General features: G+C 47.3%; 1 protein-coding gene across 1 annotated transcript; it reads left to right on the top strand.

The window, feature by feature from the left end:
* Positions 1 to 7326: 7326 nt before the first annotated feature.
* GLRX3 (glutaredoxin 3) lies at positions 7327 to 39611 on the top strand. The gene is made up of 11 exons (XM_058544304.1): positions 7327 to 7436; positions 13350 to 13458; positions 21865 to 21939; positions 22675 to 22876; positions 28504 to 28676; positions 28913 to 28974; positions 31164 to 31221; positions 33044 to 33096; positions 35814 to 35853; positions 35940 to 36032; positions 39346 to 39611. Exons 1-11 carry the CDS (start codon positions 7348 to 7350, stop codon positions 39394 to 39396), a joined length of 1005 nt encoding a protein of 334 aa, XP_058400287.1. The 5' UTR covers positions 7327 to 7347; the 3' UTR covers positions 39397 to 39611.
* The last annotated feature ends 31344 nt before the right edge of the window (positions 39612 to 70955 follow it).

Genomic DNA, 70955 nt, shown 5'->3' on the forward strand with positions numbered 1-70955 from the left:
GTTATTTTCTTACTTCAACACCTTCCTGAAGGTCCCACAGTTGACGGAGTAGGGGTACTGCAAGCATCGTGCATTCCTGCTGCGTCCTGCCCACTGGACTCCAGTGGGGTCCGTCGTGGTGGCCAACATTCACACAGCCCAGGCTGGACAACTCTGGAAGAAGTTCAAGAATACAGATTTCAGGTGATTAAAAAAAAAAAAAACTTTATGTTCCTTTGTCCTGTACCGGGGGAAAGTGTCACTGTTGGCTTTTAGAGGACAGAGGGAATGGGAAGGAAGCTGTTGTAGGTGTGGCAGACTTTTGAGGCATTTTGGCAAGCATAAGGCTATTGTGCTCATTGATTTGACTGAAGTGAAGTCAGTTAGCTTTCCAGATTGGGATGGAGTCCGCCAAGTGTTAAAGAACCAGTGATTGACTGTGTGCTTTGGCCATAGCTTGGTCCCCAGAACTATTAGCTGTGTATTGCTGAGCTGTGTCTTTAAGGTGTGTGTGTGTGTGTGTGTGTGTGTGTGTGTGTGTGTGTGTGTGTGTGTTTCTCAGTGTTCCCAGATCTCTGTACCCTGAATTCCTTCCACAGGTAGGAAGGGCCACCTCTGCTCGTGGTGGACACTCTGAGCCACTCCAGATGTCCACTCTGTGAGGTGACCTGAAGGTCCCACAGTTGACGGAGTAGGGGTGCTGCAAGCATCGTGCATTCCTGCTGCCTATGAAAGAATGCCAAGGTCAGTTGGACAGAGGGCCCAGATCGTGAGCTCAAACGAGGGGGCATGGGTCTGGAAGGGTCCTCCTTGAGATGTGAAATCTTGGAGCCACACAGCCTGAAGGTGCTTGCCTGGTTAGAACTCTTAGCTCTCTTAAGAATTACCTCTGATTTTACAAGCCATCTTGTTTATGACACCAAGGGAAGCTCATCTGTGCCTTTAGTTTCCCAGATTTGAAACAAGAATTACAGATAGGAGCAGAAAATTATCTCCAAATGGACTTGGAGAATAAATACACAGACACACATACAATACTGTTTATACGTAAAATGTTTGGCTCAGGAGAACAGGCAGCTGCACGTAAACATACACAGTGGTTATGTATGCTCGTGATCAATAAAGTCTCCTGAATCTGCATCTGGGGTGATCGCACCGGGAACTGGACCTTCAGGTAAACAAAGATACACGTGGAAGTGTGTGTGCAAGTGACACGTGCAGAACGCTCCCCCCCCCTCCCCCCACCCCTGCCAGCATGCTTTCGTCTGGACAGTGCAGACTGGGGACATTTTACAGGATCTCAAATACACAGCTGTGGAACAAGAAGGCGGGAGAAAGTGTTAAAAGTTGGCAGGTCAGGTTTTTGGTGGATCAGCAGAGCGTCTCCAGATATAGCATCAGTCTGTGTGAATTCTGAATTGTGGCCTCTCTAGGTTGAATAAAGAAACCGCTCAACAAAGGACGCTCCTTCTCCAGCCTGAAGAGGCGCTGATGCCACCTGCAGCCTGGAGACGGGCTCTACAACCCACACTGCCGCCCTGGCTGGTCCTGGGGGAAGAGACGAAGTTAGAATTTATGCAGGGGATGGAGAATGGACAGTCAACTCTCAAGATGAATTTTTTTTACAGATAAATTGTAAACAATTAAAAAAACGTGTTTAAAAATTATTTTGACTAAAGAGTTTTTGGAGATTGCAGCAATTGGATTAAGATTTGTGAACTACAATTCTTAGAAATACATTTCTTCTAGAGAGCACCTTAGGGATGTGGTCACATCTGTGTGAGCGTGTGTATAGCAACCCCAAAACATTCAACCCAGTGCTAGATTAGGTTAGTGGGTACACGCTTATCCACATAGTCTTATCTTCTTAGGGGAAACCAGATTACTGTGAAACTATCAGATAACATGCTCTTCTGAAAAGAAATGGAATGTATTTTTATTGGTGGAGCCAAGATGAAGTATGTCTTGAAATCTGTTTTACAAATAAACTTGCACATAAATTGTCCATTTGCTGCTTCGAAATCTTTTTTCACGTTTGAGGAGCTGTCAGAGGTCCCTAATAAACATGAGTCTTATTTAGTTTACTGGATATATAATTCTTCTTTTCTTTGAAAATAATTATTTTTCAAGCAAGTGCAGCAAAAATACAACCAATAAAAATATAGCTATGACAGCATAAACAACCTTTATAGCCAGCATATACATAGAGTTCTTCCAATAAACATGGTTCCTGATAAGGAAGGGAACAGAACATTGGCCGACTCCTGCCGAAATCAAGTGCCAGGCTCCTAAGGGTTGACAGAGGGAACCTCATAGCCAGTTCCCACCTCCCTATCCCAGACTCATCCTTGGCTATCAGGGTGACAATTGAAGCATCCCAACTGCCAGGGGGCCCTTGGGCTAAGGAGAAGAAGGGCTGGTTGCTTGGTTGGATGCAGTGTCTAGTTTATCGCAACGTGGTTTGGGAGAGACCCTTCCCAAGGCCCACTCTTGGGGCCACCGAAGCTGATGGACAGCAGGCTGAAATTCCCTGGAGGGCTCCGGAGAGGCAGGATACAGCCTCTCTACCTCTTGATTCCCCCATTCTTGGTCCAGGCTGGTGATCCCTTTGCAGGGGGCCATGCCAGGGTGGGTGGCAGGGCTGAGGCGTGGGGATGGGAGTCGACTTAGGAGGATCTGATCCAGGGATTCTGCTCTGGGCTTTGATCAACCTGGTCTTGACCCGACGGAGCTCCTGGGGAGACCCATTTGTTCAGGCCCTTCCCAGGCCTGCACCCAGCCATGATCCCTGGACCCCTGGCTACTGCCCGGGGCCACCAGTGCATGGACAGAGCCCGAGCCTGCAGTGTGGGGGCTCTGGGGTATCTCCAGTACTGTGCCCAGCTGTGGTCACTGCACCCCTGGCTACTGCCCGGGGCCACCAGTGTGTGGACAGAGCCCGAGCCTGCAGTGCGGAGTCTCTGGGAAGTCCTCAGTCCTGTGCCCAGCTGTGGTCACTGCGCCCGTGGCCACGGCCCCGGCCACCTGCGTAGACAGAGCTCGCAGCGCTGGGGCTCCAGGTGTTCCCAGCCGGGTGCGGACTCCTCGCAGGGAGCTCCGTGTTAGCAAGTTCCAGCAGACATGCGGGTGTTCATTTATGCTTTTTATAGTAGCTAGAGAAAATGTTATCGCAGCTTGAGAACAGAAATTAAAATATGTATCCTTCAGGTGCAAATCTACTGTACTTACAGTTTTACTGTTTCTCTGCAGGGGGGCTCCATCAATCTTGTAACAGTGAAATTCCTAAGGAAATTAATTCCCTCCGGTTGGGGTTATTCTCAACTGGTCTTTGGGGGCGGAGTAATTGGAATTTAAGAGTCTCTCTTAAAAGAAAGGAAACTGGCCATTTCACTTGAATAACAACATTTTTTAATGCCATACTTTGTCCATTAAAAATGCCTTCTCATTCTTTCCCTCCCAGTCCCCCTTGTGTCTCTCAGCTCCTCTTGGTGGGGTTTACAAAGACCCCGCCAGATGGGAATTCAATTCCTAGTCCTCGTTTATGCTCACCAAGTATCCTTTCACCCCGGGTTATTTGTGTGCACCTAGTACACAGCCCTGTGCCCTGCAATGGAGTAACACTGGGTTGGCCACAGGAATAAATGATGCATTATCAAAAGTGTATGGCCAAAATATTTCCTTGCTGGTTTAGGCGCAGTAAATGTTAGCTGTCATTACCTGGAAAAATAATTACACGTCAATCTCACACACACACACACGCACACCGCTCTTTAAAATTGGCTCACTTCACAGACATAGGGTGAAGTTCCTTTGCTGCCAGGAGGGGCCCCTGCAGTCCTGTCTGGGGCTTCGGTTCTCCAAGGCAGGACTTCAGCCCTGAGGACCCAGACCCAAGCTTCCTGATCCCCACGCTCCCGGCCTCTGAAGTGCATACAGCACCCTCGGGGAAACCTAACTGTCCCACCAGGCTGTGCTGCCGTCCTGGGAGAGCGGTTCTTGGTTCCTGACCAAGCAGGGCCTGGGAGCCCCGGAGAGGCCCTGCCCAGAGAGCACTTAAGATGAAGTGTCACTAGGTTCCCTAGGGGGAGTGCCCCTCCCAAGAGAGAATAGGACATGGCTAAAGGATGCTTCCACATGGAGTCAGCAGAATGTCAGTGCCTGGGATGAACTCACACTGGAGACATAGGCCAAAACCAGCCCCAACATCTTGCTGTTCTGTGTTTTTGAGCTTTCCAGCACTAACAGGGCATAAGGGAAAGCCAGGTGCAGAGTATTCTGTAACCGACAAACCAGCTTAATATGATAATGACGAGGTTTTCCCTCTGGACCTGAAAATGCTTAGAGACAGAGAGAGAGGACTGGGCTTTCCAGAGTGTCAACAGAGTGCGGGATGGGGTGCGGTGGTGGCGCATGAGAAGAGCTTGGGGCAGTGAAGGGAAGGCCTGGGGAGGGTCCTGGCGCTGCCCCTTCCCTGCTGTGGGTCTGGGCAGTTTCCTTGGCTACAAAGTGGCAGTTGGCAGTGACAGATTTTACATCATCAGCTCATGGAGCACTGAATGATAAATAGACATGTGGCTTGGGTTCAGGGCTGAGTGGAGTAGTCTTTGTTGCCCAAGTCAGAGCATTTTAAAGCTCAGAGGTCATCTACTGACCCTTAGGCCTGTTAATACCAATAGTGACAACTGCAATAGGGCAGAAGGCAGAATTGGAAATGTTATACGGGAGTTTTTGTAAATTTTTTTTTTTTTTTTAGTAGGAACATGCTCTGCAGCTGGTGTATGCTACTTTCAGCAAATTCCATTTAAATGAAATATTAGGATTTTTAAAACAGCCCCATTAGAGGGGTGATTACTGCTTTTTTGAAAAAGATTCACTATAGCACATTTCCCTAGTGCATCACAATTTCATTATTTTTTAAATTACAAAGCCGGTGCATGTTCTTTGAAAAAATACAAATGATGCTAAGAAGTGGATAATGGTAAAATGTGAAGATCCTCCCTTTAAAACTCCCTTGTTTTGACTCTTGGGGCTAAGCTCTCCTGACATTTTGGGGCACATCCTTCTGAAGACCTTTTTCTATGCTACATTCAGCTACATATAGTTATATATTTTATTTACATACAATTGTGTTTAAAAATGGCCATCGGAGTATACATCCTATTTTGCAACATGCTGTTTTCATCTCTGCTATTGCATTTTTTTCATAGTAATCGCTAGGTTTTATTAGCTTTTTTTTAAAAAAGATGATTCTGATGTTATTTTTATTCATTTATTTTTTTGCTGAGGAAGATTGGCCCTGAGCTAACATCTGTGCCCATCCTCCCCTATTTTATATGTGGGACGCTACCACAGCATGGCTTGATGAGCAGTGTGCAAGTCTGCACCCGGGATCTGAACCTATGAACCCTGGGCCACCAAAGCAGAGCACGAGAAGTCAACCACCACGCCACGGGGCCAGCCCCTACTAACTTTTTTTAAAAAAAAACCTAATCTTTTTACTTTAATTGTAGAGTCATATGCAGCTGTAAGAAACGATATAGAGAGATCCTGTGTACACTTCCCCAAAAGATAGCATTTTGCAAAACTGTAGTACAGTATCATAACCAGGATGCTGATGTTCATATGATCCATCCATCTTTTTCAGATTTCCTATTTTTTCTTACCCTCATCTGTGTGTGTGTATTTTATTCTACACAATTGTATCACATGTTTAGGTTTGCATATCTACCACCACAGTCAGGATACAAAACTGTTCCTCATTGCTTTCCTATTGCATTTTAAATAATGTAATTTACCATTTTCAGTAAAATCTCTCAGGGTGAACCATACATGTAACCTGGCTCCTAAAGGCCAATTTCAATCCCTAGAGCAGAGCTGCCCAAGAGAAAACACCAAGTGAGCCACAAGTGAAAGTCACCAATGTAATTCAAAATTTTCTAGTAACTGCGTTAAAAAGTGGTAAATTTATTTTTAATAATATATTTCACAGAACCCAATATATCCAAAGTATTATCATTATTATACAATCAATATAAAATTAATAAAATATATTTCATTTTTTTTGTACTAAGTCTTTGACACTCCATGAGCTCACTCTCCACCAGCTGCACGTGGTGAGCATGTACTGAGCACCTACTGTGTGCTCGGCTCTAATGTAGGCACTGGGAGAGAGACTCAGTTCTGGCCCTTGATGAGAACTGGGACTGGTGGAGGAGGCAGGCTCAGTTCTAATACGGTGGGCTGTGCACGTGGTAGAAGCAGCACAGGGTGCAGTGAACACTGAGGGAAGACTCTGGGGCCTGCCCTCAAAGACGGCGCCTAGCCCGAGAGCTGTCCGGGAGGAGCCCCACGTGTCTGGGTGGGAGGGTGACCTTCAGTGAGAAGGGAACTATAGGAGGAGCGGCGCTTTGGAGAGAAGGCCCGGGGTGGACCGGTGCCGTCCAACAGGAGACGCCCCCTCCCCAAAGCAGATGGATCCTGGGCCCTGGGGGCAGGGGAGGGCTCTCGGCTTGCGGTTGAGGGTTCCCTGGCAGTGGAAGAAATTAGGGGCATGGACAAGATTACCCAGGCGGCGGAGTGTGTGGGAGGCACGACAAGGCGGAGCGGAAAGTCGGGGAGAGGACACCACCTGGAGAGTCAACGTGAGGGGGATGCCAAGGGGAGCCAGGGACGGCCCCGAGGTTAGAGGGGCCCGAGAGAGAGGGGTGCGGGGGTCCTGGAAGCAGGGGCGAGATCCTGGAAAGGAGCGTGGGGGTCCGGGAGCTGGGCCTGTGGTTCTGGGAGGCGGCGCACCCGCCCGGGCCCTGCTGCTCCTAGGTCACCGTGGGTGATGGGTCCGCGCACGGGCTGAGCCCAGGGGTGGCACCGCCGGGGGCGCCTGCGGCCGGACACGCGGTGGCGGGGGTGCGTGGTCCTTCAGGACCGAGTTCGAAGCGCCCTGTCAGTGTTGACATTCGGAGACGGCGCAACCTCCCTTTCCCTGACCTCTCATTCCATCCCCGGCTTTGCATAATTCCATTTTAGATTAAAATTTCAGCTTGTTACATGGGCACACCTGACTTCACTTACACACGTCACCCACGCGCACACCCCTCTCCCGGCTGCTGGAGGAGCCGCGAGGAAGGCCCGGGGCCCCGGGAGGCAGGAGGCCCGACCGCCCGGATCTCCGAGGGCGGGACTCCCGACAGTCAGGATCCTCGGGGGTCAGGCGCTGCTGCGCCCCCAGGCGCGGCCGGAAGCCCCGCGCTCCGGCACTTCAGTCTCCGCGCGCGCAGGCCCCGGCGGGGCGGGGCGGGGCGTCCGCACGCAGCGTCCCGAGGCCCCGCCTCCGCCGCCCGCGCTCGATTGGTCGTGTCTGGCGGCGGCAGCATGGCGGCGGGGGCGGCTGAGGCGGCGGCGGCGGTGGTGGAGGTCGGCTCGGCCCGGCAGTTTGAGGAGCTGCTGCGCCTCAGAGCCAAGTAAGCCGGGCGGCGGGCGGCGGGGGCGAGGGCACGGGGCGGCGGGCGGCCCGGCTCGGCTGGGCCTGGGCGGAGCGGCCGGGGCAGCCCCGGACCCCCAGCTCCCGGCCCGGAAGAGGAGGGGGCCCGTCCCGACCCCCGGCCCGCCGGGCGCTCCAGGCCCGCGCCCCGATCCTGCCTGTCGCCTGGCGGCCTGGGCGCGGCGGCCGCGGTGACTCAGCCCGGCCGGAGGCGCGGAGACCCCGCCGCCGGTCCGCACCCGGCGGTTGGGGCAGGCCCGGCGGGGGCGGTCCTGCCGCCCTGGAGGGGGCGGGTGAGGCCTGTGGACACTCGGGCCGCGCTCGCGTCCCAAGCGCGCCCGCGGCTGCGGCCGGGGGTTTCCTGTCTCCCCAACCGGCTTCGCGGGCTGTCCCGGTGGCACCCGGCCTCTCGCTCTCGGACGACTTCAGAGGCCGGCAGGGGTGCGTAGAGCCCCTGTTGGGGGACAGATGGACATCCCGAGCCGTACAAACGCTCACAGTCAGCTCGCGGGCGCACGGGGGCTTCCTAGGGGTGGTACCACTTCCCCTTGTAGCGCCCTCCGGGGACCGGGTGGTTCTCGGCGGTCCTGCTGGTGGGTAAGATGCGAGCTCCGGCGTCGGGTTCCTGGGAGCCGGTCCCCAACTCAGCCGCCTGCTAGCCGTGGAACCGCTGGGCGGGTTTCGTTACCAGACCTGAGTTTCCTCCGCGGGAGATGGGTTGGAATCGTGCCCGCTTCGGGGCTGTGAGGATTAAATGAGAGGATGCACGTAACATAATGGCATGCCATGTCATAGCCTTGCATGCGGGAGCCCTGTGTTCAGTGGGGAGCAGAGGGCTTGCGTGGAGTTCACAGGCAATAAGTACTTGTTGACCTGAATGCAGTGGGATTGTGGATTAGAGGCGGGTAGTGCTCTGATTGGAAGAATGAGATGGAGAGTGCAGATGAGATGGGGAGGTGCTTTTGTTGAGAATGGGGTTAAGTTAACAGCTCTTGCAGCATTTCAGGTTTACTTGGAAAATTGTTTAAAAAAAAAAAAAAGCTAGGGGAGGTGGCCGGGAAATGACGTTTACTCATTGATGAAAGGCGGGTTCTGATTCATGCAACACGCCACAGATCGTAAAGCAGCACGGTTACGGAGTACTCCAGAGGTGGCCTCCTGAAATGAGCAGGGCTTGTGTGGACCTGCCCTTAATAAGTGTTTGAACTTAGTATCACTTGGAAGACTCTTTTGCTTTTTGTGTGTTTTCACATTTTTGTTTTTATGTTTCATTTTTTTAACATAAAAGTCTTTAAAAATAATACAACTGGTAAAAGCTTAAATGTGAATACCATTTGGGTGTTTTCTTGCCACTGGTCTGTACTTGAAAGGACCCAGAAAACAACATACCTTTTCCATAATGGTTAGTTTAAATGGGCACGTGGGAAATGACGCGTGGCATCTGGGGAAGGAATAAATCTCTGCTGCTTTTTGTGAAAATGGAAAAGTTTAACATTATTAAATAGTACTCTTCAATGTAATCAAAGTGTACTTTCCAAATCATCACTTCTCAATTAAAAAATTTTGTATGAGTTGAAATTTTTTTTTTGCTTCAGTCATCTAATCAGTTTGTTACTGAAACCTCAGTTGGTCTATACAATGGGGATTAATACCCATTTGCAGAGTAATTAAGGTTTTGCCCATTTATAAAATATTAAACAGAGTCTAGTATATGATAGTGTTTAATAAATGGTAGCTGGTGTTACCTGCGGATGAATAACCGTAGGAGCAGAAGACCCTTAATAGAGAGACAACCATTTATTGAGCACTGATTGTTTTATTGATGAAGAACTGAAGCTCATTACATTGTTTAAAATCACATTAGTCAGGATTTGACCCTGGTCTTTCTCTAAAAGTTTTCCTTAAACAATGCACCCTGCATGTTGGGCTATCCACAAAGGTGGAGAGAATCCTGTCACATATAATCCAGGAGGGGATGACAGCATTTATGTTTGCTTCACGTTTATGTTCTTATGATATTACGTATCCTGTACTTAATTGAAAAGTGGAAGTTAAGCATCTAAATTTGAGAATAGTGTGGATAATTTAAAATAACAATTAACATTGTTAATTAATATCATTCTTTAATGTTTTCAAAGTGCTTTTATATTCTTGTTTGATCTTCCCAACATCCCAGGGTGTTAGTTATTGTTATTTTACAAATGTGGAAGTTAAGAGAAGTTAAATTACTCTTCAAAGCCACATTAGTAGTAATGGAATTTAAGTTGTGTGTGTCCTTTTCTGTTTTACGTATGTTGGCTCTTACTGTTAAACAGTTTGGTAACCTATTTTAATTTTTTAAAAACTGTAATCATATTGTGAGCATTTTCTCATGCCATTAAAAATTACTTGAAATATGATTTTTAATGGTGTTATAATATTTTATTGCTTGACCATTAAAAAACTATATTGTTGAACAATAGATTTTTACAGTTATTTTCTATGTAAAATAATGGGAAAGTATTCATATACATAAATCTTTGTCTTTTTAATTACTTCCTTAGGGTAGGTACTTAAGGTGTGTAAGAAATTTGTGAAAGGTTCCTATTTATTTATTTATTTATTTTTGGTGAGGAAGATTAGCCCTGAGCTAACATCTGTTGCCAGTCAGTCCTCTTTTTGCTGAGGAAAGTTGGCCCTGAGCTAACATCCGTTCGCATCTTCCTCTACTTTATAGGTGGGACGCCACCACAGCATGGCTTGGTAAGCAGTGCCTAGGTCTGCGCCTGGGATCCGAACTCTTGAACCCCGGGCTGCCGAAGTGGAGCATGCAAACTCAACCACTCTGCCACCAGGCCGGCGCCTCCAATTTAATTTTTACCAGCAGAATATGAAAGTGCTTGTCTGACTCATCCTTTTTATCATTGAATATTATGATTTTAAAAATATTTTTTCAATCTGGTAAAAAGTGGTATCCCAATTTTTAAAAAATTGAAATTGAGGTGTTAACTTACATCTGTAATAAAATGCACAGCTCTTAATTGTTAGGTGTGATGAATTTTGGCAGTTGTGTACACACAAGTAACCATCATTCAAAAGAAGAATATAGACCCCCAGGATGTTCTTAGCCCCTTTCCAGTAATCCTCGCCGCTAATCTGCTTTTGTTGCTGTGGATCCGTTTTGCCTGTTCTTGGACATTATGTGAAAGGAGTCACAGAGCTCCTGTTCTTTTATGTCTGGCTTCTTTTGCTCAGTATGTTTTTGAGATTCATCCATGTATCTATAGTTGGTTCCTTTTTATTGCTGAGTGGTATTCCATTGTATGAATACACAACAGTTTTTCCAATTTGTGGACATTTGGGTTATTTCCAGATTTTGGCTACTGTGTCTGAGGCTGCTGTGAAGAGTCTTGCACAGGTTACTTTTTCCTTCTCACCATCCCTTAGGCCTTCCTCTGCATCCTCTGCAGAGGCTCTGCGAGGTCAGGCTGAAGTAGGCAGAGGCTCATGTGGAAGGGTTTTGAGGTGCAGGTAGATCTCTTCTGGCCTGCATTCTACTGGCCAGAACTCAGTTCCAGGGCCCTAGACAGCTGCAAGGAAGACTGAGGAATGTAGTGTAGCTGTGTGCCCAGGAGGAGAAGGAAACAGTGCTTGGTGAAACACACCTGAACAGAATATTCTCTGCCATAGACGCTGAGGCCCACCTCTCACACACTGAAGCTTCCCTGTTCTGCTGGATACAAATTATAACCCATTGATTGGGGGCCCTACCATGTGTCCTTCCCGCCTTAGGTTGGTCTTCCTTAGAGCCTCCTGCTTTTGTCTTGTGTCCCCCTGGGCAGCTCTCCCTTCTTCCTCATTCCTGTCTATGACCCCTGTCCTCCATTTTCCTTTGTGTCAGAAATGACCTTGCTTCCTACCTGGGAAAACAGGAGTTCCAGAAGCATCTCCCCAGCTCTCCTCCTACTTGCCCCTCCTCCGACACCTACACATTTATTTGTAGCTTTACCCATTCTTGATTTCTTCACTCCTGATCCAGAGGACACTGTCCCTCTTTGCTAGGTGAATTCTTCTCTGCTTCAGATTTCCCCATTGAGACCTTGCATCCTTGGTTGTCTCTCGTGTCTTCAACCTCTCCTTCTCCACTGCCCTCTCACAAAATAAACTATGATTTTCTTGTATTTAAAGATTTTCTTGTATTAAGAAAAAAGAGCCCATCCCTTGATCCTGTCTTTGCCTCTGCCTAGTTTTCTCTCTGTTTACTGCTGAATCTCTCTCTTTTTTTTTTTGCTGAGGAAGATTCACCCTGAGCTAACATCTGTGCCAGTCTTCCTCTATTGTTTAGTATGTGGGCCACCAACACAGCATGGCCATGAACAGATCGGTGTAGGTCCGTGCTTGGACCGCTGAAACAGAGCCCTCTGTTTACAGCTGAATCTCTTAAAGAGTAGCTTTCCAGCAGTCTCTACTTCCTCATCTTCAGTTCAGTCCTCCACTGGCTGCAATCTGACTTGTGCTTCTACCATCCACTGGAATTGCTCTCATCATTTCTAGTTGCCCTTTCCTGCTGCATTAGATGATTGTTACTCCTTCCTTCTTGAGTTTTGTGAGACTCTTTAACCTTACTGTACCTGTTAGTCCCTTCTCTGGTCTGCTGCCTGGGCTCCTTTTCTTCCATCTGTCCTAACTTAGTATTGGTGAGCCCCAGAGGCTCTGGCCTCAGCTTCTTTATCCTCCTGTATGGGTGAGCATGGTGCTGGCACTATTTCTTAATTCCCAGTTCTGCAGAACAAGCTCAGACTTCTTTCCTGAGCTCCAGACCATCACTAACAGCCCACTAGCCTTCCTTTTCTCTCAGGTTTGCAGCTTCTATACTACGATTCACGGCTAGTGCCACCACTAGCCATCAGTCTTTAAGCCAGAAACATGGGGCCAGCTCTAGACTGTACCGCCAATGTCACCATATCCTGTGCCTCCTACCTCTGAAATCCCCAGGGCCTCCTTCCACTTCCCCTCTCTGACACTGGGTGGTAGGCTCCTTCTCTCACCTGTATTATTTTATTGGTTTTACAGTTTGTTACTTCTTTTCTTGCCCACAGGTTAGTTGTCCTTGGTTCCTTTCTCCATGTAACATTTTTAAATGTGTTTTCTTCCAGATTTTTCAGATTTTTTTTTTTGGTTGGAAGGATTATATTTGAATTTAGAATTCTATAAACCAGGGTTTTCAGTTGGATATGAGGATAGACTTAAAGATATCCTTGCTCGAGATAATTTTATGTGAAAGTAGTTGGTTGATATACACTGAGATTCCTAAGAATTTCATCAACAATTTGTTAATCCACTATTCTGCCTGTTTATACTATCAATTTTTAGGAAATCTTTTGTAGCACAATATAAAAAAGTATATCTTGGTAAAAAGCAGATCCATTTTTCCCTTGTTCTCTGCTTGCATGCCTTCATTTTCAGCATTTGATTCCTGTTCCTGTGGTCACAATCATGCCCCTTCGTCACAGTACCATGTTTAAAAAGTAAGTGCTAACATTGATAGTGATAATGCAGCCACATTTTTCACAAACATTGTGCCTCGACTACAGAAATTTAGTTTCCACCTTTCCTAAGGGTCTGAAAATATGGTTGATTTACATGACTAGTGAGATGGATGAATACTCAGAACCACTTCATATGAGCTCAGTATTGACTCAGAAATGTCATCAACTTGAAAATTCACCTGAAGGATTCTTAAGACCTTGCAGGTCCTCATAGCTCAGACTGCGTTTAATACAACAAAATTCTAGCAGCACAGAAGCACTTCAGGCGGTTCCTGTTAAGGTTTTTTTTTTGTTTTTGTAATAGAATTTAATCTATACCAGTATTTGCTTTTTTCTAAAGATACTATAATTTTTTTGATTTACAGGTCCCTCCTTGTGGTCCATTTTTGGGCACCATGGGCTCCACAGTGTGCTCAGATGAACGACGTGATGGCAGAGTTAGCCAAAGAACACCCTCAAGTTTCATTTGTAAAGGTATTACGTTTTCAGTGTTGTGTCTTTTATGAGTTTAATTCTGACTTATGGGTTAGACTACATTTTATTAACTAATATAAGAGAGGAGTGGTTCCGAATTCCACGTGTTTATAATTGGGGTTGGGATCTGTTATTTTTGTGATACATTATTCTTAAAAATCTTAAAATAGTTTTGCATTTCTCCAGTACCGAATAGTGTAAAATTGACTGCACTTTCCCTAACACTGCTTGGGTGGGAGGATGGGATCAGTCCGTAGCAGGGTGGACAGTGGGGGAAGGTTTGTGAGCAAAAGCAGACTAGGTCATTCACTGTGGGTAACTGTGGTTTTAATGTAGTAAAAATTTTAAAAAGACTTATTTTATTGAAAAGCTAGGTATGCTGTGGAAAGTGATTCGAGAAAGAGTATGTAAAGGCTGCTAGGACCCAGGGGAATGGGAAGAAGTTGCTGTCTGGGATTGGGTAGATGCAAACCTAGAGGAGAAACTGCAAGTTTTTCTAACCTGTTCAGGAAGCAGAGGAAAAAGGAAGCCAGACAGTCTGTCTCTTGCCTTCTTTGTTTTTACTCTGTTTTGCATGTTGCCTTCTTTGTTTTCACTCTGGTTTTGCATGCTCTACATTCCTAGTATCTCTCTTGCGTGGGTAAGTACTAGGAAAGTGATAATTGTGACTGTGGATTAGCTCACTTAGTTTAGCACCTTTAATGTTATCATTCAGAACTTAGTATTGGTTTAGGCAATAAGGCCGAAATATGAGTTGAGAATCTTAGAAATGAATTATTGGGAAGGAAGGCACACTCTGTATTCAGAAGCCTGAATCCTTTGGATTTTAAAAAAACAAACAAAAAAACAAAGCCTTATTTTGTAAAACCAGAATTTGTGAATTCAGAAGACGTGTTGGCAAATATACCCATATATGGTGTTAAAAATGACATCAGCTGTATCAGCTGTGTTTGTCTGTATGCCACTGTTGATGTAAACTGAAAACACAGAGTTCTCACAGTCTAATTCATTTGTATAGTAGATGATATAGTTTCAGACAGTTTCTATTTAGATAAGTGTACTTCGAATAGGTATTGTGCTTAGGTGGTTCAAAAATCAAAACAGTGTAAAAAGATGTCCATTGAGAAGGCTCACCCACTCCTTCCCCTGTCAGCCCTGTTGTCCCACCCCATAAGTAACTGCTTGTATTAATTTTGTATGAATCCTTCCAGTGTTTCTTTATGCAGATAGAGCAAGTGTGAATATGATAGTTAGCTTTTTAAAATTTAAGGACTTATTTAAAATTCCAATGAAATGTGTAATGTAACCTTAGAACGTAACCCTAAAATGTCCATTATAAATAATAGAAGGGGACATTAAAACTGCATGTTTGGTCAGTGATAAAAGATAATGATTACAAGTGAAATGAATGATTAAACATTTCAATCATACGATTAATCAGGGTGATGGTAATTGTTGTAAGTCTGCTTTTATGTATATAATGTTACTGGTTTAGATAACACATTGTTCTTAGTTGCCATCTGAATGATTTATTTAAAGTAACTACAGAATTACTTCTCACATTGGTACCAGACTTGGCAGTAAGATTTTAAGTTGTTCAAGTGCTTAAGTGTCTCAGCAAGCCAAGAGTTGGGAAGCCCTTGTCTGTTGGAGATACCTGAACCCAACCGCACCTGCCATTCATGGGGAGGGTGGCAGTGCTAGATGGGTAGTTCATCCAGGCATCATTACTTTCTGGAAATTTACTCTATGGCATAGTTTTTCTTTCATTAGACATCATCAAGGGCAAAGACAATTTGCATGGAGTTTGTGAGGTAGGTAATTTAAAAGGTCACAATTGCTGAACAATACTGAACAAATGAGAAGGAAAATATTTGAGAGATGCGTTGACATTTCCCAGTACGAGAGGCATGTGGTTCATTTTAAAACAGCTTTCTTTTCTTAATGAGAGCTTTTCTGGAACTTCTAGGGTATAGAACTGATGTTCTACTACCTCTGTGTCTTAATTTTTTTCCTTAGTCTTATTTTTTAAATGACTCTAATAATTTGGCATTTTTTTTTAAGTTTATTTGTTTTTTTTTTTTTTTGTGAGGAAGATCAGCACTGAGCTAACATCTATGCCAATCCTCTTCTTTTTGCTGAGGAGGACTGGCCATGAGCTAACATCCGTGCCCATGCTCCTCTACTTTATATGGGACGCCGCCACAGCATGACCTGACAAGCGGTACATCGGTGCACCCCCGGGATCCGAACCCTGGCCGCCAGCAGTGGGGTGCACGCACTTAACTGCTACACCACGGGGTAGCGGCCCCTAATTTGGCATTTTTGACTTGTGAAGTATAGAGATTAGTCCATTCTATGACTTAGATTTACAGAATAATTATGTAGGTGATCTTAAACACGATGTTTTTAATAGTTTGATTGTAAAGTTTTGTGGCCATCAACAATTTGTTATTTTGTAGAAGATAGCAAAATATATGGAGAAAAGTTAGCATAAATTTTTGGTCTGAGTAGTTTGTGCTCATTGGAATAGATTGCTGAAAGGCAAGGCTTTCATATTTATTGCATCTGAATCCTCTCATTTCCCGGGCTGATGATGTGGTGAGAAAGTGCACCCATGCTCTTGCCTGTGCCAAGTAAAACGTGGTGTTCTGCTCATGCGCATCTGCTGTCATATCTAGTCAGATCCTGGGGCTCTGATGTTCTCAAACCTCCAAGGGCTTAGAGGAGATAAATGAGTTATTTCTATTGCTGAAAGTCTCGTAGAAACCTTCTGTTTAGTCAGAATAAGATTAAATAGCTAATTAAAATGTCAGGTGGTTTTGCTTTTGAAATTGTGTAAAGTCAGTTTGTTAGCACTTTATCTTTAAAATGGGATTCATATTTATCATTTAATCACTTGTTTGGTAGGTAGAATCTTTGAAGATAGAGTGTCTGGTAGAGGGGTGGGAAGGAGGAAGAATAATATGAGGCTTCTTGGGTGACAAAAACGTTGGGTACCAGTAGTTGTGTTCAAGGTCCAAATCAAATCCGTTTTTTAATAGGAGTGGCAATTTATTATTTTTTTAATTTTACATTTGATTTTATTAATTTTATTTTTTAAATAAAAAATGTATATATTTAAAGTGTATAACATGGTGATTCACAACAAATCCATTTTGTGTGAAGTCTTTCCTATATACCCGTGTGGCTTTATTTTTGGTCTCTGAACTTAGTTTGTGCCATTGGTTGGACTGTTAGGAGAATATCTTGTAGTTTTGTCTGTGCTGTCATTTAATTCCTACTTTGATTGGCTTCTTGACTAGATGGTAGGGTACTAGACGTAGGGACCTTTATCTTACCATGTTCTCATTTTTTTTTATTGCTTTCCTTTGTGCAAGTACCTCCCACCCCTCATGCCAGGCTCCCCCACCCCAGTTCCAGCTTAGTATCCTGATCCTGCTAGGCTGTGGTACTCATTTAACTGTATAATGCACTTTAGTACAGAAATTTTCAAAGTCCGACTTACCAGCCACGTGGTTGGTGAGATTTTATACTGTTGTATTTCATTTAGTATTAATCTTGTTTGTATAGTAGTTGCTCTACTTGCGTTTTACATCCATTGTAACTTCAGATATAAGATCGGGGTACAGAAGGCATTATATACTTAAATTTGTATTTTTTGATTCCTTAAAAATAGTAATCTTTATAGTTTGATTTATTCTTAAATGTGCAGCCATCTTAAAGACATAGGCTTACACTGTTTAATTTCTAAAGATCTATATAATTAGTGTAGATAATTTCTGTAGTTTACACTGTTTACTTCTAAATGTCTGTAAAATTAGTACGTGAAAGCAGATAGTGTAGGGCAATTTCCGGAGGGTACCAACTAGCTATATAACTAGGTACCAACTAACTAGCCGAATTCTTGCTTTTCATTGTCAGAATATTGACTAGAGTTATGTGCCACATAATGACATTTTGGTCAACGATGGGCCACATAGATGACAGTGATCCCATAAGATTAGTACCTTATAGTCTAGGTGTACAGCAGGCTATACCATCTAGGCTTGTGTAAGTACAGTCCATGATGTTGGCACAAGGACGAAATTGCCTAAGTATGCGTTTTTCAGAACGTATCCCCGTCGTTAAGCAACACATGACTGTAGTTTATTTGGCATCTTAGAGAGCATATGTAGGACTCCATTTTTTAGGAACTCTAAAAATGCCTCTCAGATAATTCTAGTAGAATTGTTAAATCTTAAAAATATCCTAGTTTTAGCTATGCTGTTTTGATAATAAAAAAATGTTGTAATTAACATAGTTTATTAGCTGTTATTGGGCTAAATTTGGCAAAAATCTTTAAAAAAAGTTATCAAAAATATTATTTTAAATATATATTTTGAAATTTATGTTTGACTGTTAAAGAAAGAGTTTGATTTTGAAAATTTTCCCTTTTGTATCACGTGTCACAGGGTAGAAAGAAGCTTCTGTATGAGGTTTAATCATTCTCTCCTCAACCTTGGATCCTCAGTGCTACCACCTGCCAGTGGTCATTCCCATTCTTGGCTTAGGAGTAGTGACCGCCATTTGTTCAATATTCTGTCAGAATTTATATATTGAACACTTATTGTATGCCACACATTGTGTTAGTCACTGGGAATACAGAACAGGAAGGGCATAGACAATAAATGGGTAACATATTATCAAGGTAATTTCAGGTAGTAATAGGTTCTACAAAAGAAATAGGCAGGCTGTGAAGGATGAGTTGGGGTGCTTCATTTAGGTTGGGCTGGAGAGTGAGAGCTAAAAAATGAAAAGGAGACAGTCATTGGAAGAGCTGGGGGAGAGCTTTTAGGCAGAGGATTAGCAAGTGCAGACTTAGAGGAGCAGGCAAAAGGTCAGAGGGCTAGTGGGTAGTGAAGGAGGAAAGGATATGACATGAGGTTGGAGAGGTTGGCAAGGGCCAAGTGGCCTTGTGGGCAGTGGTACAGCTCGGATTTCATTCCTAAGTTGATTACTCTGGCTGTTGTGTGGGGAATGGTTTGAAGAGAGTAAGGGTGCAGACTAGAAGCAGGTATGTCAGTTAGGAGGCTATTTCACTAGGCCAAGTGAGAGATGCCTTGGGCACTAGCGGAGAAATAGCATTGAAATGATGTTATGATCTGAGTTGGCTTATATTTTGGAGGGGAACCCAGAAGACCTGTTGATGGATTGGATGTTGGGGGTGAGGGAAATGGATTAATCAAGGTTATCTCCTTTTTGATTTGAGCAACTGGATGGATTAAATTAGATAGATATGCCCTGGGGAGGAGCAGGTTTAGTGGGGATATCTAGTAGACATCTGAGTGCAGATGTCGAGTGTGTAGCTTGGAGGTGAGGGGAAAGGTCTCGCCTGGATAGAACTTGGGTGTTGTCACCATGTTGGTGTTGTTTAGAACCATGGGGTTGGATGAGACCGCTCTAGGAGAATGAGTCTAGATAAGAGAAGCAGACTCAGAACCAAGTCCTAGGACATGCAGCCATGTAGAGGTTGGCCAGAGGTGAAGGAAGGAGCCAGAGACCGAGTCTAAGAGTTAGAGAGGGAAAAAGAAAACGTGGAAAGCCAAGTGAAGGGTGTCTCGAGAAGGTGGGTGTGGTCATGCTTACTGAATGACTGCTGAAAGGTTAGTAAAATGAGGAAAGACTAACCAATGGGTTTGGTGAAATGGCAACGTGGTGGTATAGAGATGAGCAGAGCTTGGCTCTGGAGCCAGACTGCCTCGCTGCACCACTCAACAGTATTGTAATTTTGAGCAAGTTACCTGATTTCTTTAAGTTCTAGTTTCTTCAATAGGATGGGTGTAGTGACAGCACGTATTGTTGTGAGGATTAAATGAGTCAGTACATGAAATGCATTTAGAACAGTGTCTGACCTAGAATAAATCATAGTGTTAGCCATTACTATCATGGCGGTCTTTGGTGACCTCTGATAAATTGAAGTAGACTAGAGAGAGAATTCCCTACCTCTGGATTTATCTTACTGTAGCAACACCTCCCCGCTCTCGCCTGCTCTCCGGAGACACACAGCTCACTGTGGTAAGGGTCCAAGTTTGAGAATCACAGTACAGGAAGCAAAAGTGGTTCCCACCAAAGGCATTCTGTCTGGGATTCCATTCTGGAAATGTTCGTGTTTGGTCCTGAAGTCATGTATAAATCCTATCTTTGAAATTTAGTCTGTCTTTTTGATTGTTGTAGTAGAAAAAGTTAACCATAGTATAGTGAAAAAAGCATAGACTTGGTTGTAGTCAAATGAATTTGGGTTTGTTTCTCAGCTCTGCTACTTATTAACCACGTTTCTTTGGACAAGTTACCTCTTTACCTAGTCACCTATAAAATTGAGATGATAATATGCTTCACACCTTTCCAGGTTGTAAGTAGTCTAGGCACTCTTATGTAAAGGGCCTGTCATGGTTTATGGCACAGATAGCTATTATTCACCATCTTTGGTCTCTTCTGAATGCAGATCATTTTTTAATATTTATATATTTTCTGTTTTCATTGTTATAACTGTTGTTTTATATCCAACAAAAATATTTACAAAGAGTTTTAGTGCTGCAAAGGTTTTAGGACTTCAGATGCCCTTGATGTTCTGGGGAATAGTACTCCTGGCCTGTGCTCAGGAGGATTTGTCGTCATCATTGCCTTTGTCTTATTAAGACCTCGTCTTCTGGGAGCTCATTTGAGGAGAGGTGCATGTAGTGATCCTCTCAGCTTCAGCAGGAATTTCAAGATGATCATTTGCTTCCCAGAAAAGCTGTCAGTAAGGGACCCTATTGGAAACCAGCAGGAATATGAGAAGAGATCAGCTTTGAACAGTGTATAGGAATTTCTTTTTATGAGTCAGGATGTTACCTGTTTTGTTCTGGTTTAAGACCATATTATCTTGTTTCTACTTAATATTGCCCCTTTTTTTTGATTTGTATTACTTTTCTGTTAGAATCCAGTAATACCAAAGATGGAGACCTTAGGTGAGCTAAGCCCAGGGCCAGTGTGTGGTGGACGCTCAATAGGTGTTAGTTGAAAGAGAAAATAGCGAGCTGTCTTTGTCATCCATCACCTTTTCTGCTCTCTCTGGTCTGACTGTGGAATTGTGTGAGAGAAAACAGCACAGAATTCTCTAAAACTTTAGAGAGAATTTCTTCTAAATAGCTGTTTCCGAATGCTTTGACTTTTCTTTGTTCTTTTTTCAGTTTTATTGGACAGTTAATGTTGATTTAAAATGTGTATAATTTTTCACATAAATACATTTAAAAAAATGAAAATAATTAAAAATATGGTTCCAAAAGGGCGTCCTAAAGAGATTAAAGTAGTAAAAGAGCACCCAAGAATATGAGCTGGGAATCCAAACCAAAGGCAGATGGCTGCCTCCATGTGCTGTCCAGGCTCACCGGGGTGGCTCCACCACACTGGCTGAAGCTCTGAGAGAACAGTATTTCAAGCCCAGCGCAAATCTTTCACTCTTGGAAAAATACAGTATAGAGATTTTAAAAACTTTTAACAATATAATTTATCCATAAATTTTATTTCCTGCAGGTATAATGTGAACACAGATTTTTATTGGTTTTAAAGTGTTTTTATTACATTGACAGTCCTATGAGGAAAAGATACAGTATGTGTCAGCTTTTTTAAAGTATACTGTTTATAAAATCCTACATAAATAGCTTACAGTAGTTGTGTTCTAATTATTTATAAATTGTGTTATTTAATATGTTTTAAATCCATGTATCAGATATCACATCATATCTTGTTGAGGGCCTCAAATTATCAAACAGAATGCAGTCATCTTATTTAAAATGCATTTAAGTGTATGAATAGACCCAGAAGCAAGTAACCTAGCAAGATATCTGCTGAGTGTCCAGCAGCCTTGCAGGAGTTAAAAGTAAGATTTATCAGACATCAATAGTTTATTGAAGAAATACTCCTTTTTGCTTCATAATTTGCAGAAGGCTGCAACTGTCAGTCATGATGTACTGCCTCTTGAAATTAGTCAATAGAGCAAACAGCAAGAATTGCTGTGGGCAGAAAATAAGCACTGTAATCATGACATAACTGGGGTCAGTGATTTATGGATTTCAATATAGTAGTCGCTGCATATGATTGAAAATTTACTAGGTCACTAGTGCACCAAAAATTTTATTCACAGCCTCCAGGCATCTTTTGAAATGTGCAACAAAATAAAAACCTCTGAACCTGTTTTGACACTGCAGACTCGGTGGATGACATGCCAGCCCAGTGAGTCTCATTTAAATGTAAATGTGTCATAAACTTTTGTACTCTTTGAAAACGTCATCTACTTGAAGGGATAGTGCATGTGAAACTGATTTACATGTTGAAATAGTAAAAAAGGACCTTTTATAATCAAGCTTAAATTCTTTTATTTTAAAGTTGGAAGCCGAAGCTGTTCCTGAAGTGTCTGAAAAATATGAAATTAGTTCTGTTCCCACCTTTCTCTTTTTCAAGGTAAGGATAAAGATGGCACAAGAGCTCATGCCTGTGTAGTGGGCCGTGGGACTGTCTTGGTTTCTTTACCCACTCCCCTCATCCCTGAACATTAGGCATTTGCTTCTTCCTGGCTTTGCCCTTTCTTCGTGTAGTCTCATTGTTTGCTTGCCTGGGGGTCTGAGAAGAGTGCCGTGGACTGTGGAGGTCCAGAACCAGGATTGGAGCTTCTTGAGAAAAATCCAGATATATTGCTGTAGACCCAAAAGTTCCCTGAGTTGGGTCAGAAGTTGGTTGTTTAGGGTATGTGCCTGGACATAGTGAAACATCTGGCTGGTTCTGGTTTGATTAATGACTCTTTTAGGAAGCGGGTGCAAATCTATGCTTCAGGGCACCCCTGGGTGTTACCATAGTTCCCCAAATACCTCATTTATACTTAATAATAGATTCATCCCAGAGAGGTGGGAAAATCCTTTCTGTCTTAGGTTAGACTCTGATCTGGTCTGAGTTTGAGATATAGCAGTATTTTCCTTGTATGTTCTCAAAAAGGAAAAAAAAGAAAACATTTATTTCTAAAATTGAGATGCATTGCAGGCAGTTGGTAATCAGATTTTTAAAAACTTCTTCAATAATAGTGTTGACCCCTTTAAAAATTGGCTAGAACTATGGATTTGTACTTGTTATAATTTTGGAAACTGAAATATGGAGATGATGAAGGAATGCCACATGTATTCTAAATGACTTTTTAAACTTTAGAATTCTCAGAAAATTGACCGATTAGATGGTGCACATGCCCCAGAGTTGACCAAAAAAGTTCAGCGCCATGCATCTAGTGGCTCCTTCCCACCCGGTGGTAATGAGCAGCCTAAAGAAGATCTCAACCTTCGCCTGAAGAAATTAACCCATGCTGCCCCCTGCATGTTGTTTATGAAAGGAACTCCTCAGGAACCACGTTGTGGTAAGAAGCTGCTTTTAAGACAATGTTAACAAAATGGGTACTTTATCAGGATAGGGTACAGTTGAGGCGGACGTGCTCTTTTCAGGCCATACCATACATCTTACACTTGTGTTCAGATACCTTTGAACATCAGAAAGGTCATAATTTCCAGTGACATAGTATAATTAGGTGATATGAATTAGTTTGCACTATAGTCTCAGAGAATGTTGGAACCAAAAAGCATCTTAGAAATCATCTAATTCACCATCTCTGTGCACATAAGTACCCAAAGATCTGAAGGCCACCTCCTCAGGGTCACCTGGTAGCAGAGTGGGGATTAGGTTCCAACAACCATATTGCTGTCTCCATTAGTGGGCTTTGCCTATTGAGTTAACTTTGCTGTTAACAGTTACCCTCTCTTCCTCAGCAGGCTCCTTTTATTCACCTGGTCCAGGGTTAACAGTTGACCGATTTACAGAGTTTTGGTAGTGCTCCTGTGTCTTCCCTGTGTACTTTTGCCTTCCGTGTCGTCTCTCAACATGTGATAACTATATTATTCCCCCACTGCCATCATTTTCAATGTATAGCTGCTAGTAATTTAAAGATTCCTAATTCTGTGGCTTATAGTCACTCTTATTTTCTGTACCACATGTACACTTGTAATTCTGTCCTTAAGTAAGTTTTAGAGTTATTTGACCCCTCTGGGTTTATGTTGTTTTCTTTTTACTATGCCTCGCACAGCATTATTATGCCACATAATTGAGCCTTAGTGCTTTTTGATGTTGCTGTTGAGAACGTAAGAGTAGTTGTTTCAGCTGCATGGGAGGGAATTTATTAAGATAGGCGGCAGTAAAATTGAGTGTGCTATTGATAAGATTACTGCACGTCCAGTGTGACTTTATAAAAATAGCCAAGCTTCCAATAGAAATTTAATTGTAAATTCTTCCCTATATGGTTACAAATTACATATTAAATTATGAAAAAGTATAGTTTTAAAAATAAAGTTTCATGATGAACTCTATCTTAAAAAGATAAAACAATGATTCCTTTATCTCTCAGTTGTACTTTAAAAATTTCTTTTCCAATATTTGCATGTCAGATGCCTGCTATTTATGTATTGAAAAGCTAGCTGAGTCTATACTAGAGTTAACGAAAGATAGCAACAGACAATCTCTGTGTTGTGGTTGTTTTTAATGGAAGTTGCAGCTGGTTCACTTTCTCCTGTCAAGCATAAAAATTATTTCTGGTACTTTCTGTGGTGACCTAATAATAAGGACTTAAACACCAGCCCAATGGGTTTTATTCAATACTTTCATTCAAGTCTGAAGTGCTGTAGAACTAGCTGTAAGATGTGGACAAACCTGTATGACAGGTTATACAGGTTATACCTAGTAAACCTACAGTAAAACCAATAGTATGTTATCTTCTTTGGAATTGAACAGTAGCATTCTCTTCATCTTTTCTGAATGATAACCAAATAAAATTGGCGGGTGATGAAAACTGAAGCTTGGGGCAGGTATACTCAGGCACCAGAGGGGAAGGTGTTATATTGGAGAGCATCATAGACTAGATGTCATGCAGGTGAGCTGCAGTCCCAACTCTGCCCCATGCCACCTGCCTTGATAACTTGACGTACAGGTCAGTTTATTGTCCTTGTGCCTTCAGTTCTTCCTTGGTAGTGTTGGGTGTTGGAGCCAAGCTTGGAGCCAGTCTTTTCAATTCAGATGTTGTATGATTATTTAAATAAATTAGAATTACGTGTAGAAATAATCATTTTTCTGCTTAACCTTTTATTTCATTAGACTGAATTTATGATGTATTTCTAGCTATTTTGATATTAACTTTCTGAATGGCATTTAGAAGACTGTACAAATAACAAGTTAGAATAAAAAAGAGGGGGCCGGCCCCCTGGCTTGGTGGATAAGTGCGTGAGCTCCGCTGCTGGCGGCCCGGGTTCGGATCCGGGGCGCGCACGGACGCACCGCTTCTCCGGCCATGCTGAGGCCGCGTCCCACATACAGCAACTAGAAGGATGTGCAGCTATGACATACAATTATCTACTGGGGCTTTGGGGGGAAAAGTAAATAAAATCTTTAAAAAAGAAAAAAGAAGCTTTAAAACATAGAGCAGTCTGAAAAACATATTAAAGAGATTTAGATAATAAAAGACATAATTAGGGAGTTAAAACAATTTTTAGATTTATATGATTTAACAGAGTTTCATTCTGTACTAGTACTTATTTTATTCTTTATAATTTTTATAATTACTTTTTTTTTTGCTGAGGAAGATTTGCCCTGAGCTAACAGTTGTGCCAGTCTTCCTCTATTTTGTCTGTGGGTCACTGCCACAGCATGGCTGCCAATGAGTGGTGTAGGTCTGCACCTGGCACCTGAGCCTGGGCCGCTGAAGTGGAGCGTGCTGAACTTAACCACTAGGCCACGGGGCCAGCCCATAGCTACATTTTTAATAGACTTTTCTGTTTCTCAATATTTTGGTTTCTGTTACAACATGTCTTTCTATCACATATAGTGAATAGATCATTTTAGATTGATGGTATTCTTTAATAAAATTTCTACTTAAGGATTAATTGGGAGATCCTTCTGTTGTGACTGCCCTGTCACTTCCTTCATTGATTCTGCTCTGATTCTCTTTGGCCTTTCTGTGTGCACTGCTACACAAACTGTCTTCATCCTTAAATTGTTTATTAGAAAGAATGTGACTTGCACCCTCTTCCTTTGTGAGCCTGTTCAGTGGAAAACTGTTTTTGCTCTTCTGTTGGCACATTAGAGACGAGGTGTTAGGCAAAGCCTCCTTTATGAAAGCAGTGACTATCAACACTCATGAACTCAAGTGGCTGGTATTGCCATATTTTACGCAGAATTCATTTGAAAACGTTACCGTCAGTATCACCCTTTACTCCCGTTGGACTCCCTTTGTAAAGTAGAGCTACGCTTGATTTTTGATTGGCTGGCCCCCACCTTGCTTTCAGTTAATCAGGAAAACATGAATGAATAGCATTTAAATTTTGTATCAAAGAAACCTTGAAAGCCGTTTCAGGGTCTGTCCTGGAGTCTACTTGGACACAGCCCAGCCCCTGCACATTTCACATCTCGGTCTTCTTAACCTTTGCTTTTTGGGCTCTACCTACGGAATTGTATAGTGCATAATGAGCCTGACGTATTGATACGTTCTCCGTCGTCAAAGAATTAGATTGTCCTTATTCCGTGCTCCTCAAGAGGACAAGAAAGAGAGGGCTCTCATGTTTTAGGAAGATTTTCAAGAAGCACTGAGATGTACATCTTTTTAAACAGAATGTTAAATCCTTGAACATGCAGGTTAATTAAGTTATTTGGGAATTCTTATATCTATTTCAGTTAGCAAAGCTTTTAGTAAGGCGAAAGGTATTTGAACCACAGTACAGACATTTCTCTTGCAGTGAGAGTCGTCTAACTGGATTTTACTTTTTAAAAAATCAGACACAAAAACATTACAGGATTGGAAGTGTTCTTTAGTGTTTTCTTGTTAGGTAGTGATGCATTGTGGCAGTTGGGCCTCTGGTTCATGTCTCCTGTCATGAGTAGAAATGACTACATGTAGAAGTGGTGGTTCTGTGACAGTTAAACAGGATTTTCTACTTTTAAATATTTTTATTGCATGCTTGCATTTTTCTTAAAAAAAAAGTATGTGTAAATATTTTGTTATTAGAATAAAGCCTTCTCACTATTTTATCCTTAAGCATAACATTTTCAGTTTGCCACTTTAACCCTTAAAAATGAAACACTACCAATCAATCTTTCTGGTCTGCATGTAATTGCCTAAAGCTAAAATAAAGCTTTTTCACAGCCAGTTACAGTAGAAATGAGTTAATATATTGGCAACAGAATAACCATCAGCAATCAGCCGTTAGCTGTTTACTAATGAACTCCCAGATGGATGAAAAAATTTCAGAATCGGTGTTTTACTTCAGGCTGTACATGAACTTAACACTTCAGTTGTAGGAAAAGCAACTTATATGCTGTATAAATAAATACCAGTGCTTCATCTCAGTAAGCTGCAGATCTGGAAAAGGTTTGGAGCTCAGTAATAGATCCATGTTTTAATAGTAGAAGTGCTTTTGCACTTCTGTTAATTGCAAGATTCTTGCAATTAATCTTATACTGAATTTTATGATTTGATTTTATTTAAGAATAATTGCTGATGCTCTTAAATCTTGTAGGAATTTTGAATCTGAAGAATAGGTTATTTTCCAGTGAATTATGACTGTGTTTGAAAAGAAGAGTGATGGAATGTGAAAGAGTAGAGTGGTACAAAGTATTGAAAAACAATTGGGAAGAATTAGCTTATGGAAAGAAAAATATCCTCTTTTCAGACAAGACTAACAGATTTATAAAAGACTGATATTCACACTCTTATTCTTCAGTACTAATGTCATAATAGGAAAATGATGTCAAAAAACTATGGAACAAAAATGTGTCACAAAAGTATAATAAAATCATGGAACATAAGATTGTCACTACAGTGCAGTAAAAAAAAATCACATTACATACTTTGGGGAATGTAAATAGTTTTAAAAAAGAAACTGTCAAGTTATGACACCAGATGAGAAAGAGCACTGTCAGTCTATTGACAGTTCATATGTAACAACAGAGAGGTAGTTTTGAAAGTTAATGTGCTATATCCATTTTAGACTAAAAGAGAACACATTCCTTCTTGATTTTTAATTTATTCTATTTAGAGATGGTCAAGAGTGAGAACTACTGAAATATATACACAGGAAGCAGTAAAAAAGGTCAATAGAAACCAAACAGAATTGGGTTTCCAGTATAGTCAAGTAGTAGTTAAAAATTACTATTGTAGGGGCCGACCTGGTCATGTAGTGGTTAAGTTCTCGCACTCCACTTCGGTGGCCTGAGGTTTGCCAGTTCCGATCCTGGGCGCGGACCTACTCACCACTCATCAAGCCATGCTGAGGCGGCGTCCCACATAGAGCAACTGGAAGAATGTACGACCATGACATGCAGCTATATCTACTGGGGCTTTGGGGAGGAAAAAAAGGAGGAAGATTGGCAACAGATGTTAGCTCAGGGCCAATCTTTCTCAAAAAAAAAAAAAAAATTACTACTGTAGAGTTTTTTTCCTCCACCCAGTGTTGATTCTCGTAGATTCACAGAGCAGCAGAGCTGGGAGGGACTGTGCCAGGTGTCTAGGTCAGTCCCCTGCTTGATGGGAAAGTACAGGGAGGAAGGGTGGCTGTTCAGGGCTTAAACCATGTGTCTCCTTGGTGGATGGAGCAGGTGCCAGGCTTCAGGTCTCTGCTTTTTTGAGCAGTACTGTTTCTCTTACAACAAAAGATGTGCCTAATACTTAAGAGGAACTTTGATAAATACACACACACACATACCTGAACATGTGGTTAACCTGAGTTAAGCCATACCTGAACATGTGGTGTGCTTCAAGGTCAGATAAGGAGTTCTTGGAATTTGCTTTCTCTTTACATACTATTCAGCTGTGCTAATTAAATCACTGGTAAAATAGAGGCAGGCATCTATATTTAGTAGATAATATGTACTCTGAATTAATTTAAAATTGTGTGTATGTTAATGAGGGGGAGAGAAGCTAAGTTCTTTGTTTTCTTTTTCTGTATGCAGGTTTCAGCAAGCAGATGGTGGAAATTCTTAACAAACATAATATTCAGTTTAGCAGTTTTGATATCTTCTCAGATGAAGAAGTTCGTCAGGGCCTCAAAACCTATTCCAACTGGCCCACCTATCCACAGCTCTATGTTTCTGGAGAGCTCATAGGAGGACTTGATATAATTAAGGTTAGAATTGAGAAATCTGTACCTTGTAAAGAGTTTTCATTTAGAGCGTATTTTCATAAGTGCTATAATCTAAAGTATAAATTTCTTAAGAATCTCTACATTTATGAATATGAATCTGGAATATATACAAAGTATTTCTGATGAGATGATTGACTAATATTCTGTATTATGATATGACCAAGGAGTTTTATGTTATAATAAATGTTTTCTTAAACTTACATGTATGCTTATTTCAGGAGCTAGAAGCATCTGAAGAACTAGATACAATTTGCCCCAAAGCTCCGAAATTAGAGGAAAGGTAAGTGTTTTAAAAGTTTCAAATAGTCTACCGTTTATTATTTTAAAAATATTTTTGAATTCTCAGTTTTTGCTTGCTCTTTCTATATAGAAAATCAGATTTATTTTTGTATGCCAAGGTCATAATTGTGTTGTTTGCAGTCAGACTAGTCATGCAAACTAGGTCTCATTTAGACTGGAGATATTTTTCACCAATTTAATGATTACGTGGAGGATATTCTTTGTTTTTATAGACATGTCATTATCACAATGGAATAACCAAGTTTTAGTTATCTCTCTGCATTTCAGAGCCAGGATCCAATTGTCTTGGTGGTCGATTTTAGTAACAGTTTAGTAACAGTTCATGCTCATGGCCTAAACCTGGCTTACTTGTGTTTTCTTATATGGAGCCCTGATGCCTGCTGCGTTCACTGTCCTGTTAGAACACTGTGAGAAGGAAATGCTGCGTATGTAGTGCATGTGTAAACACTTTAGAGATTTCTCATGTCCTGTCTAAACCATGATAACTTAAAATTCAAGGAGATTTTGGAGCTGTAAAACCTGTCTTCATTTGTTTTATGAGGGAACTCAATCAACTTTTAGAGATTTTATCTCCTAGAAACTTTGGACTTTGGGCTATAGGGAGATAAAGGGATTTTTATTATAATAAGTATGAATTAATGTAGGGGTTTAAAAAGGAATTTATTTTGAAATATAGTAGTATGTCAGCCGTTCATAGTTGGGGCTTGAGTTTGTAAGGTAAAACTTCCTCTTGTAATTTTCTTGCCATTTAAATTTTGAGAATTTCTAAAAGTGTTTAATAATAAATACCTGGTTTATCTGTCCTTGATTAATAAAGTAATCCTCATCAATTGTATTCCATATATGTCAGTCTGACCTTTAAGTGCCACATTTTCTCAAATGATGTACACTCTTTCATGCCTTTTTGGTAAGAAAGGAATGCTCCTAGCCCCTTTGTTGACTCGGGTGTGCTCAGTTGCATTCTTGGCTGTGTGGCCTGGGAGGCTCACAGAGGCTGTGCAGCCTTAGAAGACTGCTCTGCTTTTCATTTGCTTGCATTTGCTTGCAGCTTATTTTTCTCTCTGTTGAGTACACTCTTGCTGTTGTTGATCTCCATCAGACCTTTCTCTTTTCTCAGTGTGCTGCGTTTATATCTCCTGTGGTTTCAGACACCAAAAGATTGGCTAGAATTCTGTAGAAAGTAAAATTCAGTATATTTTGAGTAATAATTTAAAGGTCTCCTGGTAAACAAAGTGCAGTAGCCTGAGTTCTGGGCTTGGTGACACTCTGTGGGTGAGAGAGAGGGACTTGTGTTGGATCCCTGGATCCAGGTAGTTGGGTCACTAGGTGAGTGATCAGGATCAGCATTGTGTTCTTTATTTCTGACTGTTTTTTTGAGAATTAGCTAATTGTGCTATATTGAAAGTGTACGTGACATAGCTTTGTGCATGATTTGTGCGTTTCATTTGTGATAACTTTATTCTATGAGGAGCTTTTGAGCCATGAGTGATTCAGAGCACCTGTGAAAGGAGAAGGACACAGTGATGGTATCACCGTGGGGCTTAGAGGTTCTTAGCAGTCCATTGTCCTGACGTGGAGAGTTCCTGAGATTTGTGACTAGACTTCAGGCTATATACAGATGGTTGAAATTCCTGACGGCAAGTTAGATCACGATGTTTGAAAGATTGTATAAAATATTAAACGTAAAGTTAATGTAAGCATTTGATTTTAGCAGCTGGTGTTAGTTGGTGTTCCAAGATTTAGTGCGTCCCCCTCCAGGTATGACCTTGTGAGCACTTAAGAGTGTAGAGCTGTGCACAGCCTCGTGATGGAAAAGGGAACACACAAAATATAGTTCTGCAAATTCTGGATGGGCTCTATATAGGCCCCTTATTGAGCAATTCCTTATTGAATTGGTTATTATTATTTTTTTTAGTACCGTGAGTTGATGGGCTTAAATTGCAACTTGAAGGAACATTCGTTGCCTTAAAAAGCCATATTGTGTTTTACAGTGGCTTAGGGAGAGAATGAAATAAAGGAAAATGTCAATGCATTTGCTTGTTTAATACCACTCAAAGCTTCGAACTATCATCCTGCTATCCCTCAAATATGCATGTTACTCATGAAGCGGAGCAAAAGTGGTGTTTAATAATTGAGCTGAGCCGTTTTATATCAATTTTCTCTCTTTAGGCTCAAAGTACTGACAAATAAAGCTTCTGTGATGCTCTTTATGAAGGGAAACAAACAGGTAAAGAACTCAAAAATGGTTTTATTTGTAATTTCTTTTGATGTTAACATCTGCAACAGGGGGACACTTAAATGTTTTTTTCCTAGCTTTAGCTAATGAAGCTATAGTGGTATCAGGAAGTTATCCAGGCCTTAATTGGTGCTTATGGAGATCAAACAAAGTAATCTACATTTTGCTTGACTTTATCATCAACATCTCAGTGGGGTGCATTTCTTTCTGCTGCCAAACTTTGTCAGCCAACTTGGTCAACACTTAACTGGTTCTGATAGTTGCTGTCCCGCCACCATTTGAGTTTGTTGGCTCTTGTAGCATGCAGTTTGTACTTCTTGAGTACAGGGAACTTTCTAGTTCTTGGGTTTGCAGTTCTAGATCATCTATTAGAAGTGTTGACGATGGAGAAATAAACCCTGGCTGCGTCACGTCTGCTCAGTACTTGTTTGATGAATGAGTGAAACAGTTTGGCACTTCTTATTTGTTGTGGGATGGTTCTTACACCTTTTTTGGTGGAAGTACATATTGATTGTGCATCATTTTGAATATCAGGTTTGATAGATCACTCGCACTGATAGTTCGAGCAAAACTACTTATCATTTGTATTCGGCTTAGAATGGTAACCTCCAAAAACCTGCCTCTGTTACCTTACTTTATTCTCAACCAGATGTTGAGGTAGGCATGGCTGGAGAGAGTTGGCCCATTTCAGAGATGAGGAAACTAAAGCTCTAAGAGGCGAGGCTGATGGAATAAAGACTGCAGTTATGTTCAGTCTGCCTCACTTATCAGCCAGGATGTGTTGGGCAAGTCACTGAACTTCACAGAGCTTCACTTTCCTCTCTTGTGAACAGGCAGCCTGGTACCTCACAGGGTCATTTTGAGAACAAGGTTACGATAACTAGTGTGAAGGTTAATATAACTAATATAGTGAAACCAATTAGTTTATATAACTAATTAGTTAATATAACTGTTACAATGAAACTAATAATAACTGGGAAAGTGGTAATATAAATTTCAGCATGTTGTGATCACTAGATTAGGACCTAGATTCTTTGACTGATTCACTGTATTTATTAAAACAAAATAGGGGAAGTTAATTTCCAGTAGTGATAAAGTGAATCTTTTTTTTTTCTTCTTGATGATTATTTAAAACAGATTTTTATTCTCAAAATTTTTTTTTCTGGAAGCTCAGAAAGTATTTGTGTATTTTAGGGATAGAATTATTAGCACTATTAAGATGTTTATGTGGTGCCAAATCTTTTCTACAAGATTGCTGGAATTTGGGATCCTGTGACATGTAAAAAAAAGTGTAAGATTTCCATAACCTCAAGAAAGTTTGGTACTCTATAATGTAAAGATAAATTTTAAAAGTGAGAGTAAAAGTCCAGTTGGGAGCAGGAAAATGATGATCCTAATCATTGCAAAAAGGTTAAATGAGTTGAGATGATCCGTATGAGGGAAGTAGAGAGGAGCTGAAGTCTCAGCAGAGTGTTGAGGCTTGACTTAGAGGAACTTTTTGACCTCAAGGATTATAAGTGACTAGAACACGTCATCTCCAGTGGTTACAAACCGAAGTAAGTCTGTGTGCTGTGCATCTGGGATGACATGTGAATGGGGTCAGTACTTGAAGGTGCAGGGAGGGGTGAGGTGGCTTCCTGAATGCTCACCTGTCTGGCTGCTCTTTGATGGGGAGAGGCACTGGGAGGCTGTCAGAGCAGCGCTGCATTGTTCAAGTGCTGTCCTGGTAGACAGAGTGTTGGATACGACCGTGCCAGTGGGCCATGTAGAAAATGTAATACATCTTACTTTTTTTTTCTTCTTCTAAATTTAGGAAGCTAAATGTGGATTCAGCAAACAAATTCTGGAAGTACTAAATAGTACTGGGTAAGTCAGTCTTGTTCTCAAACATTTAGGAAATTCCAGCTTTTCACTTGTGCCACTGATGCTTTTCAGTTGTTATGTCTCTATTCATATATTTTTATCTCTCTATTTATTTTTACTATATTGTTTTGCAAATGCTTTAACTTAGACCACAATAGTATTTTCTGGCCAGTGTCAACCTATTGGTAACATAAAGGAGGTTCTCAGGCAACCAATGAAATAACTATTTGTCTGCTTTCTTAGAGGAAAGTTAATAGCTAAGTTCTTACCAGGCATAAAGACATTTTAGGGAAAGTGTATTATAGGTTTTTAATTTTATTTAAAAAAATATTCTAGTTTTAAACAGTTCATGAAACTGATAGGGCACATGTTAAGGTACATTATCTTGATCTCTGAAGTAGGCTGAGTTAAATTGCAGTGCCTATGCTTTTGATTTGCCCAGTGATGAAGCTGCCAGGTAAGAAAATTGCGATTGATTTCTGTGATTAAAAACAAAACCAATATGTCAATTATACCTCGATTAAAAAAAACACTTATATGGAGATATTTAGCACATGATCTATAAGGTTTGTCAAATAGTTTTGCTTATTTCTCTTCCTTTTTTCTTATTTCATGATTGCTTCTTTTTAATATTTTAAAAGCTAACCATAGCTTTAAATGTATTAGCCAACCCTATGAAATTATAGGGAAAGTGATCTTTGAAATATTTAGACATTCTTGGGCAAAGTTGAAAGGAGTTGAGAAGCACAGGTTTAAATACAACTTTAGGGACGTAAAAAGAATGGTTGATTTCTTCAAATGACTGCGACATTTTACAGAGGAGAGTCTAGTCAGTCTGTTGTCCTGTGGCCTCCAGCCTGCCCCTTCTTCATCCTGCCGGTGGCTTAGGAGAGGCTGGCTTGGGTTTGGTAATCATTTATTATGGTCTCCTTTCTCTGTCTTCCTTTTGCCACAGCTCCATGGTGAGACACACTCAGTCCACCTCTCCTTAGCCCCACTGTGTCCCCTCGGGGCATGCTACCGTAAAGCCATGAGGCCAGGACATGACAACACTGGGCCTGTCTCAGCTCATGTATTCAGTGAAAAATCTTTATAACTTTGCTTGCTTCCATCTCTGTCTAATCCAGATTGGATTGGAAGTACCAGTTATCCTAGGACAGAGGGGCTTCTTTGGGAGAGAATGCCCGCCTGGCTCTAGACTTGGTAAACACGGTTGGCCCTACGATGAGCCAGGCCTTGGGGACCTCTGAGGTTCTTTTGGGTTGAACAGATCGTGATCTTGCTGGGAGTCATAAAGCTCTTGGCTTTTTATTCCTTCTCCATTCTTGCACTTAACCTTTCCTTTGCTAGCCAGAATACACATGCCTCGAGGGGCTGAGTACCAAGTGTATATTGATGTGTGAAAGGTACTCTTTACAAAGAACTTCTAGGAGACATATTGGCATTTATGACTCTGCATCCCTCCATACACCGGGCCCAGTACTGCTTAGGTCCCCTGTGGATAGTTCTGTAGCTCGTTATTTTTACAGTACTGTTTAGATGAGGAGATCTTTAGTTCAACTTGAAAGGAGACTTACCTTGTGTGGGTCTTTTTTTTTTTTTTTTTTTTTAAATCTTTGCTCTTCTTCCAATATTCCTTTTTTGGTACTTGCTGCTGATTAAATATTAAGTTGATTAAGTTGTCTTATTTTTTGACTGTTGCCTGCACCATGGACAGTTTTCTAGGGAACTTGTTTACCAAGTAAATAAGATTTCCCTATATGAAGGTGATTTTGGTTTTATGGAAACTGAAATTTGTTTCTCATATGTAGCATTTTCTTTGGCCAGTTTTTGGACCTGCACATGTCCCCACAGTCTCCCTGCGGGAACTCAGTCATACATTCATACTAATTCTTTGACCACCGTAAAGTGAAATCCGTCTGAGTAGATATGGTTGGATTTTAATGCAGTGATTTTTCGTTCATTTATACAAGTAGTGTTCATTATACAGTATAAAGCCACAGTGCTTTCACTGGTTTTATGCATGTTGAAAACAGCATGTGTGTTCAGAAATAAGTTTATTTCTGGGTGGAAAGCAGACATCCATAAGGCGGCGTTTGTTGACAGCGTGATTATCCTGGCTGGTGAGCCCCCAGCCTAGCCAGTGTTCACCAGCCTCTGTCCAGGGGCAGCAGAGCTGCTCCATCCTGCTCCTTCAACAGTTTCCAGTAGGTTAAGAAGCAGCAGCCTGGGGTGGGGGCTGGAAATGGAGTGCGAGTGTTAACGACAGGTGGGTGTAAATAGTGAGCATGAGTCTAACCCCGGGGTTGGCAGACTGCAGCTGGCCCCCTACTTTTGTTAGAATGCTGCCACACCCCTTCCTCTCTGCGGTGCTGGGCTGCTTCTGTGCTGTGTGGCAGAGACGAGCAGTTGCAGTAGAGACCGTATGGCCTGCAGAGCCTCAGTGTTTACTGTCTCACCCTTGAAGAAGAAGTTTGCTGACCCCCATCTAACCCAGTATTGTCTAGAGAAACATCCAGATATAATTTGTATCTTAGAATGACTTAACTCTGTGCCGTACCTGCCAGATTAAGAAGTAAAATCATTTCCATTTTTCCACAGTAAATTTTTTTAGCAACAAAATAGTTTACTTTCCTTGACTGTTTTTAAAACACAAAATAGGTTTTACAATTTTTGTTTAAAACTGTATTTCCTGTTAAAATGTTTTCTCCTTTTTGTAGTGTTGAATATGAGACGTTTGATATATTGGAGGATGAAGAAGTAAGTTCTATGATTTATGTCCTTTGTTTTAGTTTTAATCATTAGGGTCTGATACGAAGGTTTCAGGGTTCCTCTTGTTTCCGTAGGTTCGGCAGGGATTAAAAGCTTACTCTAATTGGCCAACATACCCTCAGCTGTATGTGAAAGGGGAGCTTGTTGGAGGTCTGGATATTGTTAAGGTAAGGTTGGAATTCATCTGGTATCCTGAAGAACTGAAAATTTTGACATATTTAAAAATTATTATTTCATATTGAGCAGAAACTTCGGGGTTGTCCTTCAGGCCTTTCTTTTCTGGCCTCATATCCACTCACTTCCAGACCATAATATCTTGTCATTCTCACTGTCACTGCCGTATCAGTGTTCTCACCTCTCACCTGAGCTGGTCACATCCTCTCCCTTACTGTGGGCCTCTCCTGCTGCTCTGAGTCCTCTTCAGAACCTCCGTAGCTCCTGAGGGACTGCGGGCTCAAGTCCACACTCTGTGACCTGGTGTTCAGAGAAGCTTAACTTACGTGGCTGAGCTCACAATTTGATTTTACTCACACTGTACTGAATCCGGTAGAACTGTCTTCTGTGTTTTCAGCTTTTCTTCACCCTGTCTCTTCTGCTTTGGATTCCCTTGCATGTTCCATAATTACATCTGTTTTCTGTATTCTTCAAGGCCCCTCTTGTCTGTGAATCATTTACAGATTCTTCCAGCCAGAAATGTTTGTTTTGCTCCTGCACTTTTATACTTATATATTATAATTATTATATTAGTTTCTCATGTCTTTCTGCCTTTCTGCCTCACATGTACTTGGGTGATGGAGTGAAGAGCACCAGGCTGTGGGCAGGAGGCCTGAGTCCCAGTGCCCACCTGGCCCTGCTGGCTATGCCACAGAAGCCTGAGGTCACTGACCTCAGTTTCCTGAAAGAAAACTGGAGGATTGCATCAGGTCATCTCCAAGTCCCCCTTTGATTCTCAGATACTAGAAAATTGGTTAGCTCTGTCAGATTGTAAGCATGTTTTGAGAGGACGCTTCCTTGTATGTCTTTGATGATTAATTTCCTTCGTTGGTTTGCTTCAAGTAAACTCTCATAGAATTTAAAATGGGCATGACTTTTCTTATAGGATTTAAAGTCTAGAACTTAGGGCACTTCCACCTAATAGCACCTGTGTGCTCCATAGCTCTCCTGGTTAGCCCAGAACAGCAGAGGGAGGCTGCAGCTTTAATATCCTCAAACTCTCTACCCCACCCCAGGCCCACCCTGGCTGGGCGTCACGGTGTTGGAGGAGGGTGGCAGTGGGTGGGTACAGGTGAGGGCCTGAGCAGGCGTACCAGGCTCTGCTTGAGAAGCACGAACCTCCATGAAAGGTGAGCTGCTGGAACTACTCCAGGCCTTCTTCTCGTCTCGCCGGTTAGAAGATTTTCTGTGAGGTCTGATCTCTGACTTTTTAAGTGGAAAGCAAGTAGTGAGTAGTACTGCTTCTAGTTACGTTGTAAACTAAGAGTTTTTAACTCATACGTTCGTAACGTGCGAGAACTCTAGCCCGTCTCTGGCAGCACTGCGAGCCGGTAGGTTTTGTAAACAGGCGTGAGCGCCTCTGACTGCCCAGACCGCTACCCTGCGATTTTATCCACATGGGTTTGTCTCCTGCCAGGTTCTAGGTTTGACATCATACTTCTTAAGTCAGTGAGGCATTTTTCCTACTAAACTGTCTTGTTCCTGGACGAAAAAAGGGTTTAACATAGTAGCTTTTGAATAGCCCTGAAGCAACAATAGATCTGCATTTGTTATTTTATATATATTTTTTATTTTTGTAAGACACAAACGGCCTTCAAACCCCAAATACTCTTGAGCCTGTTTGTGTCTAAATGTTTTATAGCCTGTACCTTAGCCATTGGTAACTCTTAGGAAGATACAATCAATAAATCTCATTTAATTCTAAAGCTGAGCTGCATGAGCAACTTCTTTTTAGGTATATAACAAGAGTGTTATATGACTTTGTATGTTCATTCACCTGCTAAGAACATATACATTTGGAAATTGGTGATGTTGTTAACATTTTTCTTTGAGAAGATAACGGAATAACTCTTAGGTTGCCATTTTGGTCTGTTTGTTACAGAGTGCAGTTCTTCACCTTTAGTTCAATTACAGCATCAGTTATGTTCCAGACGAGTTCATTCTGTCTGGCCTCTGTAGGAGTGTTGAGTGATTTTTTTGTTGAGTGGGTAATTAAATAAATGAATTACTCAGTAAGTCAGTGAGTCAGTCTAATGTCCTGAGAAAAACAGCTGCTAACTAATATGTACTCAGTGAGTTAATCTTACCTCTAAAGAGTGAACAGTTTACTCCTGCAGAATCTTTAGACTGAAAACAGTTTGTTTAGAGAGAGTCAGAATATTTAGATCAGGCTGCTGTTTAAACTGGCTCGAGTTCACTGCAGTGATGATGATGAGAATGGCTGTGTGGAGGGACTTTTGCCGGGCAAGGCATACTGCTGGAGTGCTTCACACAGGTGACTTCCTGCCATCCTCCCAGCAGCCTGACAGGCGCATTCTCGGTTGATAGATGAGGAAGCACAGACACAGAGAAGTTAGGTGAGCTGTCTGCCATCTCACGGCCAGTAAGCCGTCGAGTCCAGATTCTAGCTGAGGACCGCCTGGCCTTTCCATTGTGCTGCATGGAACTGCCTTCTGAGTTGTGTGCTCGGAAAAGTCCTGCTTGGTCCTTTGGTGCAGCAGGATGTCTGCTCGTTAAATGGGTAGAAGACGCCAAGACATCACTGAGGGTTGTTGAGTTTGTATTACAGAGTCACGCCTATTTGGGTTTGATCAGAGAGGAGCTCAAGTGGATTTTTGTGGTTTTATTGAATGATATTCATGCTGCTTAGTAATAACCTGAAATGTTACATCAAATTAAATGTTTATCTTAGACTAGAAAATCTTATTTATCCTTTATTGTCACATTTTAAACTTGATGCTGTATTCCAAATCTTAAATCTGAAAGATAGGCACAAACAGTTTCTGAATTATTACATCTTTTCCATGGTTTCTGGCCTTTATGTTTACATTTACATGTTAGTACTGTGGCTTTTCCAGGGTGGGTTGAGAGAGTAAGCATGTTTACTGCCTGTGGGGCAGGAGGTGTCATTTGCATTGTCTGTGAGTGGATGTTAACATTACCTTACTGCTTTCTTCAATCCCTCAAAGTATTTTTCCCTGTTGATTGCTGTTGTTTACATAGGAGGCTTCATTCTTTTGCTCCAGTTGCTCTGTTCGCTAATGTTAAATAATTTGTTGGTTTTAGAATACCTTTTTACTTTAATTTTGTAATTTGATAGCATGCTCAGTTTTTATGGCATAATATTTAGTTTGAGTGTGTTGACAGACTGGAGTTTTAATCCAATAAGGTGTTTCTTTTGGTTCTCTGATATAGGTGCAATCTGTAATTGTTTATATGTTTTTATTTTTAAATATACATGTACATGTTTTCTTTTTTTATTTTTAGGAACTGAAAGAAAATGGTGAATTGATGCCTATACTGAAAGGAGAAAATTAATGTTAAACTTGGTGCCCAACTGTTGCAAGAAATATTTAATTACAGTGGAGCAGTTCATGATTTAGTCCTCAGAAATGGACTAGAAGAATGCTTCTTACCCAGTTATGCTTTGTGTATTTCACAAGGTTGTGCTAAATAAATGTATGTTACATTTTTTCCACCAAAAATACAATGCAATAAACATCTTCAAATTCAATTAAAAATAATTGTGTAAAAAAGTGTATTTTTATAGTGATGTTAAACATGCTATAATTAACCCACTTTAAATCTCTTTTTCATAATATGTGGGCATCTTGTAGCAGTTAAGAAATAGACGGTTATAAGAAAATGGAGAACTGTGACAGAGTCTGTAACACTCACAACGATATTTAGAACAACTCATAGACCAAACCAATGGCTCCCCTCACTGGCCAGAGATCTCTTTACAGCTTGGAAAAATTCACCTGAAAATCTTCCTCTGATGGCATCACTGAGCTTGGGGCTGGTGAAACTGCAGAGGCAACGTAAGGTGTCCGCACGTTCAGAGATCATTGCAGAAAGCACTGGTAGTGTGTGACCCAGCAACATTTAAGAGGAAAATAGTTTCTCATTGAGTATGTTACAGTGAGCACTTTCTTCAAAACATAAAGAAGAACAGGTAGCCGTGACAAAGAGCAGAAGAGTGCTGTCAGTTTGTGTTAAGCACCACGATTTATTTTAATTGTTGTGTTGAAAGTACTGATTTAGCCCTTAAATGGGTTGAAAATCTCTTGAAGTCCATGAAAATTTCAACAGTGTTTTTGATCCTGAATCTAACATATTAAAAAGAGTTGCTCCCTCAGGCCTCTGCTGTGCATGCCTTAAACAGGATGGCTGAATTTACCTCCGTGGTTCATAGATGTGTTTTTCGTGGTACCTGTGGTACATGTGACCATTAAAATTTCCCAGCCTGTTCATCTGTGTGGTTAAGTGGCTGATGGTGGTAAGGAAAGGGGCCTGAAGTCAGCAGCTCACACAGGAGAGGCAGGAGGAGCGGGTGTGTGTCTAGTGCAGGTTCACCTTCACCACGGCCTGGTCTCCCGTCTCTCGAGCGCCAGGCTCTTTCCCAGTTTTAACTGTAGAGAGGAGAGCGCTCACTTGCATTGGGCGTGTGTTATAACGGGCAGTCTGCACAAGATGGTAAAGGTGGACATGGCTGTTTTCCTTCCTGCTGGGAGGAGGACACCCATCACGGTGGATTTTCTTGCTACTGTGTGTAATTAGATGGAGCTCGTGTGGGCGTTGGTCTGTGAACTTCTTTATTCCATTTAAAACATAAGTCATTGTGTAAGTAAAACCTTTAAAATGCCGATGGGAACGGGATTTTAACTGAAATTTTATTAAGCCATTGGCTTCAAGGATGTGATTGAATCCTGGAGGAGGAGCCCATCATTTTCTTGTCTACTTTATCCAACCTTAAATCATTTGCATACCACTTTCATGATCTTTGCTCTGTTAACAAGTGCCACCTGTCCTATTATATTGTCTACTAAGTCAACCTTTAATTTCACCTTGTCCTAAGCAAGAATATCTTTGCTATCACAGATTTGATAAGCTATTTTTTTCCCTAATGCACATTCAAATAAACAGAATGCATAGCTTTTAACATAAATGCCCACCTCCAGTTTGGGAACCACTGTTGGGGCCAAAGGCTATTGCTCTGATATTGTAAGATGCTTCATGCATTTTAGGATGACCTTGCCTTCCCTTTGGTTCACTGTTGCATGATGCAGAGCTTCAGTGATAGCATCCTTGGTGGAGCATCACAGTTTGAGTTGGGATGAGTGCTCAGAGTTTTCAGGGAGTTGTCACTGTCGAGCATGAGTTTATCGTTTCTTTTAAATTCTGTTGGTTGGTGGCTCTGTTGACTTCAAGTACGTTGGAGTGACAGTGGAGCGTATTTCTGTCTTACAGGTGTTTCCAGCTAGACATTGGGAAGGGAAAGAGAGCTTGTTCATGCAAACTGATAGCCATTCCTAATCTGATTTTATTAGGTATATTTTAGGAGTAAGGTAAGGGATTCTTGGGCCCAATTGAACTTAATTCCATAGGCAATCCCTGATCAAATTTTCTAACAAAATTGAGCCTGCCCTTGTAGTAACGTTTTGTCAAAATTAAAATCCTCTCTCGGGTCGACAAATCCTGGAGACAGAATTGTTCCGGCAGTTGAGAGAGTGTCAGCAAGGAAGGGTGGCAGTGTGTCATTTGGACATTGCCCAGTGTGAGCTTTCTTGGGAGCTTGTGGTGGGAGGGAGCTTCCAGGCAGCTGCTGTGAGGGTTTTAGCAAGTTGTGATGTTTCGGGGGAGCAGGGGTACCCATGGGGATAGAGGGGCTGAGCCACACTGCAGGTCCCAGAAGCTCTGATACGCTTTGGGGGAACAGGCCCTCCGCATGCCCAAGGTCTGCCAGTAACTCGCCTACACAGCCTCCCAGAGCTTGAGTTTACTTGTGGAAAGGGGCTCATTGTGGCAACCTAGGGCTGTGGAGGGTGGGTAAATCTGCAGGGTCCTGAGGACAGCTGGCACTGGCGGAGCCTCTCCATGAGGGTTGGCTGCCATTGTGACTTTGTTCACCCTTGGGAACCAAACCTCCCATCGTCAGGATTGCTTTTCCAGAAGGTGACTGTTAAAGGAACCAGAAAGCCTGGAGGTAACTTGCCTCTTGAGGGAAGGGTTCTTAGGGAACTGGTATCCACTTGGGGAAATAAGTATGCAAGACTGGATTTTTTTTTTTTTTTAACTCTGATATTGCTGTGTAACCAAAAATGGAAACAATAAGTAAAACCAATGAATGGAGTTAGGAATTCTCCTGTGTAGGTGAGGAACTCAGGGAGATAAGAATTTGTTCAAGGGCACAGCTGTGGGGTTGGAGCTGGGGTTTCCATCTAGGATTATATGACTTTCCAAACCTGAAGCTCGTCCCTTCCATGAGGCCCCTCATCAGAAGTGTGTGGAGTTAAATTGCCTTCATACCTGCGATGAGAAATGTGGGGTGGCTTGCCAGGACTCTTGCTCAGAGTGGAGTTTGTCCCTCTCCTGGGCGCCAGGAAGGGCAATTAATCCCACCAACTGCACCGCGTGAGTAGCTTCTCTTCATGATTTGGTACTTTCTAAAGTCTGAGAAGAAAGCAGAATAGGTGGGTTGGCCTTGCCCACAGGGACATGTCGACGTTTCTGTGGTGTTCTGTGGGACAGCGGAGACCTGCGGAGCCACACTGTTCTTGGCCTCTCAGGACCCCAGGCCCGTCCATCTTGGCTGGTCATTAACTTGGTCAAGAAGGAAGGTAAAAATGATTTTCCAGTTTTGATCTCTACAAAAATCCTACTGAGGAGTTTGAGACTAATTTTTTAAAATAGTAAACATGTTTTTATAATAGGAAAATCTAATTTTAATAACTTAAAACTACATTCTAGTCATGCAAAGAAGTTTAATTGCTCTCATCCGAAGACTTGGTTTGGATAATCATTACCTGCCTCACTGGAAAGAGTTACACAGATAAGACCTATCCCACGGTCAAACTAGAAGTTAAAAGCTGAAGGTTGAAATATGAAGCATGATTTCTGTTTTAAATTTTAACTAAAATCAGTTTTCTTAAATTTGACAATTGGTACTTGTTACCAAAATTCAAACTTTTTTTTTCCTAAGTAAAAGTAACTTGGTTCTTTGCAGGTAAACTCATTTTTTTATACACACTTCACTTGAGCTCTAGGAATGGATGTATGTTGAAGTACCTTATGATGGGTCATTCAGCGAAATGGGTAATTTCAAAGACCAGTTTTTATAATTGGTATCCTCACTCTGGCTTCAGAATCTTGGGAGCTTTTTTCATATAGTTTTGTCTTCATATCTACAGACGTTCAGCTTCAGAAGACATGAATTCAGTCAGCTTCAGGGACCCAGTGAGGAGGATGATCAGGGCCCACCAGGCACTGGCTCATCTAAGGCCGAGGCACCCTTTGTGGAGGGACTCTTGGTGATGTCAGTCACTTGGCGAGGTTCCAGGGCCTGGAGCTGGGATTTGGGCCAGGACTCCTGACTCCAGCCCCGGACACCGTGCTCTGAGGGTCGCGCCACACTGGCTGCACCACAGCACGCCACGGGAGGCCGCGTCGTTGAGTCGCCTTGCAGAAGTCTCAACTCTGAAATGACAAGATTTTTACATCTGTGTTAGGAGAGTTGTGGCTTTTTAAAAAGTAAGTGCCAGGACTCAGCAAATGATGACTGTAAAAGCCTCTCCTGTGCTCCCCCACCTCCATCTAAATGGTTATCATTTGTAGATAGTTACTTCAGTTAATCTTTTCTTAGAGCATCAAATTTTCTTTGAGGAAGTTACAAGTTTCCGTATGAACCCCTGGAGGGAGAGCCTGACCGTTTTTGGGGTCCCCTGCAGGGTGCCTGCCCTGTGGCCCGGGTTTCTGTCTCCAGGAGTGAGTGCTCCTCTCAAGTACAGCCTGGCCTTTGAACCAAGGCCTTGAACCTGGATATGGAAGTGTATTCAGGAAGAAGGGAAGCTTGGTGTTTTCATAGGAGTTAAAATAGTTTTTTATGCTATTGCCCTGTGTTTTGTGTTTTTAAAAAAGGACCATGATAAAATGAAAAACAGAAGGAGCTTGGATGCCCTCAGAGAGCCCTCCCTCCCTCCTCCTTTTTCTTAGGCCTGGGGGAAGGTTCCAAGGCATTTGGCCTCGGTGGATGCAGGAAGGGAGGAGGCCCAGGCTGTTTCTGGGCCAGCAGTGGAGACCTTGCTGGGTTCGGAGCAATCCAGGTCCCTTGTCCTTTGTGTCCTGAGGGTCTCGCCCCAGAATTGTCAGCTCCTATGGGCAGGCAGTGTGTCCCACCCTGCACTGTACCTCTTGGCTGTGGGCCTTGGCTGAGGGGAAGCAGCAGAGCAGGAGAGTGTGTGTGGGGTGGTGGGCCACAGGGACAGCACTGGGTTTTCCAGGTCAGCCTCAGTCCCCTGACTGTGTGAGCTTTGTTACATTTCACAGACTTTTAAACCCAAGAAAGCACGTGCCTGTTCAGGAAGAGATCACTCCCCAGGGGACGGCTGTCCCTCCCTGTGTCTGCAGCTGGGACCCGGGGTGGGGGTGGGGGGGTAGTTCTGAGCTGCTGTCCTGCCCTGGGAGGAGCCCCCTGCAGTCCTAGGGTGGGGCCTGCGCGCAGGGCCCAGTGCAACGTCAAAACTCAGGCCCTTTGTTCAAAAAGTAGGGAAAGAAAGTGCTTTAGAGGTGCTAAAACATAAAGCTTTTTTCTTCCACATTCTCTACATGTCGTAGTTTTTTTAAATTTGCTATTTAATGTTCTAAGTAAAGAAAAATTAAAGATTTAAAGTATGAGCATGAGTCCGTTTTTCTTTACATCATGCAATGACAATTTTAAATGCGGGTGTGAGAGCATGGTTAACTGGTACATGGAATCCCTGAAATTAGTTTTTCATAGCTGTGTGTGCATGTGTATTTTGGAAATGCACAAAACTGAACCTTTTATTTCACTTCTTGATATGTGCACATTCTCTCCACACTCTGCCTTCAGCTTATGACAAGTGAGGAAGGGCTGGGAGGAGAGGGGGCAGCGGGGCACCCCACCTTGCCTTGCCTTCTCTTGGTTTCAGTGTCCATGGTCAGCTAGTAACAAGTCAGAAGGTACAGATGGGCTCCTCGGTCATTTGTGTTTCTTAGAACCCTGCTGCCTTCTTTGGATGGAGTGAGTTCGCCACTCGGGGCTGTGGGCTCCCTGCTCCTCCGTCGTAGGTGTAACCCGCTCACTTGTACTCGCTTGAGTCTCCCTGACCTCCCAGGCACTGGGGGCCACTGGAATTCTGTGCTCACAGGGCATTGCCAGTGCTCTGTGTGAATGGGGTGGCAAGGAACACCGGTGGACGTGCGTGTTGTCACGCACACGCTCTGTTGTCCCATGCGCTTCACTTATAAACACAAGTGCAAAGATAAAATTATTAAGGATTTCAAGATGATGACGGAGCATTAAACTAAGCGTGGGATACTTCTGAGTGCAGGGCCCTGCACAGGCCCCTGAGGACCGCCCTGCTTCAGAGGGTGTGGTCTGAGAGCCATGGTGGAGGGGCCTCAAGGCCTGACCCCAGTGTCTGTGGGAGATTCTGTTAAAGGACCACTTGGTGTAACCACTGTCCTGCTAATCAAGCTTCTCCTTGAACTTGATCAACACTGTTCACACGTACAGGTTACCCTCGACACGGTCACACTGTCCCCTGAGTCTGCGCTCTGTGTGCATTCCTGTGTTGATGCAGTGTGACAACAGTGAACATTCACTTACCTGGTGCTCATCACGTGTCCCGTGCTGTCCTAAATATCTGACACAGTAAATCACTTAATTCCCACGAGAACCCTATGAGGAAGGCATTAGCGACTCCATTTTACAGATGGGGAAACTGAGAGGTGAAGCAGACTGCTCCAGGTCACACTGTACCAGGTGGAGCTGCGATCTAGCCCTGGGTCACCTGGCTTCAGAGTTCATCCAGGTTACCGCATGTGGAGTCACTGAATGGGCTCCTTCCCTGGAGTTGGGAGGGAGGCCAGAGGGCACTGGGCACAGGGCAGAGGGCTGGCCTGCAGAGGGGCCCCGCCTGTCCAAGTGGGGCAGAGGGCCAGGGCAGGAGGTGGGGGCGGGGCGCAGCTTCCATCAGGAGAGAAAACTGACCTTCGCAGGAGCTGGCTCTGTTGAAGGGCGGGCGCTGCTGGAAGCACAGTGCGAATTATTTCCAACCCGCTAAGGACCCAGCGCAGTGGGTGTCATGCGTGCTGTTTTTGCCAGTGGGGAAACAGGTTCGGAAATTTGCCAAAGTCACTCACCTAACAAGTGGGTGGTTCGGCTAGGGTTCAAGCCAGGCTCCATCCCTACCCCTCCTGGATGCAGCAAGTGGTCCTTCTCCTTAGCACGCAGTGCTCCGGGCTGGGGTGAGGAGACATCCCGGCACACGGCTCGCCAAGCGGGTGCGGTCGGAAGGGAGCCCTCTGCTCGGGGGAAGCCTTCCTGCCTTGGGTGCGGGGCTCGCGGGTCCCGGGTGGCGCTCCTTTACCCGGGGCCCCAGAGCGGTGACATCGTGCCCTGGAGCGGCCTGGGGAGCAGGCCGGCGCTCACGGCGCAAGCCTCCAATCGTTGTGCAAACAACGAAGTTCTAAATCGAGCAAAGGAAACCTTACACTGTGCTCTGTCCTCGTACCTTGACAAACACACCTAATGTACACCTAATGGCCTGGAGGCCTGCTTTTGAATTTAGTAAGATCAGTCCTTGGAGTGCTGTTCTGGGTCACGGCAGATCGCCTCGCCCAGGCCCGCCCCCTCTGTTCCCAGCCTCAGTTTCCCTCCCCCCGCCCCAAGGGCCCGGGTTCACCCGCGCGAGCATCCCAGCGGGGACGTCCGACCTCTGCGCGCAGGCCCCGCCAGGGCCGCCGCTCACCTAGGTGTGCCCTCGGGGGTCCGCACCGGAGCACGCGCGGGGAGGAACTGGAGGGCTCGGTCCAGGCGCGCCAACTTTCTGGAGGGATTGGCCGCAGTGCGCCCCGCTTCTGGAGACGTCGGCTCCGGGCACGCCCCGCTTCGGGAGAGGTCGGCCCTAGCGCAGCCTCCTTCCCGAGGGGTCGGTTGCGGTGCGCCGCCTTTCTGGAGGGGTCGGCCCCGGTGCACCCGCCTTCTGGAGAGATAAGTCCCAGTGCGCCCCCATTCTGGAGGAGTCGGCGTGGCGTATCTGCGCTGGGCCAGTGGTCTCCTCGCCCGGGGGAACTCACAGGCCCTCGTCCCTGGCCCTAGGGCCACGCTGCTGGGGGGACAGGGGCGGGGGGCGTGCTGAAACCAGCCTTGGAACCAGATGTCCTGGTCGAAGCCTTCGCGAGCTCTGCCTGGCTGGGTTGGGTCCCTGCCCCTGACCCCTGCGTGCCGCGGTCATGAGGCTCTACAGAGGCGCCCCTCTGTCTCCTGCCCCAGGGCCCGGTGACAGCAGGCGACGCCCAGGGCCCCTGCGCGAAGCTGACCTTTCCAACTGGCGGCGGGGCAGAGGCCCGTGGTGACCGCGGAGGGACCAGGCAGGGGCGCAGACTGCCATATACAGGAAGAATCCTCCAGAAGCCCGCAAGCCTCGGTTCCCTCTAACGTAAAATGGCCCAGGCCGGTGCTCTCGCTCCCTGCCCACTGCCGGATCCTAGAGGTCAGCGCGGCCGGCCTGCGAGTGGTCTCCACGTCCGCCGCGGACCTGGGGCGGGCGGAGACGGCGCGTGTCCACGCGAGGGCGCTGCGCACCGCGCTCGGGCCGGGCCTGCAGGGGCGGCCGCAGGGCGCCAGGGGGCGCGCGAGCAGCGAGGAGCGCGCAGGAGCCGGCGTGTGCGCTCCCTGATGGCCGGGCGTCCCCTTGGCAGAACCAGAAGCCGACGCTTCCCGGAAGGTGCCGAGCCCGGGAGGGGCCCCGCGCGCCTGTGCAGATGTCACCTGTGGCTTCCGTGGCCCGGCCGGGGCGTTACCTGTATTACGTTCTGTCCTCGGCCCCGCCGTCTGCCTCGTTTCCTGGCCCGGGACCTGGAGGCAGCGGTGCTCCCTGAGAAGGGGCGCGGGCTGGCTCGGAGGGGCTCCCCCCAGCACCCCGGGCAGCCCGGCCTTGGGGAGGGGCTCCCCCCAGCACCCCGGGCAGCCCGGCCTTGGGGAGGGGCTCCCCCCAGCACCCCCGGCAGCCCGGCCTTGGGGAGAGGCTGCGAGGGGCGCGCGAGCGGGGCCCTCCGGGGGTCCTGGGACGCCGGGCAGCGGTGTCGAGGCTGCAAGGGACCCAGCGGGAGGGACAGGGACCTCCGCCTGCCGGGTCCTGCAGGGCCGGGTGGGGGCGACCTTCGCGCCGCGAGGGGTCCGGGCCTCGCCGCCCTGGGGTGCGGCTCTGCGGGTGAGACACCTGGAGCCCAGCCCCGCTGCCGGCGGGTCACCCCCGGGACCTCGTCATGGCCCCTGCCGGCCGCCCCCAGACCCCGCCGTGGGGGGTCGAGCCCGTGCTCATTCCGGAGCTCCCCTCTCAGCGTCCCCCAGCGTCCCGGCCTCGGAGACAGAGTGTGCGCGTGGGTGACCGTGCCTGGAGCTTCAGACACCAAGGACAGCGCTGCCGACGGCGCCTCAGCGGACACGGCCAAAGTCTTTGGGGCCAGCTTCCCCCCATGAGAAAACCTTCCGTGTCCCCTCGAAGCGGGGAGCCAAGGGACCTTAGAGGACAGTGAGGACAATTGGGGTGTAGTTTTTTAAAATTAGTATTTATTTGTTAGACTAGTTTTAGATTTACAGAAAAATCGAGCTGGTCGTCCAGAGGGTTCCGATATTCCCACACCCAGTTCCCTCTGTTAGGAGCATCCTGGGTTAGTATGGTTCATTTGTTATAATTAATGAACCAGTGTTGATGCTTTATTATTATTCAAGTGTGTACTTTTTCACATTTCCTTAGTTTTTATCTGATGTCCTTTTTCTGTCCCAGGATGCCATCAGGATCCACATAACATCTAGTCTCATGTGACGGTTTCTCAGACTGTCCCTGGTTTCTGTGACCTTGGTGGTTTGAAGAGGCATGGGCGGGTGTTTTGTAACATGTCTCTCTGTTGGGGTTTGTCTGAGGCTTTTGCCGTAGTTAGAGTGGGGCACTGGTTTTTTGGGAGGAAGACCACAGAGGTAAGTGCTGTTCTTGTCACAGCATGTCAAGGGTCCCTGCCACCAACAGGACTCACCCCTGCTTATATCGACCTTGGTCCCCTGGCTGAGTTTCTCCACTGTCAGGGTGCTTCGTTCTCGCCCCATCCATACTGTGCTCTTTGGAAGAAGTCACTGTGCATAGCCCACACTGAAGGGGCATCTTCAGGGGGAGTGGTTGATAAACTACTTGGAATTCTTCCTCATGCAGGTTTTGGGAGATTTGTCTCTTCTCCCCTGTTGTTTATTCAGTCACTTACTGATATCAGCATGGACTCATGGGTACTTACTTTATACTTAAAGGGTAGGAGAGATTATGGTTTACGATTGGGTAAGGCTGGTGATATATGCATGGCTTTTGTTATATGGGTCCCTGTTCTTGTCTGTGTTTGGAATGTTTCAAATGAACTGAAAAAAGATGGGGTCAGGGCCATCACCAAGGGCCTGAACCACGCTGGTGGACGGTTGCTGTCCCCATGGCACCCCCGTGGCAGGAGGGCTGGGCCTGGACGGGTGGCCGCCCTGGCTGTTTCTACCCCTTCTCCCTGCCCTGGCTCTCTGTCTGTCCTGGTGGCTGTGGTCACGTCCAGGGCTCCTGGGGCGCAGGCCTGGCTCCCGCTGGCCTTGGAAAGCTGCCATATTTGGTGTCCTTGCTCAGCTGACACAGACTGAGAGCAAGTGTGGGACCCGCTGGACCAGCACCCTGCCCTCTCCCTGGCCTGTGGTCAGAATGCCGGGGGTGGGGGGTGGGGGGGCACACGACAATGAGGCTTTGCAAAGTGCTGGGCCGGAGGGCATCTGTGGGGCCACGGGGGGGGGGGGGGGAGATTCCCCTCAGGGATCTTTATGCCTCACATGAGACTCCTGCCTTGAGTTTTGGGCTGTGCTCACAGCTGGAGTGAGGCGTGTCTGTGGGGGCCTGGTCCCCTCTCCGGAGCCCACCCGACCTGCTCGGACCGCGGCGGCCTGGGCTGATGGATGGGGCGCATTGTCTTGTCTGTCTTGGAGGAAGGTATTAGTTTGGCAGTTAATAAAGGATTTTAATTAAAGAGGGAAGAACCATTTTGGCAAACTAGCCTTGTTCTCAAACTCAAATGACCTGTCAAGGTTGTAAGTTTGGTTCATTTCCATCTGAGTCTCTGCTCTTTTGGGGGAGTTCAGCCCGGAGCCAGGGGGTGGGGGGGCTGAGGGGGGTGGAGGTGGGGGGGGTGGTGATGCTGGGCACCCTGGGAGAAGCGGGTCCTCTCTCTCTTTTCCTGCCTGCTAAAGCCCTGAGCAGCATCCCGGTCCTTGCTTCTCCAGGCGGCGCCCCCTGACCCCTGGACCCCAGCAGGTACAGACGTGCCCACTGACCTCTCTGTACGTCCCCACCTTCCCCGGGGTCCGGCCTCCTGCCGGAGCTGCCTGGCCTGTGTGCGGCACTGGGGCTGTTCTAGCCTGTTCTCCATGTGCCCGCCAGTGGGACTTTTACAAAACTCCTTGAGATAATTGTGGGTTCATATGCAATTGTAAGAAATAACAGAAATCCCCGGTGCCCTCACCCAGTCCCCCCAAGGCGAGCATTGTGCCATATCGCAACCAGCATATCCACACGGATACGCTCCACCAACCTCCCTCAGGTCTCACCAGGTCTGTGTGCCCTCGTGTGTGCACACATGTGTGTGTGTGTGTGGGCACATGCGGCTTTATCTAGTGTAACTTTATCTAGTTCTATGCAGCTTTATCACGTGTAAGCTCATGTACTCACCTCTGCCGTCAACACACAGGACTGCCCCGTCACCACGTGGCTCCCCGCTGCTGCCCTTTTGTGGCCACAGCCTCCTCCCTTCCCCCACCCACCTGGCCAGTGGGATCCTTTTAAACCAGGCCTCGGCCCCTCCTCAGTCCTTCAGCGCAGCTCCCCTCCCTCCTGGGGCTCCTGAGTCGCTGCTGACCACTGGCTGAGGCTCGCTCTGGCCCTCCTTTGCCCCTCCTCCCGCCTGCAGACCCCTCTCCAGATTGCTGCAGGCCCACCGCCCCTTCCTCGGGTTCTCCCCTCACGCCTGGATCCCCTGACAAAGGAGCGACTGCTGATCCGCCGGCCATCTCACCACCACTGGGCACACAGCCCGCAGGATGGGGTGTGTCTCCGGGAGCCTCTCTCTGTCTCTCTCTGTCCCTGTCTCTGTCTCTCTCCCCTTCCCTCCTGCATCCCTAGTGTCAAGTGGACGCCCAGAGTGAATCAGCTCCCTGCTCCCTCCCTCTGCCTCTCCTGAGCCTGCCCCGCTGTGCATGGGGACACTGAACGTGGGACACGAGACACAGGGACATGAGGCCTGGGACTCGGGGACGTGTGCCTCCTCTGACCCCCTGTCCCCCGCCCACACCTGTGCCCTGCCAGCCCCTGGAGGTTCTTCCTCCTCCACTTTGTACCTCTTGAGGTTGGGTTTCGGGTGGTGCTCAGGGCCCAGGGGCAAGTTGGGAGCCCCTGGGGGCTCCTGGAGGGCCCTCCTGAAAGCAGCCGGGTGTGTTGGAGGGTGGGGCAGGGCTATGAGTTGTCACTTGAGGTGATGTTTGGGTCTCCTGTGGCCTGGGCCACCAGCAGGGACAGAAGAGCAGGTGATCATTGGTTACCCAGTGATTTGGTCTCCGTGGAGCCTCGCCCCTCCTTGGACTGTCACCACAGGCCTGGCATTGCTGTTACTGTCATTTTACAGTTGAGGAGTTTGTGCCTGAGAGAGATAGAGAGACAGAGAGGGAGAGAAACAGAGAGGGAGGGAGGGAGGGAGAGAGACACAGAGAGAGACGGAGACAGAGAGACAGAGAGGGAGAGGGAGAGGCCAGCGTGGGGCACCGAAGGAGATAAGGCGGTCCCTCGGCTTCAGAATCCTTGCTACGAGCAGGGGGCTGGCACGACGCGCACAGTGAGGTGCATCGGGTGAGGAAAGGCCAGTATGACTCTTACATAAGGGCTTTGGGACCCCCGCTCCCTGGAGGGCTGCCTGGGGTGGGTGTGGAGGTGGCCGGGGAAGTGGTTAGCTGGGAACGTTGGGCCCTCCAGGCCAGGGAGACCACGAGTGGGTAAGAAGTGGGTAAGAGCAGAAATGAGACTGGGGTCCCCGAGTCAGCTCCCGCCTCTGTGCCTTTGCTCAAGGGGCACCCACCCCCAGCCTCCTTCCTTTGCTCTCCCTGTGCCTCCCTATCTCCCGAGGGCTGGCTTCTCTGAGGCATGGACACCGTCCTGCTCGCATGCGTCTGGCGTCCATGCCTGGTCACTCGGCCACTTGGAGAAATCGGCACACTGGCTGGCACCCGGGGGGCCGCAGTGGATGAAGGCCCATCCATAATAAGTGTGGGGCTGGACCTTGACCTGCAGAGCGACTGGGCGGGGAGTGATGGGAACGTAAACTCTGCTGGAGAAAGATGAGCAGGACACAGGAGGAACTGTGTGCAGAGGCTGCGGCAGAAATCCAGTGCGGCGGGTGGGACAGGCAGTGGTGGTGGGCCTGGGGAGAGAGGGTCCAAGGGCTGCAGCCCTGGTGACCCGCTGGACACAGGTGTGGACGGGGGTGACAGAAGAGGCTAAGGCCGTGCTCAGGTCTGAGCCCAGGTCACAGGCTGGATCCTCGCAGCCCTCCCGGCCAAGGGCACGGGGCATCACTGTCAGGGCCCCTGCAGGCCGATGTCGTGCCCTTTTGTAACCAAGCTGGACCCATCATAGAGGACACGAGTGGGATCTCCCTGCCTGGTGTGGGCCAGGCCTTCTCAGCAGGCCCGTCTGTTGTCCTTATTAGGCCCGTTGTTGCAGAGCGACACCAGGACAGGTGGCACTTACGTGATTATTACAGCAGGATCCTGGTTTCCAGCAGAGGGGAGCTGGGCCGGCACCTCCAGTGCAGCCTGGCGAGTTAACAAGACTTGCTTCTTTCTGGGAGTGCCCGATATCAATTATGCTTTCATGTAAATAGGACAGTTGCTATGGTCACTCCCTTACCAGCTATCTGTTGCCCCAGTGGCAGCAATCCACCCCTCCCCCATCCCCTACTCAAGGGCTCCGGTCCCACCTGGGCCCTAGTGTGTCTGCCGCCAGCTAGGGGGTCGGGGCTCTCACGTAGGTGGGCTGTGTGGGGTCGGCTGGGCGCTGGCTGGTCTGGCGTGGCCCCGGCTCCATGGGGCATCTCATCCTCCCCCCAGCCAGCCTGTGCTTGTCCTCGCCGTGGCCGCAGGGTCAAGACAGCAAGCGGATGAGCAGATGTGTGCCGCGCCTCAGGAGCCCAGGCCTGGATTCGGGATTCCAGGGCAGAGAGAGACTCCACCTCCTAGAGGGGGCTGCGGAGGTGATTGAGAGGGGCCAGGCTGAGGGAGGGAGCAGGACAGGGGTCCACTCTCCTGACTTGGGGCAGCTAAGCTTCAGGACAATGCCTGGCTCTGGTGTCCCAGTCAGTGGCCGGGAAGAGAGGCCTGTGTGTGCCTGCACATGGGTGTGTGTGCATGCGTGTGAGTGGGAAGCTGCAAGCCCATATCTGACATGTCTCATTTGCCTTTCTGCTGGCAACCCCCCAGATGTCTTTATGGAGCCAGCATCTGGAGAGGCGCTCCAGCCTGGAGTCCACAGTCCCTGACAGAGCGTGGTCCAGCTCTGCTGCTCGGGAGAGACCCCAAGGATGCTTGCACAGGACCATCAGCTGCAGAACGTTGCTGGGAGCACGTGTCAGTGACGGTTCTCCAGGAGAGGATCCTGTGAGGACCCGTGGACACAGCAGGCCCCAGTGGGGCAGCAGCTAATTTGTCCGACGTGGCCCAGGTCAGTGTCCAGCTGGCGGCCCCATCCACCCCGCTGGAGGCTCTGGGCCGAGGGAGGCCTGCAGGGCATCTGGGCCATGCCCTCCTACGAGCAGTGGCTGGTGCAGACTGGGTTCCAGCCAATGCTGACCAGGCTGCCCCTCCCTAGGTGGAGGAGGGGAACATCTTGGCCCCTCTTCCTGGCCCCTCACATTCCCCATCTGCCCCCCAATCCTCTGTGTTGGCTGGAATCAGTCAGGTTCCATAATAATGCTTCCAGCTTCTCCGCACACACGGGTCATGGGGAGGATCTTCTGTTGTGTTATCCTGTGGAGCAGACGCTGTGAAGCGGAGGTGCCAGGTGCTCGGACCATCCTCTAAGCCCCGACATGTGGGGCAGCCTTCTCCCTGACGGCCAACGTCAGCACAGTGACCAAGGTAAGCTGCTGGTTAACGGGTGTGCTGGGAACATGTTTGGTTCCCTGTGCAAGAATGTGAGTAATTGATTTCAAATATAGCTCAAAATAGAAATTGTTACAAAGACACCAAATTTTTGGCCAATGGAAGCTTGACTGCTGTTTTCCCGTAGACCTTGGACCTTTCCAAGAAATGTGCTCTCTTTTATCCTCCAGCTGAGATGGGGAGAGGAGATCCATCTGGAGGTTTCCTGGTGCACCTAGCTTCATTGGAACAACACCTAACTCAGTGCCCAGGAAGGTGAAGTTCAATAAAAGTCTCAGGTTCTCTGTGAGGCCTGAGTTGCAGAACATTGAGACAGCAGTTTGGTATCATTATATGAAGTACATTGTGCGTTGCACACTTAGGTAGAAATAGGGCGCATCAGACTGAACGGAAATGCCCTTTCTCAATAGGGGCACACTCCACGATGCTCTTTTCAAAAATATAAAAACTTGCTTACTCTTGAAGACACCCTTTAATTGTACTTGCTAATTTCCGGAAGCCCACATGGCAATGAGGAGACACAGCCCCAGGACCAGGTTCCGGGTTGGCCTGGAGCGCCCCTTCCCAGCTGCCTGCGAGGGAGCCAGGGCTCATGGCTGCTGGATAGCGGGGACCGGCTGAGTGGGTGCCAGCGGGTGCCGGTGGGACAGAGGCTGCGCCGCTCCCTGGTGGCCCGGTGACCGGTGTGGGTGCTGAGCTCACAGTCGGTTTTCGCTTTTGGTGCTCTAGAGGTTGTGGGGTTATGGTTTATAGGGCTTCTTAAATATGAGAAGCTCCAGGAACAAACCACCCCCCCCCACCATGCTGCCTCCTGGCTGCTCCCTTCATAGCCCGTCACGTGCCCGCCTCTGTTGGCTCAGGTGTGAAATGCCCTTCTGCTTCAGTGGGTGTCTTACAGCCTTCTGCAGCCGGGCAGCTCACCCATGGAGGAGGTCCCGGGCCCTGGCAATGGGCAGAAGGGCCAGCCCGTGAGTGCCCAGAGCTGGCTCCCCCACCCCCTCCCGTCAGCATGGTGCATGAGCAGTGCCAGCTGGACTGGGTCGCCAGAGCGACACTGTTCTCCTTGAAAGGACAACTGGAGATTAGCGCCATCTTTCAGAATTAACTTATCCTTCCAATGAACATCAGAAGTCCCATAATTTCATTAGGAGCAGTCTAAAACTCCATTGGCCTTTATTAGTTTGAAAGCTGCTCTCAGGGAATGTGTGGAGTGGCCGGAAGGACAGAGTGGGTCAACTGACAGGAGGAGGAGAATCCACCCCAGGGTCACGGCCCCAGGACCTGTGGCTCTGCTCTCCCATCACACCGCTGGCCTTGAGGCAACCTTCGAGGCTAAGGGCTGCTTTCTGTTTTTAAAAATCTGTAGGCCAGGGCTGGCTGGTGGCGTAGTGGTTAAGTTCGTGCACTCCACTTTGGCTGCCCTGGGTTTGCAGGTTTGGATCCTGGGCACGGACCTATGCACCTCTTGTCAAGCCACGCTGTGGTGGCATCCCACATATAAAATAGAGGAAAAGGGGCGTGGATATTAGCTCAGGGCCAATCCTCCTCAGCAGAAAGGAGGATTGGGGGGCTGGCCCAGTGGCATAGTGGTTCAGTTTGTGTGCTCTGCTTTGGCGGCCTGGGGTTCACAGGTTCGGATCCTGGGTGTGGACCTATGCACCGCTCATGAAACCATGCTGTGGTGGCATCCCATATTCAAAATAGAAGAAGGTGGGCGCAGATCTTAGCTCAAATCTAATCATCCTCACCAAAAAAAAAAAAAACAAAAAAACCCCAGGAGGATTGGCAACGGATGTTAGCTCAGGGCTAGTCTTTGTTACAAAAAAAAGAGAAAAATCTGTGTGCCTACATGCAGAATAATATTATTTATTATTAAAAGGAAGGAAATCCTGACACAGGCTACAAGGTGGATGAACCTTGAGGACGTTATGCTGAGTGAAATAAACCAGTCACAAGAGGGACAAGTACTGTGTGATTCCACTTATATGAAGTATCTAAAACAGTCAGGTTCAAATGGTCGGAGAGTAGGATGGTGGGTGCGGGGGCCTGAGGGAAGGGGGATGGGGAGTTAGTGTTGAACGGGGACAGAGTTCCAGTTTGGGAAGATGAACAGTTCTGGAGATGGCTGGTGGGGATGGTTGCACAGCAATGTGAATTCACTTAATGCCACTGAACCGTGCACTGAAACATGGCTAAAAAGGTAAATTTTATGTTCTGTGTATTTTACCACAATTAAAAAAACTAAAGATTAAAAAGTCCCTATGCCTTGGCCTGCTTTGCTTTAACGTTGACGTGAGCCCCCTGTGAAGCTGGGCTGTCAGCATAGGCTGTGAGGCCACGTGCAGCCTGTGCAGGGACGGGGAGAGCTCACACTGCAGACACGGTCTGGGGGGCTGGCTCGCTGTGAATGGGGTGGCCCTGAGCCCTTAGCCCCTTGTTCCTCATTCCCTGAAAGGGGCCTGCCTGCTCAGCATCTTACCAGATACAGAAGCTGGAGGATGAAGACACACAGGAAGGGCTCTGAGCAGTGAGTGTGGTTTTTATTGTAGATCTCCAGATACCCGGTGAGGTCACTGTAACTAGGGTGACTGTGTGTCCCAGCTTGGCTGGCCCCTCCCAGGCCATGCCTGCACAATTATTAATGGGGCCGTCTGCCCATTCTGCAAAGCATCTGGTCACTCCCTCTGGGAATAGCCCCGGCCGCCCGAGGTCATACGTCTTCCCAGGATGTCAGCCCGGGCCACCCCTCTGAAGGGCGTCCCAGCGTCAGAGCTCCTGTGGGGTGGGCTGAGGCCTTTGTGGACACCAGTGGCAGCCCACTTCTCCCTCTGCCCCCTCCTGCTCCTCCCCTACCCCACGGGTGCTGGTGCTGAGTGTCCCTAATAAACCTCCTGGACGCTAATCTCCATCTCAGTGTCGGCTTCCCCGGGAGTGGCCTCCGAATGTGGACGCTAAGATTGGATTTGGGAGCTGACAATGAGGACCCACCGCTGGTGTAGGAGGGGAGCCTGGCCTGAGCCAAGGTCATTTATTGGAACTTTCAGGGGTGGTGAGCTACGAGTGTAGACCGTGAAGGAGACGCGCTCCTTGGAGGAATTTGGAGAACAGTAATGACAAGGAGGGGGATGGCTGAGCGGGGACGGTTGATGCTCTGGAGAAGGAGGATGCAGGCAGAAGGCCATGGGTGTGTGTATAAAGCGGAGGACCCGTGGCAGCATCTGGAGCCCCCACCCCCGCAGCAGACACAGAGGAGGCTCCCCAAGCCGAGCTCCAGACAGGCCTCAGGTCTCATCTTGGGCGGGGAGGCAAGAGGCCCTGAGATACAGGATGGGGACCACTGGAAGATGAGGAATCCTCTGATTGTGCCGGCAGGAGTGGCCCTGCCCTCTCCTAGAAGGCTAGTGCTCCCCTTTGCTTGAAAACCATCCAGACTCCTGCCCTGCAGGCCAGGGTGCACCCCCTCAGAGTCCAGCCAAGCCTCCGCTCCCGGCCGCGGGTCATGGCATCTCTGGTCGCGTTGGGCCTGCCGAGGGCGCCCCACTAAGGAGGACCTTGCCCCAGGCTGCAGGGCATGGCCCGCCTGTCCTGTCTAGGCTGGGAGTGCGTATGTCGGGCTGACCCTTGGTGGTGGCACATCAGGGTAGAAAAGGGGGAATTTGTCGACAGGAGAGCACTTCCTCAGGATGCGGGAGTTGACACTTGTGCAGGGACCCTGGGGGATGGTGACTCCTAGAAGCTTGGAGGGAGCAGCGACACAGGCTGAGTGAAGGAGGAATGCTGGAACTGTGGGGCCAGCAGCAGAGGGAGGCACCAAGGCTCAGAGGAGTGGGCGTGCGAGAGTGGGGTCCCCGTGGGAGAGTGGGGTGTTCTGTGGGGAGCCTGGAGGGACAAGGGGTGCTGCTGGAGGTCTCCAGCACCCCTGAGGAGCTCTGCGATGGCCTCCTCTGGAGGGTCAGGAGGGGACCCCCACATGGTAGGGCTAGGGGATGTCACAGAGGGCGGGCACAGTTACCGGGGTGAGCAGCCTGCCGTGGAGCGCTATGGAGATGTCAACAAGAGGCCATGGCGACCCCAGGGGAGAGCCAGCGGGCGACAGCAGGACTGCTTACTGTCCACGACACAGGAATGTGGCCGAGGGCCACCCGGGACACGGCACAGCCTCGGCCGAGTTCTGAGTCTGAGTCAGTTTTCCCACCCGAACCCCCCGACTGAGGGAGGCCTCGTGTCTGGGAGGAAGGACGAGGGGAGCGGCCCCCACACAGCCTGGGCGTGCATGGGCTGGCCCGGATGGAGAAGGCACCCAAGTGTCATGAGAGAGGCTGCCTGGCCCGAGGTCAGCCTCCCAGCCGAGCGAGAGAGTTTGCAGAACCGCCTTGTGGATGTCAGCAGAGGCTTGATGTCCTGCTTTGAGCTGGATCTGTCCAGCAGAAGGCCACGCAGAGTCCCGGGGAGCGGGCAGGTCCCCTGCTGGGGGACCAAGTTTGTTTCTTCTTAGCTGGGGACACCACTAGCAGGGGGAGAAGACAGTGGAGGCACCAGTGCCCAACCTAAGGGAGCCTGGACTTGGGCCCCTGGGCAGTGACCCAGGAAAGTCCTGGGTCGGCCAGGATGAATTATCACCCACCAGTGAGAGAGGGAGATGAGGGTGAGCCTGAGGAGGTGAGGGTGAGTCTGAGGAGGTGAGGGTGAGTCTGAGGAGGTGAGGGTGGGCCTGAGGAGGTGAGGGTGAGTCTGAGGAGGTGAGGGTGAGTCTGAGGAGGTGAGGGTGGGCCTGAGGAGGTGAGGGTGGGCCTGAGGAGGTGAGGGTGAGTCTGAGGAGGTGAGGGTGAGCCTGAGGAGGTGAGGGTGGGCCTGAGGAGGTGAGGATAGACAGTGAGGTAGTGAGGAGGTTAGCTGATCACTGTTTGCTGCTAAATCTTTCAAAAAATTATTTATTTGAATTACGATAAAGTACACACAACATAAAACTTACCATCATAACCATTTTAAACGACAGTTCAGTAGTGTTAAGCATGTTCACATTGTTGTGCAGCTGCTTGCCCCTAAATCTTCAGGGTCCTGAGGTCCTTCAGGAGCCCCCAAAACCCCTTTTCTTGTAACTAACAAACTATTATACTTTGCTGGTGACTGTGGCTGGTCGTTATTGGTCACAGAGTGAAAACACCCACCCTCCTTCTGATTTCTCCACAATTAACCTCTTTCAATTGAGAACAGAGAATGACCGTTCATTCCTGACTCTTAATTGGATTTTAATATATGAAAAGATCTTATGTGACCCTCCCTGAGGAAGTTCCCAGCCTTTAAGAGGGCTTCCTGAAAGTCAAAATAATCCCCACAGGTGATTTTTAATGTTCTTGTTATATGAATTGCACAAGAAATAGCAGATGAATGTAGTTTTTCTCCTTTAAGCTCCGAGGTTGTGTATCAGCCTCCGAAAGCCCTGCTAGCCTCGCCTGCTTCCTCCCTCCCTCCCTGCATCTCACCCTCCCTCCCACCCTCCTCCCCTCCTCACCTCCTCCCACCCTTCCTCCCAGCCTCCCTCCCCTCTTCCCCTCCTCCCCTCCCCTCCCCCTTCCCTCCTTGCCTCCTCCCACCCTTCCTCCCCTCCTCCCACCCCCCTTCCCTCCTCCCCTCCTCCCACCCTTCCTCCCTCCCTCCCCTTTCTTCCTCCCTCCCCTCCTCCCTCCCCCCTCCCACCCTCCCTTCCCTCCTCCCCTCCTCCCCCTCTCCCACCCCTCCTCCCTCCCCCTCCAACCCTCCCCACCCTCCCCTCCCCTCTGCCCCTCCTCCCACCGTCGTCCCACCCTCCCTCCCCTCCTTCCTCCCACCCTCCCTCCCCTCTACCCCTCCTCCCATCCTCCCCCTCCCTCCCCCCCCTCCTCCCACCCCCTCCCCTCCTCCCACCCCTCCTCCCTCCCCTCCATGTCTGGTGGCTGGGGGCTTGCAGGTGTCAGGTTAATAGCACACTGGCTCTTCCACATGTGGTCCCCTGTCTCATGCCTGGTGCTCTGAGTGGCAGAGGGTCACTAAGTGCCCACCGTGGTCCGTGCCTTGGTTGGTGGGTGCTCAGCCTTGTACCCAGCACGAGGCCCAGGGGAGACCTGTGCTTAGGCAGCTGCTCTGGGTGCCCTGGCTGGCACTCCTGGGCTTGCCCGGCCATCTCAGAGATGGTGGCCAGTAAAGGATCTCTGTCCAGCCACAGGGTCCGTCTTTCTGACCTTGGAGGTTGACCCTACGAAAACCTGTTGAGAATCTGATATTACAGATTCCTTAAATACAGTTATTTCATGTCAAAAATGCCGGCCAGGAGACTTAACCACTTTCTTGAAGGTCACAAAGGGTTTATGAAGCCAATTTGAAAGGGCACGTGTTAGGAACACAAACTTATGGACATTTTTCTGTTTCCCGTGGGTCTTCACTATTCAATGACAATGAGATTTATCTCATACTTCTGTTCTCATTTTCCTCTAAAGATAATTACACGTGATACACTCTGGCATGCGGCCGAGTTCCCCTTTCTGTGTTCCTTGACTTTGAAAATGTGAAGGTATTATAAATTGTGCAATAAAAGCTGATTCTGTATTGAATGAAACAAAAGGGCTCTCTCTCTAATTGCATCTGTTAATCTTGTACACATCGTCATTAGGGGTCTTAGTATATTGGAAAGATGCATCAAATCTGGCAGTTCAGAAGGTATCCTCATCAAATATAGGTTTGTACGTGTTTCTCTGTCCACAGCAAAGGGTAAGGATACAGCCAGGATGGGGTTCAGGCTGCACGCGGGACCCTGCCTCTTCTGCACTCGAGGGCCATGACGAGTGTCCTCTTCTCTGGGCACAGGCTTGGTTGTAGGGCCATTTCAGGTCCAGAGAGTTCTGGGCGCCAAGCTAGGCTCTTTACGTACATTGTAGCCTCACAGCAAAACCCAGTGGTAACCGAGAGTCCGTTTTGCAGACAGGAAGCAGGTTCGGAGGGGTGAGGCAGGTACAGGGCCTGCTCAGGGGTCTGAACCTGCGAGCCGGGTGCGTGGAGTGTGGTGGGGCTGGGCAGCACGTGCACCCCAGGAATGATCAGGCAAGTGTCTTTGGGTTTTTTAAGACACGTTTGTCCTATTTTCCCAATGGGACCCTCTCACAGTTACCGCTGCCTCTGGTCACCCAGCCGGTCAGCGGAGGACCTTGGCTTCACCCCAGGCCTTCTTCCATCAGGTTCCCTCGCGTGCCATGACAGAGGGGGATGGAAAGGGACCGAGGACAAAGAGAATTTAAAACCTCCGTCTCTGCCTGGTCAAGCTACCAAATGTAGGCATTTGGTTTTGGAGCTGAGAGTGAGGAATTAGGAAAACTTAAGCGAAAAACATTTAAGTGACAGTTTATTGGTGTAGATGAGGAAAGGATTAGGGGAATTTATTTTCTAAAGGAACAGGGTATTTAATCAGGCACTGATGAGTAGGCCCCCTCGAGTCTCACTCAGGGTTTTGAAGGGCTGTATTTTTCTCTCGCCGCTGCCACCGTGAACAGCGTTAGCTCATTTTGTTTTTACCGTTATTTTCATTCTGCTAATTAACTCAGCCGGCCAGAGGCGGCATTTATAACAGGCACCAGGAGTGTTCTGTGCAGGAACCATGTTCACCTGAGAAGGCGCCTCGCAAGGAGCTGGGCGGTGTGGAATGTGTCGAGAGGGGTTTATGAAGGGCCCGCAGTGAGCTCCAGTGTTGGCCCTACACGCTCTTCCCCGGCCGGAAGGGTCCTGGGCCCGGCGGGCATTGGCCGGGCTTCTGTCTGCCCGCAGGGGCACCTTGCCTGAGGCTGGTCTTTGTTTTGCATCAGGGTGGGCAGAGCAGATGTGGCAGATGGTTACCAGTAAGAGGAAGCTTCTAGATGGAATCGCTGGGCCTAAGAAACTCTGGTGTGGCAGTCAGCGCAGCGAGAGGGACTTGCTTGGCCCTGCCCTCGTGTGGCCTGGGGCTGCTTTGGGGGAGCAGGGCCTCAGGTTCTGATTTGTCATGAGTGGCATGATTCTTCCACCCCAATCAGACAATAAGGTGTAACTGAATAACAGAAGCATAAACACCTATGCGGAATATTTAAATACTTATGTGGCCAGCACTGTGCTAAGTCTTCTCATACATTTAATTCTCCTTTAGTCCTCTGAACAACCTGTGAGGTCTTATGCTTGTTTGAAAGATGAGAAAACTGATACTTAAAGAATTTAGGAATCATGATCCAAGCCGTGTAACTAATATGTCGCAGATTCAGGATCAATGGGAATTCCAAATAGTGGGCTTCACACATAATGTATACTGATGTGTATATGGAACGCATTTTAGAACATTCTGGAATGTGAGTTTGTCGAGTGTTTCTACCGTCAGGCTCTGTGCTGTTCCACGAGCAAAGGTGAGCGAGACTCAGTTGCCTCTGCCCTTGAGGCCCACGTGGGAGCTGGGGGAGAATATGTGCCAGCTGGGGTGTTGGGGGTGGCCCCTCGAAGGAGGGGCAGGTGCTCTAGACACAGCCTCTTGTATCAAAAGTCATCTGCACAAATTCAGGCCCAGGAAGCCCTCGGCAAGGCAGAGGTTGGGCGTGCGGGCTGTGAGCTGGACCCCAGGATGCCTGTCCTGGCCCAGCACTGTTTTTGCTGTGTGGCCTGGGCAAATTACTTGACCTTCCTGTGCTTCTCCGTTCCCATCTGTTGAAGGAGGTAGTGACAGAGGCTTGCATTGACACTCAGTGAGTGCGAGCACATGGCGCTCATAGCACAAGCCTGCAGACGGCAAATACTCATGTGGGCTATTACAGCTATTATTAATCTGCATGTGGCCTTGGAGAATGTGTTCTCCTTTTTCTATAAATTACAGAAGTAATACATGCTCACTGTAGAAGTTCAAACAATGTAGACGTGTTTGTTATAAAGCAAACTGAAATTCACTTGATGTTTCGTCCTGTGCCTTCTAGTCTCCTCCGGAGGGGGCACCATGGTCAGCTGTTGGCAGGCAGCTTCCCAGATCTTTGTTTCACGTGTGTGTACAAATATGGACACATACATGTACTTTCTTTTATTTATTTATCTTTTTACATCATTGAAATCACTCAATGCTCATTGTACTGAGCCCCCTTCCTCCCCCATAGCAGTACATCCTGGGCACATTTGTGTCATTAGAGTTACAATGTCAGCATTTACAAATTTTGTCTTTTCCCTGGCACGATTTTCCTTAATTTATTTACTCATTCCCTTACTTGGTGGATATTTAGGTGTCTGGCCTGCATCTCCCACCCCCATTTTTCAATTAGAAGGAAAGTTACAATAGATGTCTCTGCACAATCATCTTTCGTCTGGAGGAACATCTGGATTCAGTGAAAGAAAAATCAAGGTTCACTGCCCAGTGGTCTGAGCTCTGGCTGGTGAGTCAGTGCTCTCCTTCTTGGGGATATTCCAATAAGGGCAGTCTGGCCATCTGTTAGGGATGTCCTAGAGGGGACTGCCGGGCTGTGGGTGCATAACTCTTTGCACGTGGAAGAATTCAGCAGTGAAATGAGGACTCTAAATAGACTTGTCATTGGCAAAAGGAAATGCTGAGAATTAGATTAAGAAATTACATTAAGAGAATTAAATATTAATTGACAAATGAGAGTGCATCTAGGGAAGGATTTCCAGGCTGGTGAAAGGTTTCGAAACTGTGTTTTAGGAAGAGCAGGGATGTTTAGCCTGAAAAGGCATGGGGACCATCAGTGGCCACCTATTAGAATGATATCATGAAGAAGAAGCATGGAACTATTTCCAGGTGGCTTCAGAGGGTGGAGATAAGACTAATAAGTACAACTTAGAGGAGGCTGATTTAGACTCAGAATGCAGAAGGACCTTTTGACATACGAATTTGTCTACTGAAGAGCTGAGCTGGACTTCCAAGTCAAGATGGGTGGGGAGATGGGGGATGAGGAATGGATTCAGGCATAATCCTCTCTTCTCTGCTCCTGACACAAGTGCGTGAAATGCAAACTGTTAAAATAAATAAATAAATAAAAGAAGCCATGTTCCAAAGCAAGAGGAAAACACCCAGGCCCAGGAGTGGAGAGAAGGCCCAGGGTGGGGGCGGTGAGCAGAAGCTAGAGCGGCCGGTTCAAGGGAGGTGGGGACCGATGGAGCAGTGGGAGCGAGGCTTTTCAAGTCCCAAATACTTATTGTAAGATCTGCTTTACTCACACAACCTGTAGGGCCAGGCTGAGGCATTTGCAAAATCAGATAAGGGAGAGAATGTCTATGGGAGGAGTTGTAAACAAAAATTATAAATCACAGGAAGAAACTCCCAGCCCTGAGAAAAAATCAGGAGACAACAAGCATGGGAGAATGCACACCCAAGGAAATAGAAATAATAACACAGTCTGAAAACAACAGAAATAATAACAAAGTCTGAAAACAACTTTAAGGTGGGAATGTCCAGAATTCTCAAGGAGGCTGAGGAGGGAACAGAATCTTTGAAATGGGAACAGGAGGATATTAAGCCAGGACAAGTCCAGTTTCTGGGAAGCAGACTCTGAGATGAAGACTTTTGTGCAGGGCTCATCTAGGAGGCTCTTGTAATGGTGCCCATAAGGGTATGAGGACAGGATGGGGCAGAGGGAGGAGTTGAATGCTGATGCCACCACAACAGAGGCCACGGACAAGCCCACAGGGAGCTCTTGGGTTCAGATGGTCCTCAGAATTGTCCCCAGGGAGGAAGGTGGCATATGTACCCCTGGGCAGGGCATCTGTGTTCAGCCAGGCTTGGGGATGGTTCTGGCAGTGATTTTGGTGCACTGATGCTGCGTTCTCATTTTTTGGACACTTTTGTGGCTTCAGGTAGGTGTCTAGGGCCCAGATGTCTCATTTGTTGATTAATACAATGCTTTTCCTGGCCCAGATGTGTTTATGGGATTTGTACTTTCTGCAAATGTTGTTTCTCTTGTGTTATAACCTAATCAAATGGCTCCCAGCTATACAACCCTTTGAAGCAGTACTCTAACTGCGAGGAAGTTTTTCTAGCTGAAAAGCCATGCACAGTATTGTTCATGCATATTTCATCATTGTGTTTGTTTTAAATCATTCACATAAAAAAAAAAAGAAATTTGTTGCTGTGAAAAGACCCTTAAAGCAAACAGCCTGAAACAAGTGGGAATCCTGAAGAGTCTGGGCGTTTCAGAGAGAAGATTGTTCTGTTCAGGGCGCCTGCCTGGGCTTTGCACGTGTTGAGCTGGCTCTCTGGCCCCATAGTCTCTGGCCAGTGGGAGGCAGCCCCAGGGAGCAGGGCCAATGTGCGGTGGACCCCTGCCCCTCCTTCCCTTACTGGTTCTGGATTCCACACACCAGGCCCCATGCACATTTTGTGATTCCAGGTTGTCTTCAGATGCTTGCTGGTCTGCACTTCGGCAGCTGCAATAAAATCCCTGTCCCAGTGACGTGGAAACTGGCCCTTGGAACACCCGATTCTGACTTTCAGGGTTGGGTTTCAGAAGGAGGCTGGCATTCCCCTCACAGGGGTCTGGGTTTTCTGATCCCTTTGCTTTTCCAAGACTCCTTCCTTCCCCTAACTCGCTCAAGTGTTGCTCCAGGAATCACTCATTTTTCCCCTAGAGGCTCAGTAGAAGCAGGTTTCCATACCCTTCCTTCTTCCGTGTCTTTCTTTCCCAGATGTGCTTGTCAAGGCAGGAATATAACAACAGCTATTTGCTTTCTCACTGGCCACACCGTATGTTTGTCAACTGTGTGAGTTTCCTGGGGCTGTTGTAACAAACGACCACAAACGGGTGGCCTAAAAGAACAGGAATTTATCTTCTCACAGTTCGGGAGGCCAGAAGTCTGAAATCAAGGTGTTGGCAGGGCTGTGCTCCCTCCAGAGGCTCTGAGGGGGATCCTTCCTGCCTCTTCCAGCTTCTGGGGGCTCCAGGCCCCATCAGTCTGTCTTTGCCTCCGTCTTCACTTGGCCTTCTCCCCTGTGTCTCCTCTTCTGTCTCTTAAAAGGACACTTGTCATTGGATTTAGGACACATCCAGATAATCCAAGATGGTCTCATCTCGAGATCCTTACCTTAATTACATCTGCAAGGACCCTATTTCCAAATAAGGTCACATTCACAGGTTCTGGGGGTTAGAACGTGGACACAGCTTTTGAGGCCACCATGCAACCCACGATGTCACTCCAGATGCATATGGAATTGTGGACTCTAAGTGAACACCCAGTGTTTGGGGGCTGTAGGTAGTTTCATGGTCGAAGGAGGAAAACAAGACAGGCTTTATTAGGCGGGGAAGATCATTGGGGCTGAGCGTGTGAATGCCGGGACAATGAGAGGACTGTCTTCTGTAGGTCAAGGGAAGCCGCTGGAGGTGTTTGAGAGTGAGAGGGTGGATCAGAGGTGAGGACCTCGGATGTCCACCATGGTTGGGTCTAAACCTGCCCTCTCTTAATGGGGTTGGCCTGACTTTGGGTGTGACAAGGCAGAGAGCTCCCCTCAGTGGTGTTAGTGTGGATAATTCCCTTCCTTTTAGTTCCAGCCTCCGGCCTCGAGTGGTCAAGCTGAGGGGGCTTTTCTGCGGAGATGTTGGTTCCTGGGAGGCTGCTGTCCCTCCAAGGTGGCTGCTGAACCAACGTGGGGGCCTGGTGGTGTGGGGATGGGGTGGGGGCTGCAGGTGGTGATGGCCCCACACATAGTCACACGCAGTCCTGGTGGCAACCCCGAGCGGTTAACTGTCTTGTGTAAATACGTCAGTCTCGTGGGTGACGTGAGAGCAAGGTGGGTGGCTTGTGGCATCGGGGTCCTTGGAGATCCTAAGGTGAGGTGGTAGGAGAGTGGGGCTCACCCCTCAAACTTCCCCAAGGCACTCCTTTTGTTTTCTGCCCTCTCTGGAGCTGGCTCTTCAGCCCCTGGGGGTCTCAATCCCTCTCACCCTGTGCCCGCCGTGCCAGAGTTCACCCGCCACTCCAGGGAGGCATCTGGTCAGGGGGCACGCCTCGTCTCCCCTCTACGTCCGCACTGGGGACCCCTCGCCTGCCCTCGCCAGTTCTCTGTCCCTTCTCTAGGGCCACGTTATGACTTCCGGGCCTAGGGCACTTTGGCCTTCGTGGACCCTTCCATAAAAATATATTAAAAATTATGTTTTGTGACTGTGTTGGTGTAAAGACAAACAGCATGTGGAAGGTAAGAATCTCGCTTATCGCAAGAAATGAAGCGTTTTCTTGGGCCCTGGCCCATGCCTGCTGTCCCCACGGATGGGTGGGCCGCCTCCCCTTCTGCCAAGGGCCCCACCCCTCCCACGGCCCTGCTCCAGCGCCCGTTGTTTCCTCACATGATCTGCTTCAGTGACCGGACAGAGCTCACATTTATGGTACCCCGGCCGCCCCCTGCACCCCCAGCCTGGGCGGGACACAGCACAAACACCGTGCGCTTGTGAATAAACAAATATCAGAAAGACTCCTGACCCGAGTGGTTCAGCAGCTCTGTCCGGGTGTTCACAGCTCTCGTAAGGCTAGTGATTTTTATTACTCTAGGGTTTCACATTGCCCATTACCATAGCAGTTGGGAACTTAATTGGCAAAATTAAGGACTCATACTTAAAAACTTACAATAAATATTCACTGATGGATTAATGGGAGTCAGTCCTGCTGGGGCATCTGGCACAGTCAGAGCTTTTCTGTCTGGAAATTTATCCCAAAGTTGGGGGACACTATGGGGGGGCCTGCTTCCCTGGACCGGACTTTCTTTCGTGCTGTGAGAGGTGGCGAGTCTTGGGAAAGGTCATGGTTAGTGGAGTTTGGATCCATGAAAGCAGGAAAGGGGAGAGGGAACTAAACTTAGTCCTAAGTCCCCTCTCGGCCAGCTGGGCAGCGGCATGCACAGCCTAGGGTCAGAAAAACAAATCATGATCACTGACCTCCCCGGGAGGATGTAAAGGAGGGGCGGCTGCTAAGCGGACAGATGGGGTCTCCAACCAGCTCCAGCGTGTGCTGTGGGCGGGCGGTGGGGGGGCACGGGTAGGGAAGGACCTTAATTACATTTAGGTTCAAGCACTGTTCATACGTTAGGTCCTTTCATTCTCACAACAACCCGATGAGGAAGGTCCTTGAGGAAACTGAGGCACGGAGAGCTTACCTGACTTGCCCAAGTCACGCTTTGATAATCAGAGGGACCAGACTGACCCAAACATAGGCCATCTGACTACTGAACCCTCCTCCTGACCACCACGCTGTCCTGCACGTTACTGAGAGTGGATATTGGCGCTGCCAAGGCCCAGGAGAGTGGGGGCTTGTGGGAGACAGAAAAAAGTGGAAGGGAGCCCAAGAGGGCAAGAGGGGGGTGGGGACGGCAAGGATGCGCCCTCCACTGGGGACAGATGACCCAGGGTGAGAAGAGGCAGGGAGAGGGGCCACCACTCAGCTGGTTCTGATCCAAAAGGATGTCCCTCCCCAAGAAAAGGAAGAGTAACTGTGGAGGGGTGATGCTGAGCTGGGCTGGGCTCCGGTGAGGGGGAACTGGTGCCTCATGGGAGCAGGGAACTTGCCAATGTGATTGTGAGGCATCTGTTGGTCACCAACAAGAAATCATGGTCATGAAGACAAAGATCCTTGCTCTCAAGATGAGGACTAGATGGATCCCCACACCATCAAAGTAGCAAAGTCACCCTGGTACCCAGGGAAATCCTAGGGTGGATGATCAGACAGTTCACATTGAGTGCTTGGAGAAGGGGAGGCTGGGGGCACTGGAGTGATCCCCATCTAGCTCATGCCATTTTCTGACCAGGGCTGTCCTTGGGCAGCTGGTAAGTGGAGAACAAGATGGGTCTGGACACCAGTGAGGGAGGCTTTGATACAGTCCCTCCAGACACGTGCTGATGTGATGGAGAAATGTAGGAAAGACGCCAGGCGTGTGGACTGAATCTGGGCGAACTATTCTAACCACAGGTGCTGAGGGATGGTGGCTGGAAGAGGAAGCCCCGTGGCATTCGTCCAGGCTTGGGGCAGCTTGGGCCACTCAGCACTTCCACTGTCCCAACGCAGATGAGGACGTGGAGACACACCAGGGGCGGGAGGGACACATCATATGTGATCAAGGAGTCAGGACCCAGTGTGGTTTCCACAGATGCAAAAGCGTGGAACAAAACAGAGCAGCTGAAATGTAGCCGGATGGATGTGGGTCCCACGTGTCAGTTAGAAACACAGGGACGGCAGCTGGCACGTGCAGCCTCGCGAGTACGGAGCTGTGCCGGGTGCTTGTGTGACCCTCTCGGGTGTCCCCAGTAGCAGCCCTGGGAGGAGGAGGGCCCTGTTGTCACATGCTCCGCACAGGGGAAAGCCGAGCACAGGCAGATGGGAGCCTCCTGGCAGAGGCCACGTGGCGAACTGGACATGGGCCAGGGAGGAAAGAGTATCCCTGCGCTTGGCTTGCTTGGATCCATCCGGAGGGGACCTGGTTTGGGTGGCGGGGAGGCAGGGCATTGACGGGAGGTCACGAAGCCTCCGGCTCTGTGGGAGAACTGGACGGCGGCCGTGTGGCCCCTCTGCGTTGTTCTCCAGGGTCTGGCTCAATATAAAGAGTCGCATAACCCCTCAGGGATGACCGGGGACAGAGAGGAGGAAAGGAAGCTGGCCGTAGGTAGAGAGAGAGGTGCCCGCTTATGGTCTGCTGGGAGACGACCCCGAGCCCGAGGAGTTAGACACCTCTGTGTGTCACCTCAGTTCCCCGCAGGATCAAGTCACCAGTGGGCAGGACTGTAACTGGGAAAGGGTACAGAGGAGGGAAGGGACACAGGGGAGTGGGAAATTCGGAGTCGGTGAGGTGGCCCACCTCGTCAGAGTGTCCCCAAGGGCTCCCCTCGATGCTGACCACACGGCACACGCTGGTGACTTAAGGCCTCCCTGTTGAGACCCACCGTGTGACTTCCACGTGTGGATGTAACAGACCGGCCCTCCCTCACAGACAGCCCTAAAACCAGACAGAGTAGACGCACAACTGGTTTCAGACAGAGGACAGCAGGCAGCACAAGACCACAGCCCCAGAGAAAGAAGACCACAAGGTGAACCCCACAATTGCCCTGGGGACGATTTTGTAGCTGAGGACAGAGGGTTTCAGTCTAAGTACAGCCGTGCTGCTGAGCTGAGGAGTCGGCGGTCAGAGTGCGGAGCAGCTGAAAAAAAAAAAGAGTCAGATATGGAGCCTGTTCATTCATCCTCTGCCTCCCTCCCTCCCTCTCCTTCCCTGCCTCCTCCCCCCACCAGCCCCCGCCTTTGCACCTTCCTCTCTGTGTGCTGGCAGCTGCAGGGACAGGAGCGGGAAGCTGCCTCTCCAACACACAGACCGTCGTCTTGTAGCCTTGTAGGGACGATTGTTGTCCTGAAGGGCAGGCGAGATTACAGGGTGCTCTCGGGGGTCCTTCCTAAGTTTGTAAACCATGTTCCCCTTGAGAATGCTGAATTGACCCCGAATGGAAGGAATACAATGAGGATGGAAAAAAAAATCAAAAAAACCACCAGGATCCTATTCATCGTGGTCTTCTTGGCTCAGGCTCTGAGCACAGACGTTCCCACTGGGCAGAGACCTGACGTGCTCTCTCCTGCGAGGTCATCACCGGGGTCCCCGTCAGCTCCAGTGATGGGGTGACCCTGTTTC

The sequence above is a fragment of the Diceros bicornis genome, chromosome 6 (genome assembly GCF_020826845.1).
Source record: "Diceros bicornis minor isolate mBicDic1 chromosome 6, mDicBic1.mat.cur, whole genome shotgun sequence".
Lineage (NCBI taxonomy): Eukaryota > Metazoa > Chordata > Mammalia > Perissodactyla > Rhinocerotidae > Diceros > Diceros bicornis.

What these genes read in the sequence shown, in the direction of transcription:
- GLRX3 (XM_058544304.1), top strand. Translation starts at nt 7,348, where the DNA reads ATGGCGGCGGGGGCGGCTGAGGCGGCGGCGGCGGTGGTGGAGGTCGGC. An exon ending in GAGGACTTGATATAATTAAG is followed by an intron (nt 28,677 to 28,912) that starts GTTAGAATTGAG and finishes TGCTTATTTCAG; the next exon opens with GAGCTAGAAGCATCTGAAGA. An exon ending in ATATATTGGAGGATGAAGAA is followed by an intron (nt 35,854 to 35,939) that starts GTAAGTTCTATG and finishes TTGTTTCCGTAG; the next exon opens with GTTCGGCAGGGATTAAAAGC.